The 57,309-nt window shown below is 40.3% G+C and overlaps 3 protein-coding genes across 7 annotated transcripts; all 3 read right to left on the bottom strand.

The window, feature by feature from the left end:
* Positions 1-9,066: 9,066 nt before the first annotated feature.
* Positions 9,067-19,182, bottom strand: sult2st3 (sulfotransferase family 2, cytosolic sulfotransferase 3). Of its 3 annotated transcripts, XM_069693104.1 has the most exons (7): positions 18,971-19,029; positions 16,899-16,987; positions 12,091-12,299; positions 11,865-11,991; positions 11,567-11,661; positions 11,137-11,317; positions 9,067-11,018 (listed from the first exon to the last, which is right to left on the bottom strand). In XM_069693104.1, the coding sequence occupies exons 3-7, from the start codon at positions 12,286-12,288 to the stop codon at positions 10,903-10,905; spliced, it is 717 nt and encodes a 238-aa protein (XP_069549205.1). In that variant the 5' UTR covers positions 12,289-12,299; positions 16,899-16,987; positions 18,971-19,029; the 3' UTR covers positions 9,067-10,902. The 3 variants fall into 3 exon arrangements, with proteins under 3 accessions (XP_069549205.1, XP_069549204.1, XP_069549203.1); XM_069693103.1 differs by lacking the exon at positions 16,899-16,987 and having other exon boundaries at positions 18,971-19,182; XM_069693102.1 differs by lacking the exon at positions 18,971-19,029 and having other exon boundaries at positions 16,899-17,192.
* A 2,754-nt stretch (positions 19,183-21,936) lies between these two features.
* On the bottom strand, positions 21,937-27,318 carry tmem147 (transmembrane protein 147). Of its 3 annotated transcripts, none has more exons than XM_069693100.1 (8): positions 27,235-27,318; positions 26,740-26,837; positions 26,352-26,421; positions 25,314-25,379; positions 24,687-24,823; positions 24,488-24,572; positions 24,083-24,204; positions 21,937-23,011 (listed from the first exon to the last, which is right to left on the bottom strand). In XM_069693100.1, exons 2-8 carry the CDS (start codon positions 26,814-26,816, stop codon positions 22,891-22,893), a joined length of 678 nt encoding a protein of 225 aa, XP_069549201.1. In that variant the 5' UTR covers positions 26,817-26,837; positions 27,235-27,318; the 3' UTR covers positions 21,937-22,890. The 3 variants fall into 3 exon arrangements, with proteins under 3 accessions (XP_069549201.1, XP_069549200.1, XP_069549202.1); XM_069693099.1 differs by lacking the exon at positions 27,235-27,318 and adding an exon at positions 27,154-27,214 and having other exon boundaries at positions 26,740-26,833; XM_069693101.1 differs by lacking the exon at positions 27,235-27,318 and having other exon boundaries at positions 26,352-26,416; positions 26,740-26,806.
* An 8,292-nt stretch (positions 27,319-35,610) lies between these two features.
* Positions 35,611-49,806, bottom strand: gapdhs (glyceraldehyde-3-phosphate dehydrogenase, spermatogenic). The gene is made up of 11 exons (XM_069693098.1): positions 49,740-49,806; positions 39,508-39,567; positions 39,209-39,305; positions 37,996-38,102; positions 37,458-37,548; positions 37,247-37,365; positions 37,030-37,111; positions 36,767-36,918; positions 36,502-36,664; positions 36,242-36,339; positions 35,611-36,129 (listed from the first exon to the last, which is right to left on the bottom strand). Exons 2-11 carry the CDS (start codon positions 39,534-39,536, stop codon positions 36,060-36,062), a joined length of 1,008 nt encoding a protein of 335 aa, XP_069549199.1. The 5' UTR covers positions 39,537-39,567; positions 49,740-49,806; the 3' UTR covers positions 35,611-36,059.
* Positions 49,807-57,309: the final 7,503 nt, after the last annotated feature.

Below are 57,309 nucleotides of genomic sequence, written 5' to 3'. Positions count from 1 at the left end.
AGTGAAAGTGAAACCTTGTTGGCATGATCCTTCGTCACGTGACGTGTAAGTTTCATGCTTACAAAACGTGTAACCTTCATGTCTAGACAGCCCTAAGCGTGGCCATCTCACGTTTTGCTGTAGTGGATGGGCGTGTCTATTTTACGCTTTGCAATGATACCGGGTTACATATTGAGACAATGTCCCACATTTTGATTGGCTCTAGTTTTCAAAGTCCACACTGCAGTACAGACGCTTTTCTAAAATCTAGAAATACAGCTACAAGATAAGGAAACAGTGGTTAAAATAACTTGTGTTTATCAAACTGTGCAGCACTTCTAATCATACAGGTCAGCAGAGTGTGGTATTAAGGCAGCACCACGAGATCAAAATCAAATCAAATAAATTTGTTAAGTCCATCACATGGTTAAGGTTAAAAACATTTAACCGGCGTATGTATAATTTGTGTTTTTATTCTAAATTGGATAGACAAATCTAAATTTCAGACTACCTCTCAAGCATTGGTAATGTGGCTCAACACAAACATACTCTTTGCCCGACATTTGTTTTTCTAGTATCTGGTCAGCCTTGGTCAGGGGCCACAAGATCACAGAACGATGAGTGGGAGAATTAGAAAGAGATTACTTTTCAGCCAAAGCCACATTCCTCATCAAACAGCAGCATAGTCTAAACAATCCTGAATGTCGCCATTAAGTCTCTCATCTTTCATCTGGACATGGAGAACATCCGAACCCACTGATGCAGATCCAACTGCAGATGAGCTGTTGATGTGGTATGGCTGTGATTCAAATACAGCTCGCAGTATCAGAGTGAGAACAGAGCACTGCAAAACACTTTTTAAATGACATCACTCCACATCAAGTCAAATAAATGGTGGTCATCTGCTGCTGATGAATGTAAGTCATTTGACAAAATGGGAAAAACTTAAAAATGGAGCTGTTTTCTGCTAAAATGTCATTGTCAGATCTTTATCCCAGGATTTACGGATGTCAGTATTTCAGGCCTGCTTTCTTATAGAAATGGGCTAATTTTAGTGAAGAAAGTAATCTCCTTCACTCATTCAGTCCCACATAAATCTATCATCTGAAGCCGCTCTGTGTGATTCAGTTAGACTGTAGCTGGCAGAGTTCAGTGTTATGTCACTAAAATTCTAAACACAATCAGCAACAACAATAGAAGGAAAACAGATGGTCGGCTGCTGTTCAATCGGCTCATCTAGAACTAACTATCTTTAACCCTCGTGTTGTCCTCGGGTCAAAATCACCCGGAGCTGTGTTCAACCAAGTTCTATTTTATTTCTATATTTTTTATATTTTTTGGGATCATTGGTCATCATTCTTTAAAGAAACCCTCACAGCCTCCTTGTTACCAATGATCCCAAAAAATATGAAAATAAAATAGACCCAAAGACAACAGGAGGGTTAAATATGTACCTCGACTAATCATCTACTTTTTGTAGACAAACAAAGCTACAACCTGCTTCTTTGCATGTGGCTGAGATTAATTTAGACCTACGGTATACTTCTGCTCTGACATGATTTAACTTAAACTTGTCTTCTATTTCGAGTCAGTTTATTTACTTTTAAATGACATAAAAACACACTTCTGTTACAATGGGGCACTTCAGTTATTGTTTTCACTGACATGCTGAACTGAAGGGGAAGTTGTTGATCGCAGCCCGGCTGAGCAACACAAATACAATAGTTCACCAGAATGGAGCTCTGTTTATTTGACTTATAGTTTATTTTGCATGCCATCACGAGTGAATGAATTCAAGTCCAAACACTGCGACAGGCTGCAAGCGTTTTGCCAGCAGCTGATATTTTACTAGAATTTCCGTTAAGGATGTTTTCTTCCAAACACATCCAACCTCTCATTTAGCATCAGTAAAAAAAGACTGAGGAGAAGCAAAGTTTTTAAGAATAACCAAACATGTGAGTTCAGGGTTTACGGACAGTTTCACAAGAAGAGGAACCAAATGCTCGACACAGGAGTCAGGCTGTAGACGAGAAAGAAGCAACTTTACCAAGGAAAATCAAAAGAAAATTAAACCCAGGCAGGAGAAGACAACACAGAAGGGTTTGGGAAAGGCAGAGTCCTAAATCTATTTATTGGCAAAACAACAAAATACAACACAAAGGGCAGCAAAGTCATGGTAACAGGCAAACAACAACACAACACGAGAACTGAACTGTGACTGACTGTGGAGCTTTTGGTTTGAAAGCTACCCTTATTTAAATTACTGTAGTAAAAAGAAATCAAAACAGATACTGTACATTGTTATGTTTCATATACTGTTGTTATACATGGATTATTGTAAGAAGTCAATCATAGTGAAGACAGCAACATTGTTGGGAACTGGTACGTCAGCTCTCCATGCAGAATTACTAGAAGTTGTTTGTTTGGGTATTTTCAGCGTCTTATCTCGGCCTCTGGTGTTGACTGCAGCCTTTTCTTTTGTTGAACTACTGCTTTGGGGAGATAATGAAGGGAAAAGACAAGATTCGCTCATAAACACGTACGGTAAACCCATTTTCTTCATCCCCCTTTCACACACTGAACATCCTATCAGATTAAGACAGATGCATAATGGAATCCACTTCACTCAACCAATTTGTGCTATCTCTAGCCTATATATATATATATATATATATATATATATATATATATATATATATATATATATATATATATATATATATATATATAAAACATACATTGCCAGATAAGTATTAAAGGATGAGTTTAATAAAATAAAAAAATCAAATCCTGAAAATCTTTAAACAATATTCATGTCCATATGTAATATTAAAAGAGTGTTTGGTCATTGTAACTACTCTTTCTCTCTGTATTGGCTATACAAGTGACTATAAGGCTATGAATACAGGACATTTTTTCCAATGTTCAAGCACATATCCATAAATAATATAATATTAAAAAAAAACAAATATTTAAGTGTTTTTAAAGTATTAACTGTTATAAAAATAAAATAATTTGTGATTTAAACATGAAATGGGATGGTAACCAGCTTAATTTACTATGCAATATGAAGTTATTTATACCCTCAGAGCTTCAGTACAATCCCATACCATCACTATATTATACTATACTATATTATATTTCACCAGCTGTATGACAACAACCCTTTTGGATGTTGATATGAATAATGCATAAGAAAAATCACAGTGAACCCTGAAATTTGCCGTCCATGTGCACCTGCCAGTCTGACGATGTGACCTGGAGCTGCTAAAAACCTACGTGACTGTTGTTGTGTCTGAACATCATTCAGGGATTTCTGCTGTTTATTTTCTTTAGTCTTTTTTGGGCCTGCCTTACATCCTTTTATGCTTTTTTTAGTGCTACGCCTACCGTCACCCCTGTTGCCCCCCTCCCCCCACCCCTCCCTGCAACAAAAAAAAAAGACACCCACCCTCTGCTAGACATGTGCAGCTATCGTATCATGCGTACAGGAAGAGAGACATGCTGCTGAAACAATAGAGAGGCATCTTAACTGCAGCCAGGAGTTGAGCTGTAGACGAAGCAGTGGCACAACATTTTTGTTATCTAAAATACCTAAAACAAAATTCTGAGGAATCATTTGTCCTGGTTTAATTGGTGATTAATATCTTATTAAATGTGTAAATCTCTAAAATGTAGTTAATTATTCTCAACAGACTCTATGGGGTAGTATCTGGTTTCCTTAAGCCACATTTCTAATTTAAGATGGAGCACAACAAGTGAATTATACCAATGTCCTCGAAGGCCATTTGCCTGAGGGCTTTCAGAGGGGTCCTCCTCCTCCTCGTCCTCGTCCTGCTTTCCAGGCTCCCTGTCTGACTGTCTGCATCTCTACGTGACCGTCCAGGGTCTGTCAGGGCCAGTCGAGGCCGCCGTGGCAGCAGATAACACTAACTAGCTTCCTGCCATTACTGCTAATTGCCCCACGGCCCGGAACTGTGCAGACACCCTGGGTGGGGCGTGACTGAAGGGTATGTGTGTCTGTGTGTGCGTTAGAAAAAAGTTATTCACCATATCTGCAAGTGCTACCTATCTGTTTATGTGTCAGTATTTCACGGTCCTGAGGATGATGTTCTGTTTCAGTATTGTTGGTGCTTTGGTAGAAAACACGAGAGAGGATGAGGAGGATGAGGTCAACAGAAGGGTATACAGTAGAGAAGGTTTGTAGCCAGACAGGATGCATATGTTGGCTGTGCTTGCAGACGTAACTTAGACTACAGAAAAGCAGTTCTATTCAGCGAAAGATGAGAGTGTGTACAGTCTAAAAAAAAAAAAACATCACAGGGAAACTCAAAAGCATCATCAATTAAGTGATAAAAAAAAAAAAATCATGAAAAGTAAACTAATCCCATCCCTGGAGCATCGCACGATAAGTGCTGCAACTGTGTGCGTCACTTTGCTCCTTCAAAAGATGGAGAAAATACAGACTCACGATACCGCCACACTGTTGGCTATACGTATACCAAGAGGGAGGCATACAGCTTTGATGGTCTATCGCTTTCCTGTGTCATACAGAAAGGGAGGCGAGGATGTTTAGATGTTGCACTGTATGTTATCGCTGATGTCCACAGTAGGTTATATGACCCTGGGGAGGGCCGGCAGCAGGCTCTAAGTATCTCACAGGGACACCAGGGAAAGATTACCCATGAAAATCATACGAAAGCATAACAGATAAAATAGTCTGCTTCAGGGAATGTAGGTTCAATGAAGGTAATTCAAAGTCGTTTCTATTCACAAGTTTTAGGGTTCGATTTTCAGGCCTTCACGGTGGTGTGTAGTCTGTAGCTACTGAATGGAAAACCAGATTCATTTGCTTCTAAAATTAAACAAAATGGAGTGGTCTATATTTTGGGAAATAGCTATTTATTTATTTATTCCATGTCTTGTTAAGAGTTAGGTTAGAAAAAATATCTCTCGAGATAGTGTAGAAAGTAAACAAACTGTTGCCAGAGATGGTTAGTTTAGCCTAGACAAAGGACTGGAAAGAGGAGGAAGCAGCTCGCATATTACCTTTAGCAGAATCCTTTCACCACTACATTTAGAATGAGGAAACCCTGATAAACTATATTTCTTATATCTCTTTTGCTTAATCTATACAAAAACCGCAGTATTAATGCAACAATGTGGCATTTTACAAGGTGTTGTGTGTCAAACAGTTCACAAACTGTTTGTAAGATTGTTGCAATAAGGTGTCATGTAACTGTTCACTAAACAGCAAACCTTTCCCCCTCATGTTTGATGTTTGGCACAGATTAAACAAGATATAATGAAGTAATTGGTGACTTTTAGAGGTGCTGGTATTTTATAACTTTTGTTTCCTGTCTTTGCGCTTGATGTACAGACATGGGGGCAGTATCCATCTTCTTATTTTACTCGCCACCAGAAAGTGAACAAGTGCATTCGCAAAATGTCGAACTATTCTTTTAAACCAAGAGGAGGATACAGAAATATTAGTAGGCTATTGTATGTTACATACACAAAACCTTGAGCCAGAAAAAAACCCTTAGCTTGTAGCATTCACACCTATCCAAGCTGTGTGGTTACTGGAAATGGAAACCGTCTGCATCCATGTCAAAGCCACTTCCTCCAAACCATTTATGCAGGTCAATGAAGAGGCTCAGTCAGAAAAAGTTTCAGGGACACCTGTGGCAGATATCCATCGAGTAAATTTCATAACCTTTTGTCTGACAAGACATTGCAGTTGATCAAAAACACTTTGTTGGTCTTGACTGAAGCTTCATCGGATAAACGTGAGCGTTGCTCTGGGCGGTGGAAGTCAGCAGACTTAAGAAGATTTGACTGACTGTTTGTTACAAACTTTAACAAGATTACAGGGCCTTCTGAGAACTTATTGGCTATCTCGTACGTGTGTGTGTGCGTGTGTGTCTATGATGTTGATGAGACGACGGCATCAAAGCAGGCTGGCATCCTGTGGGCAGCCCAGGGCAGGACCAGTGGGCACAAGGCGGCAGCGAGGTGGGTGTCCTGCAGCACATCGTCTGACCTCAGGGACACACTCACGCACTCACACTCTGTCACACACACACACACACACACACACACACACACACACACACACACACACACACACACACACACACACACACACACACACACACACACACACACACACACACACACACACAAACCCTCCCCCGGGCTCAAAGGGCCACCGTGTAATTGAAGTAGTGTCAGAACTCAGGGGAAAAGGGGACACACACACACACACACACACACACACACACACACACACACACACACACACACACACACACACACACACACACACACACACACACACACACACACACACACACACACACACACAAAGTGTATTCTATGTATGTATAATGTTATGAAAAAAATAAAACTAATAAAGACAAAAACAATGAACAGAGAGAAACAAGCTCAACAAGTGGCCTTACAGATTTGGTCCAAATTATGATTGTTAAAATAGATCGTGACGGGATTCAAAACTTCCTGTGATGCTTTTTTATTTGCATACAGTGCCACAGGAGGAACAGCTTGTCTCACATGAATAAGATACGACATGTTTGTCACTACAGATTCAGAATTTCTTTGTTTTTCAGTTAACTCTGTCCTCATTGATCTAAAACTCTGTGACTCATTTAAAGGTTTTATGTCAACAGAAAAACAAAGTGAACCTGAAACTGTAAAGATGTAATTATACACTATGTGTTGTAAATATGGATGAACAAATCACAATGTTTTGTCAACATTATTTAGGTTTACTCAGTCAGGGTAAAGCAGACTGTTGTGATGGATTTTCTGTGTGCGCATGTAGAGATGACAGTGAAGAGCTTGCAGCCGGGATAGGACAGTTGTTAAAGAAGCTGTTGTACCGAATATAGGGATCAGAATCCGATCGATATTTTGCACATATAGGAAAAAGAAATACATTTCTAATAAAACACATATGTTTGAGTTAGACTTAAATTTAAATTAGAGCTTTGTGAATAATCAGTCTTGTTTGAATCTTTTCTGTAACACAAGTACTTGTACATACATGGTATCATTACAGTAACATGTGGGATATGGTATTATCTATAAACATACCTATACTTTATTAAAAAAAAAAATAATAATCTGTGGGTATTTTATTAAACATGCATTTTGTTATGCCATCAAACTTTTAAAAATAATTACAACAAATAAAGCTGAAGAATTAACTAAATGGAAACAAGAATGGCTTTTGAAACCTGTTTCTTATTATTCTGAGGGCTTTTCAAATTTGTCATGCGTCAAGACCAAAATAATAGAGGCATTGTTGAGCTGTTATAGTTATAATCCCACTGCAGTAGTGGGATTATTCATTTATATAAATGCCATACTATTAATTTGCAGATTTTTTTTTAAGACTCTAAGGCCTCTTTTGTAAAATATTCAGTTCAACACGTAGGTAGACTTTCAGCAATAAATCAAGTGAATTTTTTTTTTTTACTACTTTTGGCTCATCAACAGGTTTGACATCTCTTACATTACCTTTCAGGCTAAAAGAAAAAAAGTATCATGACTGCATAATGTGATAACTGACAAAATGTCCTGTGCCTTAAAGTACAGTTTTTGAATATGCCAATAAAACAGAACAACAGACAGTTTCTGTCAACGTGCTGAGATCACTGTAAATAAAGTTGGATTATAATGATTTTTGTGTGCGTTTCTATGAATCTGGACATTTGGAGCTGCCACAGTGTCTTTGGCATCTCCAGTTTATGAGTGGCTGTGTTTGTATTTTGTTTGAACTGGTTACTAAGAATGAACTGTGTCTGCAGACACAGTGAAGATGGTTGGCTGCCATCTACTGGTTTGATTAAAAACATTTTAAGACAGATCCTACCAACTTGTGTGTGTGTGTGTGTGTGTGTGTGTGTGTGTGTGTGTGTGTGTGTGTGTGTGTGTGTGTGTGTGTGTGTGTGTGTGTGTGTGTGTGTGTGTGTGTGTGTGTGTGTGTGTGTGTGTGTGTGTGTGTGTGTGTGTGTGATGCAACAGAGGAGTAAAAAGTCTCTCCTCTGGGCTCAGTTGTTGGCTGCAGCACAGTGGAAGGAGAAACCTGTTTGGACATGTTTGTCTCCATGGTTTGATTTTTTTTTTTTTTTTGGCAAGCACACTAAAACATGTAGGCGACTGCTTTATGTCTCTGTGGCCACTGAGAAGAGGAGGCTAAAGACTAGGGCTAACAGTTGCTTTGAATTGTTACTGTTTTTAAAAGCACTTTTTATAGTGTCTGTATAGTGTCGAAAAACCTGCTAAATACCAACATCTGCCTCTTTACACACAAAGCAGACAAAGAAGAACATGACACTGAGTTGTGTTTATTATGTTTTTAGCTCTGATTTCCTCCATCAACTAGGTAAAACATTTTTGTCTCTAGCTTGCCTGACCTTTTCTTTGATCTGCTCTTTGTGACTTCATGCCTAGTTGGTAGTGCACATGCACAAAGACTTGTCTGAGCTTGTCTGCTGTGAACAGTCATCCATGATCAGTATGGGAGCGGTGACGAAAGCACTCAGACTCGACCAGACAGTATTTGCATGTCGGAAAATGTTGCTTAAGATGCTGAAAGCTGAGAGTCGAGTAAGAACATTAGCTTAGATCATTGGGTAACAAAAACAATTTGACTTGTCTTATTGGCAGATAGTTTGGGCCTTTTTTTTTGTTGCCCAGTTTTAAGATACATTTCGTTCAGGTTTTTGCTGCAACCCAAATAAAGGAGGTAAACAGAATGTAATTTATGGGTCTTATTTAAAAAAAAATTCCAACAGCAATTTCTCTTTTTAAAAACAATATCCCAGTTACCTTGAACAATACAAAGATTTCATCACTCTGTCAGCAGCTGTCGACATACCCTCAACATACCTTCCTTCCTCACATATCCTGTACAATGTTGGCTGATTTTCAAAGGTATCCTCTTTATCTCCACAACATTTTTGTAAATCAGCTTCTGTTGCGGCTGCAAGTTTGTGCTTCTTGCTGAATGTTACTTCCTGAATCGGCAGAGCAACAACAACAAATAAAAACCTGTTACTTTTACTTTGGTACATATTTTAATTGAGACCAAAGCAGGCATGCAATAAGTAGTAAAAATGTAGATAAATCCAGTAATAATTAAAAGTTGAAACACCATAATAATAATCCAGTAAAATACCCTCAATGCAATCCAAATGATAGGACGGCTGCTGTTGTGACATTACATCAGGGTTCTTATGTTGAGCATTATTTCTCTTGATTTGTGAGGTAGTAATTGACCCCACTCATGCACAAACAAGTATTAACCTGTATTTTATGATTTAAAAAAAAAACAAAAAAAACGAAGAAAAAAAAAACAACCACTAATTAGCATATGTCATAATTAAGCAGTTACTAGTTTTATGCAAAAATTCCAGGCACTAGTGGTTGAATTGCATATTTTGTTGATTTTTGAAGTGACAGGAAGTAACCGAAGCTGCAGCAAACATACTGTAGACTTGTTGCAAAAAGTTTCTTCTGTGTTACTTATTGCAAGAATTTAAGAAACAGAACAAAAACAGTTACTGTACCATTTGCACACGTTTGGGCTCTACTCGTTAAGTCTAAAAACTTCATTAACATGTTAGGCCTTAACTGTGTCTTTAGGACAGGTTACAATTCCAGAGCTGACAGATTTTTTTTTGACTCTTTAAACGTTGTGGTAACACTTGACAACCAAAGCTTCCTCTAAGCATCTGACTTACGATCTGAAAATGAGGGTAACTGATGCCTATGAAGCCGGGTATGGCTATAAAAAGATTAAATCTGGCTAGAGTTGTCTACTGTCGCTACAACCAATGGCAGAGAAAACACTGCACAGATAACCGTCAGAATTCAACTAAATGTCAACAAATTCTGGATATAAATGTCTTCCAGTCAGTCAAGAAAGAGGCTGCTTCTACAAGAGAAGAATGAGCCAACGCATACCTCAAAAAGCAACATAGTCTAGCCCAAGAAATGCACGCTGGAAGACAAGGCAAGACAACCTCAAATAACTCAAAACTTGAAGTGATCAGGAAGGAAGGGTTGGTAGAAATTCCTAAAGTGTAGAAAGGCTTAGCAAGATACTAAAAGGAAGCTGTGATATATGCTTCACAATTATTGTTTCGTTTTTCAGTATTTTGTAACCGAGCATTAACATTTAAAGAAAGACTCATTTTCTGTTTACTGTAGTAGATGAATTCACTTCTTTTCACTGCAAAAATCAACAATTTTTTTAATTTGTAATGTTGTATATAACTGTAATCATGCAATGACTTAGTTTGTCCCTTTAAATAGGAAGTCATATTTGTTGTCCACAGTAATTAATGGTCAGTAGAATTACACTTATTATTAGAGACAAAAATTAAAAAGTACTTACAAGGCAATTACTTAGAAATTTGCACAAAATCATGTTTTAATTATGTTAAGTGACAGAAACAAAAATGCTCCTGCAGCATGAAGGTGCATTAAACTCACTGATAGTTGAGGGATCCAAACTACACAAATTGTACAAATGTGTTTTATGTCCAGACTGAGCTTTTGTAGCATTTACATCATGGACAGACAAAATGTTTCATCGAATTAGTATTTTTAAGGATGTTCTTTGTTTGAATTTAGACATTACATATTCCCATGCCGAAACTATTGTGTGTGCATGTCAGTCCTGAGAACTTGAACAGGTTCTGCTGAATCCTGGTGTAGATGAATGATTGATCAAAAAAATGATTGGTCTATTAATGCCTAACATTAAAACCAAAAGTACAGATCATTTTCTTCCTTGTAGCACTAATTTCCTAATCTGAAGTAACAGATATGTACCGGTCTTGATTTTATTCTCAAAGCTTTCTTTATCTGTGTCTTTGCTCCAGCTGTTGGTCAGTCCAGACTCCACGGCAGAGGGAAGCTCTCCCCCTCCAGCTCTTTGCGAATGACCGATGTGAATCGGGCCAATTGCTCTGTGCTGAAGTGGTTTTTCCAGTCCCCGGTAATACCTGACACAAAAACAGACACCAAGATTGAAACATGTCAACCAAATGAATTAAAATCTACCTTGTGTTGAAGTATCGTCTTCACTCAGGCATGTGTCATGATGGACACACGGACCCTCACCTTTCCTGAAGAAATGAGACTTGTCGTTGTCCATGTACACCTTTGGGACCAGGCTGAAGTTAGACATGTTGTTGGCCTTCATGGTCTTAAAAGAGCAATGCTCCGCTATCTTCTGAATGACCTCTTCACTCAGATTACGACCAAGGAAATCTGAAATATGCCTGAGCGCTGCAGGCAGGTCCTGGGAGACACAATTCTTTTTCATTTATTTGAATCTGTGGGTATTTGCTTTCATTTAGAAATTCTCAGATTGATATTTCAATGTCATTTCTATAATCCATGCTCACAGTGACACCATTTTATAGCCTGGGGGGTTTAATATCAATTTCTGACTGGTCAAAAAGACATTTAATGTTTTGAACAGCAACTCTGACCTTCAGGTGAAAACAATGAAATACGATGTACACAAAAACTCTGGGAAGTGTTTTACCTGAACCATTTCCTCATATGTGATGTATGTTATTCTGTCTCCCAGCTCTGAGTGTTTCCAACTCTTCACATGGTCTGTCCATTTTCCAAACAGCACTGCAGACAACACAGATATTGGACCATCTTATGTATGCAATCAACCTCTGCTCTGCTCTCTCTCACATGACATCGTCCAAAATCTCTTCACATGGTAATAAACTAAACTTCTGCATTTTACTTTTCTTTATGCCCGGTACTTGGGAAAATGTACAGGCTGCACTTCTCAGAGTAAAGTCTTTATATGTGGTGTGACCTCTGACCTTTGCCCTCCAGAAATTTGTCCATGAACTCATCAAAAGTTCCTGGATCCTCAAGGAAGGAGGCCATCTGGTGGAAGTAGTATGAAGACACCATGAGGTCCTTTGGGTTCCTCATGACATAGATCACCTACAGCAAGTGACAAAAGGCAAAAACATGTTGGGTGCTTGGATTAAACATTGGATGAGATAGACATGTAGGTATCACTCAGAGTCTTCACCCATTTACCTTGGCTTTGGAGGTGCAGAAAGAAGGGGGCATGAGGTTGAAGGGAAAATGTGTGACCAGCGCCCGTGGAGACACCAATTTATCCACTACCTCCATCAGTCTCTTCTCCTCCAGCCAAGGCACCCGGTCCCAGTTAGGAATGGTGTGGACTGGGGTCAGATCACCCCCATTCAGCACCAGTGGGAGGATCTCCTGCATCCAGATTGTACCTGCAGAAACAAAGAGTGAAGCAAACAATTCCACAGGGCTGCAGGAAAGTGCTCACGTCTGCTGGAAGGAAAAGACACCAAGAGAGTGATGTAGCTACATGATATGGTGCGAAGCATAGACCAAGACAGAATAGAGATAACTGATTATGACATATTCACAGTTCCTGGTTGCAGTGTCAGCATGGATACACGGACAACCATCGCTTTCCAATAACTGTTGCATTTTAGCAATATTCATTGTTAAGGAGTAGTTATTGAATACTGTTGAATCAAGAACTTCATAGCAGGGCAGCCTGGTATCACGCCAACTTGTGTAATACGCCCGTCAGTCCACTTGAGGACACCATGTCACAATTTGCCTCGCCTATATGTGAAAATGGCATCCACGTACAACCAGGGCCGAAAAAGGTCATGTGACAGAAGTCGTTTGATGAAGAATAAAAGTGATAAAGTCAGAGAGAGGATGGATAGGTTGGGGGGGAAGTTAGATGGATTAAATCCAGGACTTTCACCCAAGTCTCTGAGAAAGTGACGTAGAATTATTTAAAAAAAAAATTGTTTCCCATGTCTGAGCAAGTAGATTTGTCCTAAACCTACACTAACATATTTTTTATTGGCTAAACCTAGAGCACCTGGCTTTAAATACAAGACAAAGTGTGACACTGTCCGCTTTGGTGTGATACTGCATTGAGCAGAAGCACATCTCACCATTTGAAAAATTTCTAACTGGAAAATACAGTCAGCAATTGATTTAAGAAGTCATTTCTTGATCATTGGAAAACTTTATTTATTTATTTATTTTATCTCAAATGAAAAACTTCCATGAAACCACACACACACATCCAAAAAGTGTCTCCCTAAGAGCCATAAATTCAAGTCTGATGCCCTCACGACCATCTAGAAGCATCAGTAAAAAGCCTTGCTACAAAAAATTTGTAACAGCAGGGTGGATTTGTTCTTGAACACTAAGGCTATATAGTTCTCAACCCAGGGTCCCATGATCCTGAGTAGAAATCAGGAGGTATGTAAATTCCATTTTGAGTAGACATCCCACTCACCAGCCTCATACAATGTACCCCGGTGTTGTGTTAATGAAGTTATGTCCCTTGAAAACAGCTCTCAGTGTTCAGCTTGTTCAGTTTTTGTGCTTTCTGTCTCTGAGCTGATTGAAGTACATTGAAGTCCCTGCTCTGTGCAAACATACAAGATAAACCAAAGGTGAAAGTAAGTAGAACTACATGTAACTATTGATAATTATTTATTTTAAAAAAAAATAACCTTGACGAATCTGGAATTAGTATCATAGTTGGTCGCCGATGACTCTCACAAACAAATAAGACCTGCAGTGTTTTGTGGTAATTTATTCAGCAGCAAAGTGACTGCTTACTGTTCACATCATGAAAGTACGGGACGTCTCAAAACTACAACCATCACGACCATGCCAAAGCATTCTGCTGCAAATAGCCTGAATAACATTCAACCTGTGGTGTTTACCCCCATTATCACAAATTGCCTGAAGAAACTGGTAATAACCCAGCTGAAGGCTTTCACCCACACTGGACACCGTCTCCTCCACCTCACATTCGGCCCTTTTACACCTGCACAAGAACAACACCTATGTCTGGATGCTGTTTGTGGATCTCACAGCTGCATTCAACACAGTCATCCCATCCTACCTGGGCTTCAGCACTTCTTTTTGCAACTGGATTCTGGACTTTCTTGACTTACAGACTTCAGTCTGTTGGGTTAGACCAAGCGGCAAACAACAGTGACTTCACCCACTGGTTTGTGAACGGCCGTTATAAAGCCTTGAGTTTTGATTTTGGCCAGCGCGATCTCGCTAGTTCTGAGTGGTTTGGAGCCAGAAGTGACCATATTTGGACGAGCTGGGGGGGAGGGAGAGGGGGGTCTGACTCGATCTGATTGGAAGCCCGAGGTCACTAAACCCCGCCCACCGATAGCAGAAACCTCACTGCACCACAGCCCTGTCAATCAAATAGGCCAAAGCATGACTTTTTAAAGCTTAATTTCTAATTAATGTTGGGGTTATTCTCAGATGGAGCGCCAGAAAACTAATGAGATGGAGGGACTATAGCTAACAAAACCTAAATAACTCATGGTGAAATTTTATTGACTTCGAATTTTATGAGAAAAGTTGAAAGGGAGTCTATGGAGCAGGAGGCTTTTTGGAGCCAACCCTAAGCGGCACTTGATGCTATTGCAGTTAAAGGCACTTCCGCATTGGCCTCATTTTCCAGACCCGGACGCTACGTCCACTTTTATATACAGTCAATGGGTTAGACAGCAACACCTCCACCTTTTCACTAAGCACTGGGGTCCTATAAGACTTTGTCCTGAGGCCTCTTCTCTACTCACCTACAACATCATCCCTGTGCATAGACTGAACATCAGTGGTGCCCTGATCAATGAGAACAGTGAGAGGTCCAACAGCCTGCTTTATGGGCAGATATCAGTTTGGCCCTGGTCCAAGACCAAGGAGCTCATCATGGACACCAGGCGAGGAAGAGGCCTGGCGGTGAGAACTACCCAAGATACCCAGCTCCAATACATCCTGGACATGGACAGTAAGTGCTGTCTAGAAAGGCGCGTAATATCCTTTCGGACTTCTCATTCACCTTGCCCCCCCTCTGGAAAGAGGTACAAGAGCCTCCCGACTCGAACCCGAAGGCTCAAGAACAGCTTCTGTCACACATCTGTTTGTCTGATAGACTGAAGAATGATACATACACACACCTCAGACACTGTAACTGTTTACCATGTACTTCCTCCATCATAACCACTGTGCAAAATCTGTAAATATATACTGTATTTAAAAGGTAATAGGTAACACAAACACAGTAAGTCATCCTGAAAATAAACAGGTACATCAAACCTGTCTGGATCAAAGCTCCACTTAAACCCTGTTCCTGTGTCTCCAGAAGCTACAGTTTAAACTGCATCTGCGGTTTACTCTAAACCCACTTTAACTGAGGTTTAACTTTGTGAAGTTTATTATGAAGAATGACATATTTAGATCATTTTATTCATTTCTAAAATTTTGAATGTATGTTCATGTATGTTGTTTTTAAAGGCAACACACTTTTAATGAGACCCAGGATTAACTACAGTGATTACATCACAAATATTCCCTCAGATCAGGCTCTTCAAGACACCAACTTTACCTCTTCTACAACTCTTGTTTTTTAGGGTTTTCATATTACATTTTTTAGATGCTGAAACCATCGATATGAAGACCAAGTTTAAAGGTTTACTTAGAACCACGCAATGTGCGAGGGTCAGTTTTGAATGGAAAACTCCTCGATATGCAGGTGTATAGTTTCTGCAGTATATTTATAGTAAAAGGGGTAAAAGAAGATTAGAGCACCCAACACCCAACTAATTCAACAGGGAGGACCCTTCTGAGAAGATTTAAATAGACTCTCGTTACACCATAGGCCTTTGCAGAAGATGTTTTGACATGCCAGACTGGAAAAAGCACTCACGGGTTTGAATTATAAAATAAATGATGGCTGAAATTCTATTTATCTGTCACAGAGTCACAGCCTGTCTTCACTGTCTGTATGAGCACAAAATGAACATCATTTTTCCAGGGAATGGGGAATGATGGCAGAAGCTGAGCATGACCTCATGTTGGACAGGGGAAGGAGATGCTTACGAGTAACTTCAACTTGATGACTTCTGGTGGTTGAATTTTTCCCCTCGCTCCAGTGATATATAAGTGTACTGCATAGACAGATGCAGCAAAGTACATTGTGACTGGCTTACTCAATGTGCCTACTGTTGACAAGGCCACGGGCCCAAGGATCCAAGTGGACCAACGGTTCAGTTCTCCACTTCACCTCAGTCCAACTTAAATGAGTTCAGGAAGGTTGCGGCGTTATAAGAACATGTTCATATATGTTTCCTTTGGATGGGAGAGTTTTAACCAGCATTTGTGGACACAGTGAAGAACTGTGTTAAAAAAACAATGGTTTTCAGAAATGTCTCTGAGCCCATGCACTGATTTCCATTACAGATTTGTGTCTGTTCTGCCTGAGGTCTTGAAGATCACAGCCATCCAATATTGATTCTCTGCCTCCATTGCGTTTAGAGATTTCTCCAGATTCTCTGAATAGTTTTTTAAGTATTGTAGATGATGAAATCCCCAAATACTTAGCAATTTTACATTAAAGAACATTCTTCTTAAATTGTTGTACTAATTTCCCATGCAGTATGTCAGTGATGAACTTCTCCCCATCTTCACTGCTGAGACACTCTTTATACCCAATAATGTTACTGATCTGTTACCAGGTAATCTAATTAGTTGAGATGTTCGACCAGGTGGTTTTTCAGCATTACACAACTTTTCCAGTCTTTTATTGCCTCTGTCCCAAATTTTTTAAACGTGTTACTCAAAATTAGCATATATTTTTCATAAAACAATAAGGTGATAAGTTCCCTTTACCGTTCCTGTGAGCTCTGCTCAAGTGTTTCCCTGTAGGTGGTGCTCGGCCCCATAGACCCCACAGTTAACTGTAAACCACAAAGTACAAGTCATAAATCATCACTTTTCTCTGTAAAGCTTTCAGACTCACTGACCTGACTTTGGGTACGTAACAGCCACCACGTCATCGTCCTTAAACTTGAATTCATGCGCAAACTTCAAACTCTCTGAGGAGTGAGTCTCTCTGGGAAACAGGAGTCCGTGATGCAGAAAATACATATCAGAAGACATTATGGTGCGGGTATAAAAATAAAAGCACCGCTAAAACACAGGAGGAAGCTCACAACTGTTGCATTCAATCAGGAAGAATCGTCACCAAAACAATAAGCGCACGTAAAGCGTCACACTGACGTTTTATCCGTGTTTCTCTGATGTTTTAAAGGCCATCTCCTTGCGCCCTCTCTCTTTGTTGTTAATAAAGGTAAACTCCCGCGATCACATGGCCCCGAGACATAACTTGAAACGTCCCACAGGTTTTGTCTGGCAACACAAGGGGCGTGCGCGCAGTGGCTCTCTGCGCAGGCTGGCCGGTGTTCAATTTAAAACACCCAAACACATCAGCAAATCTAAGTAGAGTTGGACTGAACAGTTTCCATTGTCTTTTGTAAAATCTGTTGGCAGCAACAACAATACGCATTAACTTACAAAAATCCATAAGTAGGTCCACTTATTAATTGTAGAATGCGTTGTTTTAGTAGCGCTGCACCACTGATGTGTGTTAAACTGTTAAACAGCAGTGTTTCTATCATAAACAGTTGTTTATATTGTGTCATAACATAAATACAAATTTAAAAAAATTGTGGTTATTAATTAACCTACATGTTGACAAGTATATATACTTTCATTAAAGACTAAAAATACTGGATCTTTGTGAGTCCCAGTCTTGACTTTCCCGAATCACCTCACACATGAATTTGATTATTACAACATTATAACATCGGAGCAAAACCCACTGACTGTACAACAGCCATTTTTACACAAAAATAACTTTTCAATTAGGCTACTTCCTGGTCAGTGCTGAGAACCTGTAACTTGTGCCAAGTCCATTAAACCATCACTTGACACCAACAGAGGGGATCCATGACCTCCATTTCCTTTTACATTAAGGACACATATAGTTTCTGTTTTTTAGTTTGTTTCCAATGAGCAATACACAATAAGTAAACCCAAAGACTATCCCATTTAATAATAATAATAATAATAATAATAATTAGCCGAGTGGTTGGAGATTTTTGGCTGCCTGTGCTGACTGTCTAACCCGTTTCCACTCAGGAAGGCATTGTTAACTCATGAGCAGACTGTAGAGATGCACAACTGACATGTAAATACAGTGGTAGAAACAACAACAACAAAAGACAAGTGGAAGCACTTTGCCTGCAAAAGTAAAGATGTAAATATGTTGATACGCATCCATAAACACAAGTCACACAAAGCAAAAGACCAGCATGGAACACTGCCAACATACACCAGGCAAAAACAGAAAATATTTCACACTGGAAACAAGCAATTAATAAAACAAAATGCTTAATATAATTGTCAAAAGGTCCTGGTTGGGTGGAAGGAGTGAGAAACCAGGGATGATGGAGGATTTACTTTTTGTTTGACCACTTATCAATTTGACATTTGAGATCATGTTCATCATCCCTATCCATCTTGTATCATTTTATGTCTCTGCCCCCATTTAAACATGATAAATGACCAATAAAGAATTAATTACATGAAAAAGCAAAGCAGCCAAAGAAACAACAGCAACTGGAGACAACTGGAAGCAATTCGCTTTCAAAAGTAAAGGTGTAAAATCTATCGATACCAATCTATAAACATAAGCCACACAAAATAAAAGCATCACAGTATCAAAACGTGCAGGTGTACAACACACACACATCACTCCTCTTCCCTCAGCAGCAATGATGCTGATCTAACATTTTTTGTTTCTGCATGTTTTTGGTGCTCTAAAACATCTGGTTTATTGTCCAAACATCTGGTGCTCCAGAGCAGGCTTCAAAATGACATCCTTGTAAATGAACTTCCATACAATAAACTATACTTCCTGTAGCCTGTGTATTAAAAAGCTGAAAATGATGAACAAAAGTTAAACTTGGACACACCAGAGTGGAACAGCTGAAGAGAGACGGCAGATATGAGAAGAAATAAAGAAAGTTGGTACCTGACTTGGGGTAAGTCACCGCAAACACATCAGTGTCTTCCACGGAGAAGTTTTGGGCATACTCCAAGCTCTCCGTGCTGTGGGCCGTATGGGGCAGGAGGAGGCCGTGGTAGTGAATGTATTCGTGGGAGGACATCAGGACTGTTTTCTCGGTGAACTGGTAGCCTGTTGGTGTGGTAGCCGACACGTTGCTCCTACCTCTCTGTGTTGGAGGTAGCCTTTCTCCTGTTACATACAGTCCTCCTTTTCCTCCCCAAGCTCCTCTTTATTTGCCACTGCCTGGCAAGGCTGGACCACTTTTTTCTTCCTAGTATAAATATTTTTCTGAATGGCAGCTCTGTACTGCAAATCATCAGGTGTTTTCTAATTCAGGGGTTGAACCCAAGACCTGGTGACCAGGTTTGGAGGGTCAGTTTGCACAAATGCACATGTGCCACACAAGCCTATGTTTAAGTGATATCTTTGGGTCCTATTTAGCAAAACTCAGACATAAATAGTGTAAGGCTGCAGACAGAGGCTATATGTGAATTAACTGGATAACGCTTAACATCAAGACAGATGTTACCAGCACTAAAAGGGTGCTTTTTGAACACAAAAAAAATGCGGTTTTTGTAGGTGAATTTGTTCCTGGACTATGATGATGGTTCTAAGTAGGAACTAGTCCACTATTTTACATTCAATTATGACACTGTTAACAGTGAAATATCCTGCATGGAGCAGAGTTGGTACAACCCAGATCTCAAGAGTCACACTCCAATTTTCACTGGAATCCACAATGTCAAACTAATGTCACTGTCACACGATAGCATGCATGCCGTTTCTCAGCAAACACATACAAGCAACAGTGTATAAACAAAGTGTGTGTGTGTGTGTGTGTGTGTGTGTGTGTGTGTGTGTGTGTGTGTGTGTGTGTGTGTGTGTGTGTGTGTGTGTGTGTGTGTGTGTGTGTGTGTGTGTGTGTGTGTGTGTGTGTGTTAGGTAACAGTAAAGTCCATTGTGTCGTTCCAATAATGAGAGCTTTGTTGGAGTCCAGAGGCCCCAGCTGAGAGGGTGAAAGAGGCAGAAAAAAATGCATGCAGGGTGAGTTAAAGTTGCAGAAAAGGGGGTGACGGGGAGAAACATAAGGGGTAACTACAGGGAAAGTGTGCTGTTTGAAGGGAAGGGGAATAAATCAGCTGAGGAGAAACCCGGGACAAACAAATCTGATATTTCAATTGCCTGATCCATTTCTTTTGGTACTTTCTCGTTTTCTCTGGCATAAAGATCCTACGTTATAACATTAAATCTTATCTCTCTCTGTCTGGTTCCTTGGTGGCCTTCTCATTTCCATAGGATATTTTTACTAGCACAATGCCAACAATGACTAAAGAGCTAGCAGTTCTTTAGTAAATAAAACTGCTGAGATGGTGCATTGTCTTTCTGAAAGTGTTCCTCTGTTTGGAGCAAAACTTGTTGCATATTAAATTGCATATTTGGGATATGTTTATATCATAAATTGTGAGAAGTTGAGTTTCCTGAAATAGAGGAGCAGATGGTGAACAAAGATTTGAACAGCTTTCCATTCTGACAAAGTCTTTGAAGGGTTTGGAAAACAGTCTAGAAAAGGTACTTGCTTAATTTACACTGCAATATGAAATGTGTTGAGACGGTTAAAGAATAATAAAGAGTATGAAGAGAAAAATGTTAACTTTCTAATGTACATTAATAGACTTACTTACACTGACATAAAATATTCTGATGCTCTGGATCTTGTCAGCTATTATTTCAATGAATCGAGCCACATCATTATTTAAATTGATATCTTTGGGGAGTTTTCAGTGTTTTAAATTTTTTTTTTTAAATGCTTAAATTCATCTTTGTAACATTTACAAAGTTTGTGCATTTTAAAACATTGTGAGTTTAATGTGACTAAAATTAGGGTGTGGCAGAACAAATGTGTCCTCTGCAAACATTGTAGGACAGATTAGACTGGAGACACTTTAGTAAGCGAGTTATATGAATGAGGAATGAATGAGAGCAGGCTGAGAACGGAGCCGTAGGGCCCATCACACTCTGACGGCTCTATTAGTGACAACCTAACATCATAAACAGTTCCGTTACAAACATCTGTTTTAACCACATAACTATTTCTATAGTTTACCTCCTGCGAAAGGACGTCATGATTCACTGTATCGAAGGCTTTTCATAGAAATTTGGTTCAAATAATTGATTCTTTATAAGTGCTGTTGCTACTTGATCTGTCAGGTGATCTAAATCTGTGCAGGTAGAGTGGAATATAAATTAATAAAATCATTTTTATTTTACACTATTTTCTAGTATTTTTGGAGAAACATGGTAAAAATTGTATAATTTTAGCGTTGTGGAAATAAACAACTGTAGCTTCCTCTCGTTCTCATCTTCACCACTAATACACGAAACTACTTCTCTCACATTTGATTTTGTGTTGTATTTTATCCTTCAGCTCCTGTCTTTGTTCCTCGTCTCACACTTTGCACTGACCGATCACTTTTGTTTTACACTAAACCTAATTTTCTCACGTCTCTTTGTCGGTCTTTTCTTAAGGCTCGCCTTCACTTGCTTTCAATGCCTTCTTCCCCGGAGACCCAGCTATTCAGGTATGTTCAGGTTGTTCTTTGTCTGCCTCAGTCGCTCTGCTCAGGAATCCTGTGCGTCTCTGTCAAGTGTAACAGTAGGAGTGTGGGAAAAGAGTGGGAGGTTTTGTTATTCATCCTTAAATGGTACAACTCATGGAGCTACATTTTTGTGGATGTAATAGTCAAACTAATTGCACGACTAAAAACAGCAAGTTTTCCTCATCTTGACAGTTCCGACATTGTTTTGTTATGGCCAGCAAATAATTCACTGAAGGAAAACAGACCTAAACATGAGGAAATCTTGAGTGATCATCAATACACAAAAATGAACTGAAAAGACATCCAAAACCAGAAAAAAACTATCAACTGAAGTATTTTCTCTCGTGTTTTATTGGTCTATTCAGGAGCCAATATAATCAACTAGTTAACTGACACAACGCCTGAAATGTGAATTCTCTGAATAAGTGATTATAAAGAGAATTATTCCCCAAGAGCATCGATCTCAGACAATCTGTGACTAAGCTTGTAAAAACAACATAAATTCTTAAATACAGCTCATCACTCACAACAAAATGTTCGCACTTTATGGTCTGACTGATCAAGACAGCGAGATAAAACAATCCAAAGACATTTATTGATGTCAAAATAAATGATGCTTAAAAGTCAACACAATGCAGTCATAATTGCAGAGTGTGGACCTCAGCTCATTCACACAACAATTCAGATTTTACAGTTCAACTTTCAATTTATTTTTCAAAATTAGAAGAAAAAAAAAAGTGACACAATTATGTTTTAACTTCTTGTAATTAACTTGTATATAAATAAAATGATAAAGTTGTGGCCACACAATAAACTATCAAGATAATGTCACTGTTATTCATTCATTATAAAACTGTACTACTTAATCTAAGCCTTTGTGCTGCCTCACTGGAGAACACATGGAAAAGAAGTAAGTCTCAATTCATTTTGTGGTCCATCTGATACAAAATTCACATCTTCATGAAACAAACACAGCTTCGGTATAAGCCAATCAAATCGCAGAATCCTCCTGATGTCACCACTCATCCTGCAGCTTCAGCCTATGGAGAGACAGCTTTGCCCTGAGCGCAGGCTTTCTATTACACTGATCAAAACAAACTGGAAGAACAGGTGAGTGTACCAGTCAGACCAGTCCACCGGCCAAATATCAACAATGGTTTCCTCCCTGTTGTATGGTGATACTAAGACTGATGTGGTCTCAGGAGTCAGCTTCTGATTTACAACAACCCCGGCCCAATCTGGACCCAAAAGACTGTCAGAGGCTTATCCCAGGGCGCTGAGGTTTACTTAGTTACTGTGAACCAGGGTGACGAAGAGGAAGAGTGAGCAGAGAGAGATGGCACCAGTGAGCACAGCTTTCACCAGCAACAGTGTCCAACTGCCCAACAGGAAGACGTGGACGAACAACCTGAGGACACGACAGAGACGAACACAAGGTTACAATCTTAAAGAGCAAAACAAAACGACGCATTAGGAGCAAAAAAAAAACCAAAAAACATCCTCCAGATCAAGAGATTTCATTTAAAATGTGACCTGTGGTGAACTCACCAATACAAATTAATTCTTTAACCAAATGGAAATTCAGTTAATTGAACTTTTGGTCTTGCCTCTTATTTTTCATGCAAAAACAACACGTTTTTGATTTTATTGTGAAAAAGCATTTAAATCAAACAAAATAAGTGTAGAAGGTTATGAAGAGCTTTCTAAAGGGCTTCTGGAGATGTCAAGTTATTTACATGCTGTGCACTTTCAATAAACATATTTATTTTATTCTACCAGTTACATTATATCAGCATTGCACTCTTATGCATCATATATTTATTCACACATTTCTTAATTCTTGTTTTGAAATTTGTATTACTGTTTACTTGTGCCTTTATTATTCTGTTTGCATCATGATGAAGTTATTCTTTCAAATGTTTTTCTTATTTACCATTTTAAGTATTTTACCATGAATATGTTTATTATTATAGCACTGTCAATGCTTTCAAGCTAAATTCCCTGGAAATTAAACGTAAGTATTATCAATGCTCATGTTGCAGTGCCATCCTGTGGTTGCCAAAATACAGTACAGCCACCACCCAGACTAAACAGAATTTTTGGCAATATGCATAATAATTGGTAAAAATTCAGATGAGCAGAGTCTCATCAAATCCTTCCCCTCTTGCATGTCCATTAAGTGCAGAGCTGAGGCCAGGATGTGATCATAAAGACTGGAAACTCAGGAAACAGCAGACCTGGCTCTGATTTTACGCCACAGTTGAGTTGAATAAGTCAAATGTTACAGATTTATCTGTAATTTTCCTGATGTTAATCTTGCTATAACCAAAAAGCAGGTTACATACTCCATGTTTCCTTCTCAACAATAAAAGCAATAACATTTTCCTGCATCTACAAAGCTACTTTTATTTTGTCTTTGCTTTGTGCTGGAGTGTTCATGTATTTTTATGAGTATGGGTAAAATATGTGTGAGACTTACTCCATTAAGAAGGACTTGTAGACACAGAGAGCGAGCAGCACAGTAACGGGCAGCCTGAAGGTCTTGGGAAGGTCGTATCGTGTAAACATCCACACCACTGCAGCCATGGCAATGTAATGGATCTATACACACAGAAATAACTACTAGCTTTAATTTATAGAATTCATATAAACAGGTGCCATCACATAAATATTCACATTACAGACAACAGCAACAGTCGACTGAGAGAAGCAGATGGACAAAACATTTTAACATTCATGTTTATCTGAGGATGCACGCAAGAGCAAATGATCTTACCGAGATCTTTTCTGTAGACCGGTGACATAAGACGGAGACAGACAGAGTGGTGCAGGACAGAAGATCCAGGTAATAAAAGTGGAGGGCAGAAGTGGAAAAGCTACTCACCAAACTAATGTTAGAGTCAAAGCTCATCTGGATGTATTTCCAGTCAAACTCAATCCCTCTGGCTCCAACCCACAGAGGAAGACACCTGAAGAGCCACAATAGGTACAAGCGGAAAAATGCGATGTTTAAATATGGAAAATACTTTGACAAAATAAAGTTTTGTTCATGTTTCCTCTGAAGGAAAAGTGCTACTGCGAACCTCGACATCACGAGTTCTGCTGTTGCCCAGCCCATCGCTGCCACCATGATCTTGTACTCTCCTTTTCCAGCATTACGAGACATCACGAGGTGGAGACCCAGCAGGTCTGCCAGGTCCACTGTGGCCTTCATAAATTCCTGCAAACAAAACACATTGCTGAGCTGCAACCATTAGTCGAGTAATCAAGTAGTTGATGGACTGAAAATTCGTCACCAACTATTTTGATAGACGATTCATTGTTTTGGGTCATTTTCTTATGAGGAAATTCTAAAATTCTCTGATCCCAGCTTCTTAATTGTGAATATTTTCTGGTTCATTAAGTCCTTTGTGATAATTTTTTTTCATCTTTTGGTTAATCAGGACAAAATTAAACAATTCAGGCTGCAGCTCCAGGAAACACCAGTCGCTCTTTTTCATGTTCTGACACTTTAATGACCAAACAGCTAAACGATTTTTTTTTTTTTTTTTTGAGAAAACAACTTACCGATTAATCTATTATGATAATAATAATCATTAGTCGCAGGGCTAACTACCATAATGATTTACACATGACAAAAAACAAAAAATATATATATATATATATTTTTTTCTCTAATATTGTTACTGTGATGGCGTTTGAACACTTACTCCTACAAAGTCATAAACTCCTGCTCCGCCTTCCCATGTGGGAAAAAAGGTAGCAAGGAACAACATCTGAAACACAAAAAGAAAAGCAAATCCCCATTTCATTTCAATTCTTTTTAAGTGTCAAATCAACATGTAACATTGTCCCAAAACACTTTACAGGGTTTTCCCTATCATTGTAACATTGGGTTTTATCAGAACACTTAAGCCACTATAGCTTCAGAAGATTTGTTTTACCAGCGTTTGGTGATTACTATTTTTCTGGCAAATATTGCATTTTTAAATAAACATTGTCACGATAATAGTCCCAAATTATGTACAAAATTTACAGTTGAAATAACTGCCCACCACACAACTGCCTCACAGACATAAAAACAACACACACAGTAAGGAAACAAAACAACCAAAACTCGACAAACAAAAAAAAACATTAGTGGTAAAAAAGCAACAACACAGGCCCACAGCAGCACGACCAGAGGGATTTACCCAACAGGAACGTTTTAAGCCTAATCTTAAAAGCAGAGAGGATGTCCACCCCTTCAACAGGAGAGGAGCCGGAAAGCTGAAGGCTGGAAACTGTAGGAACCAGAAGGAAGCCTGCACCCAGAGCACCACGCTCTATCGGGCTCATCGGGTACCATGAGCTCTTTAAGATAAGATGGAGCTTGGTCATTAAGGGCTTTGTAAATTAGGAGAAGGTTTTTAAATTATTTTCTAGATTTTACAAAGGAGCCAGTGAAGAGAAGCCGACATGCAAAAGCCCATCGGTGCTCTCATTTTAAATCAACTGGAGGCTTTTCAGAGAATGAATTGTGATATCCCGATAAGAAGGAAGTAACTAAGAAAGCCTGGAAGTGACAAATGCATGGACAGGTTTTCAGTATAATGCCGAGATACTTCGACAATGTCGCACAGTTGAAAGAAGGCAGTTTACACGTGCTCGGACATTTGCAATTTTTCTGTGGCGAGTTACACTTATTTCATATCCAGGCACCTCCAACACAAAGACAGATGATCTGACCAGCAGAAAAACGTCCTCACCTTACAGAGTTGAACAAACAGGTACGTAGCTCCAGCCTGGACGCATCTCCAGAAGGCATTGTACTCTGAACTTAACATTGAACACACAAACACAGAGTTAAACAGTAGACCTGTGAAACATGTCAGATTAACACGAGAAGGGAGCTTTAAGACGAGAGTTCAACAGGACACTAAACCGATCTAAGAGGATGACGTGGACCCTCTCCAAAACCTCCTGAGACTGAGAAGATGATCAACCTTCTCTGAACACGTGTCGTCTGATGACACCGCACCATGAGGTCAAGTATTTCATGTCCTGTCGTTTCCTCGTGTGTGGACTGGTGGACATCGTCAGAGTATTTACAGCCCAGCATCATTTACCAGTTCACAGATTCAAAGAGACACTTACAGGCCACTGCACTTGTATGTTATAAAGTAGGGAAAATACGCCAGAGCAAAGCAGTTCCCAAAGTGAAAAAGTGTCATGATGTCGCCAAGTCCAGCTTCCTGGAGGGAAAGAGAGAGAAATGAAAAGTTAAGGATCTCAAAGCAGGAAAAAAAAAACAACAACAACTAAAAATGGAAGTAAATCAGTTCATATGTTGTGCAATTATCAGGTTAAAAATAGTGATAAATGCAGGTAGATCTCAAGTTAGTCTTTCAATTTACAACTCATTCATTTATAATTATATTTCCAATGATGTAAAACACAGACAAGCAACATTACAGCGTCATTTACAGGAAACAACAAGTCTCATCAAGTAAAAGGTTTAACTTCGAGCTCACGAGTCTCGAGGAGAGTTTCTCCCTCCGGAGGACAAACACAGGTCATTTAACCATCGAGGGAACAGATACGACATCCAGTAGCACCTGGAAAACAAAGAGTTTCCGTGTCACAACTTACAATGTTTGAGGAGCTGAGGGAAAAGGCCGATCGCGCAGCTAGCCCGCAAGTTGAATGACAGACGGAAGTAGCTTTAGCTCCACCTCGAAATGCGTCCGACAAGCCCTCGTGTAGGAACCTTTGTTCTGCGAGATGCTCCGTCTTGAGCTTTTAAAGTGCATTACCGCCACCTACTTGGCTGGAGTGTGGACCAGAGTTCTTCATTTCCCTAAAATGGAAAAATGACATTTCGTTCATGAACCCAGTATTTTTTTTTTTAAACCTCAAATAAGGCTTTATATTTTCTATCCTCAATGCTAAATATATATATATATTTTTTTTAGATTTAACCTACTTAGTTCCTTCGTTATTCCGCTATATTACCTGCCTGCTCCAACTAAAAGAAGAAAAAAAGAAGCTCATTCTTATTACCAGAGAAATTTAATGTCAAAAATCAACTTTTCTATATATTTTGCTGTCATAAATCTGACAGCCATAAAGACACAACATTGTGTGACTGTACGCCGTCTGAATGATAACAGAAAAAAGAATATTCAAAAGTATACAGTGCATTTGGAAAGTATTCACAGCGCTTCACTTTTTCCACATTTTGTTATGTTACAGAAATTATTCCAAAATGTATTAAATTAATTTTTTTCCTCAAAATTCTACACACAATACCCCATAATGATTACGTGAAAAAATATTTGCAAATCATTTAAAAATAAAAAACAAAAAAATCACATGTATTCACATCCTTTGCCATTACACTCAAAATTGAGCTCAGGTGCATCCTGTTTGGAGGATCATGTCTGGAGGAAACCAGGCACCGCTCATCACCTGGCTAATACCATCTCTACGGTGAAGCATGGTGGTGGCAGCATCATGCTGTGGGGATGTTTTTCAGTAGCAGTAACTGGGAGACTAGTCAGAATGGAGGGAAAGATGAATGCAGCAATGTACAGAGACATCCTTGATGAAAACCTGCTCCAGAGCACTCTGGACCTCAGACTGGGGCGAAGGTTCATCTTCCAACAGGACAACGACCCGAAGCACACAGCCAAGATAACAAAGGAGTGGCTTCAGGACAACTCTGTGAATGTCCTTGAGTGTCCCAGGCAGAGCCCAGACTTGAACCCCATTGAACATCTCTGGAGAGATCTGAAAATGGCTGTGCACCGACGCTCCCCATCCAACCTGATGGAGCTTGAGAGGTCCTGCAAAGAAGAATGGGAGAAACTGCCCAAGAATAGGTGCTAAGCTTATAGCATTGTACTCAAAAAGACTTGAGGCTGTAATTGCTGCCAAAGGTGCTTCAACAAACTATTGAATAAATATGCATGTTATATTTTCGTTCTTTATTTTTAATAGATTTGCAAAAGTTTTAAACAAACTATTTTCACTTTATCATTATGAGGTATTGTGTGTAGAATTTTGAGGAAAAAAATGAATTTAATCCATTTTGGAATAATATAACAAAATGTGGAAAAAGTGAAGCGCTGTGAATACTTTCTGGATGAACTGTAGGCTATATAGGACTTACAGTAGCTGATTGGCATCCAATGCAAAGCAAGAACAGATTTCATGTTAAGGATGAGAATTTAAATGAAAAGCAGCGTACGTTTTTATGATGAATACATGATGCTTCTTGTTGATTTAAACTTCTACAGCACAGACTACACAAGTATGAAAAGCTGTGAAACATCACAAAGAACAAAATGAAAAAATGTTTTATGCAAAACATTTTTTCAAAGATTAAAGAGAATCAGATGTCCACAGCCTGGAATTTAACTCATGTTCATATTTGATTGCCTTTTAGTAGTGAACTAGAAAGAAGAGTCAACCAACTCAGTCCATTCAAAACCTACAATTAGCTTTAAAAAGGAGCATGCCACCCATCAGTGTCTCTGTATCATACGTGAAACATTTAAATGAACATCTATAATCTGATTAATTTGCATTCAAATGAGATGAGAAACAACATAAAAACCTCATCAGTCGTGGCTCTGTAGATTCGATCTCTGACATAATTAGTGGCACAGGATGCATCGCGTACACGCTGCTAAATAAATGCGGTCACATGCCCCACCGGAAAGTGGTCTGACCAGATCAGATCTCGATGCATCCTGGGTGCATGCACACCTCTAGTTAGCTGTCCGCTTGTGATGCGATCACGCCGGGACGTAACAGATAACATGTTGATGCCAAGTGTGGACAGGCTCTTAGATAGGTGTCATCTGTCTGTCAAGATATCTTGTCCATATATGTTTCTCTCATATTTTCTATCTTCCTATATCTGATTGTATATTTTATCACTTTTCCCACCTTGACTGAAACCTGTGTTTTTACTCATTAATACCAGAATTCATGATATCTATTCAATAGAAAGTGATCAGAAACCCTGGAGTAGTGATAAGAAATAAACACCTTGAATAATAATGGTGACTTAGCCTTAATTTGTTGAAATTTTATGGAAGTACACGGTGAGCCTAAAAACAAATGTTGGGAAAAACAGGAGATTTAAAAAAGAAAAGGAAAAACAATCCTCAAAAACCAAAGTGGACCTCATTGCAGTCGTGCGTGGTGCAGAGAAGCACTCGGTGTGTCTGCAATTGAAAGCGTAATTCAAATTTTCAGCATTCAAAACTGTCTTCGCTGTCTTCGTGCTTGAGTGGGGAAATCAAGCTGCACAGGTAAATGACTGAATTTGAATCTTCTTTGAATACTGATAACCTCATTCTTCTGCTAACCTTTACTTTTCTCTACATGAAGTTACCTGATGACATCTGATGATTCACTCTACAGGTTTCAGTCAAGTTGGGAAAAGTGATCAAATATACAATCAGATGTCGGGACATTTAAAATATGAGAGAAACAGATAAATATTTTCTATGTCCCTCAATCAGTCCCTGCTGCAGCTGAGCCAAACCATGCCCCACTACCACAGTTCCTATATCTGGTTACCTTCTGGTTAAGAAGGCCGGCTCCATCACTGGCTGCAAACTGGACAGCCTGGAAAAGGTGGTGGAGAGGAGGACGCTGAGGAAACTATTATCCATGTTGGATAATCCTGACCGCCCTCTCCACCACCTGCTGCAGGGACAGAGGAACACGTTCTCCAATAGACTCCTCCAGCTCCGCTGTCACAGATACAGGAGATCATTCCTGCCGACCGCAATAAGACTGTACAATAACTTACCTCTGGCTAAATCCATCACACAACAATAACACCGTTGTCTGTGTTTCTTGTTTGTTTAAATATAAATATAAATATATATATATTGTACTGTACTGTATATACTGTATATACTGTGCATTTTTATATTTCACATTTTTTTACTGTTATTTTATTGCTTTCCTGTATCTATAAATGCTGCTGTAGTGAAAAAATGTCCCCTTGGAGATTAATAAAGTAACTACCTACCTACCTACCTATCTGATTGTATATTTGATCACTTTTCCCAACTTGACTGAAACCTGTAGAGTGAATCATCAGATGTCATCAGGTAACTTCATGTAGAGAAAAGTAAAGGTTAGCAGAAGAATGAGGTTATCAGTATTCAAAGAAGACTCAAATTCAGTCATTTACCTGTGCAGCTTGATTTCCCCACTTAAGCACGAAGACAGCGAAGGCAGTTTTGAATGCTGAAAATTTGAATTAAGCTTTCAATTGCAGACACATGCATGACTGCAATGAGGTCCACTTTGGTTTTTGAGGATTGTTTTTCCTTTTCTTTTTTAAATCTCCTGTTTTTCCCAACATTTGTTTTTAGGCTCATCGTGTACTTCCATAAAATTTCAACAAATTAAGGCTAAGTCACCATTATTATTCAAGGTGTTTATTTCTTATCACTACTCCAGGGTTTCTGATCACTTTCTATTGAATAGATATTATGAATTCTGGTATTAATGAGTAAAAACACAGGTTTCAGTCAAGGTGGGAAAAGTGATAAAAATATACAATCAGATATAGGAAGATAGAAAATATGAGAGAAACATATATGGACAAGATATCTCGACAGACAGATGACACCTATCTAAGAGCTTCTTCAGTTCTCCCTGACTGTTGAGGAGTCCAGACTTTTAACCTTTTGTGTGATCATTAACACCTTGTGAGTTGTTGACCCACCCGGCCATCAAGTGAGTCATGAGGGTCACATGAGTCAAATTAGTTGAGCACTTCATAATATTTAGTGGTCTTGTATATGTCTGATATACATAAACAAAGACTTCACATAGGCCTGATGTGTGACAGTAGATTTGCAGTTTACAAAAAAAGCCTCTTAAAGCAAAAAGATGAGTGACTATAATTGTAGAAGTAAATCAAGAAATGTTGGCAGCTCCATCTCTGCTGTACCAGCAGGTGTGGAGAGATGCTATTGGTCACCGGCATCTGGTGAGGTGTGTCTAGGTGGCACTGACCTGGTAGGTAGTTGCTGTGAAAGCAGACTGCTTACTTCTCACCAGCCACTGACCACAACATGAACTGACCTGACTAACAGGAGCTCTACAAACTGACACGTTTGACTTGAAGTGAAGACAGAACCAGACATGGGGAAAAAGAGGAGCACCGAGCTCACATTGACCCTCCTGCTCATCGCTGCTCAATGTTTGGAAGCAAATCTAAAACATAAAGTAATCTACGTTAATATGAACATGACCTTTAAAGATGCAAGATGGTTCTGCCGGACAAACCACATCGACTTGATTACTTTGGACGTGATGAAAAAAGGGAAGCTGTTCGACGTGTTGGCGGAAAAAATGGTTGTTTTGCCTGTCTGGTTTGGTCTACACAGAGACTATGAGGAGCCTTCAGCCTGGAAGTGGATAAATCTAAAGTGAGAATCCTTTTTGAATCTATCTTTATGCAGATGTGAGTATCTTTAAATATAAATGAAAATAAATGAAGTTGCTAATCTTGATTTCATTACTGTGTTTGTTTCAGAACTGGTGAAGGGGTCTCAGGATATAATCTCACACAAAACCCCGACTGGGCTTCTGAAATTGAGCCTCGGCAAATGCCACCAGATTTCCCAATTTCTGAAGACTGTGGCAGTTTTAAGGTTTCAATTGAGAAGTGGGCCAGCAAGGCATGCTCTGAAGAGCAGCCATTTGTCTGCCTTGATGACAACCTGGTGGTGGTGAAAGAGAACAAGACGTGGGAGGACGCCCTGACACACTGCAGGAACATGACAGCACCGTGTAATCGTCTCTTGGAGCCCTGCACCTTCGACCTCCTGTCCGTGGCATACCCGTCTGACTACAACTATGTCAGAGATCGAATCTACAGAGCCACGACTGATGAGGTTTTTATGTTGTTTCTCATCTCATTTGAATGCAAATGAATCAGATCATAGATGTTCTTTTAAATGTTTCATGTATGATACAGAGACACTGATGGGTGGCATGCTCCTTTTTAAAGCTAATTGTAGGTTTTGAATGGACTGAGTTGGTTGACTCTTCTTTCTAGTTCACTACTAAAAGGCAATCAAATATGAACACGAGTTAAATTCCAGGCTGTGGACATCTTGTTGGATGTGTTTGAAATGGATATTATAGAAATGGATACATTTATTGTTATAAAGTCCAGCTCTCTCAGCTTTATTAAACTGCAGCCCACCCAGTAAAACAAACCTAAGGTTTACGGAAGCATCGTCAGCGACATGAAACACTTCCACAGCAGGAATTGATGCTCAAAACTTGCCTTGTGTTTCTCAGGTTTGGATTGGCCTTCGCTTCCTGGGAGGTGCGTGGTGGTGGTTAAATGGAGAGGAGCTGGACCACAACGCGATGCTGCCAGGCTGTCCGTCCCAGTGGAAACACTGTGGGGCCATGTCCAAAAATGGTAGCAATTGGCTCATCCAGGACTGCTCAGAGAGAAGAAACTTCATCTGCTATATAAAAAAAAAAGTAGAGAAAAAGCATAAAACAAAATGGTGAGCAATGGGCCCATTTCCAGAGCCAGGTTAATGTTTGTTCTGTCAATGTGGTTAACAGGCTAAAATCTCTACTACACAGCAGATCTCTGTGCTCATTTTCTAGATTGATAAGGTTTTGTTGTAGTTTATGCAATAATTTATTAAAAAAAAAAAAAAAAAAAAAGTTTTTTTTTTTTACCTCTTCTTGGCTGACATTAGTAAAGAGCGAGAAATAATACGACCACACTGAAGGAGTTAGGACGTCATCTGATTCTCTTAAATTTTTGAAAAAAAAATGTTTTGTGACGTTTCACAGCTTTTCACACTTGTGTAATCTGTGCTGTAGAAGTTTAAATCAACAAGAAGCATCATGTATTCATCATCAAAATTTACCCTGCTTTTCATTTAAACTCTCATCCTTAACATGATATCTGTTCTTGCTCTGCATTGGATGCCAATCAGCTACTGTAAGTCCTATATAGCCAAAACTTTTGAACATTGTTTTTTCTGTTATCAGTCAGACGGCGTACAGTCACACTGTGTTGTGTTTTTATGGCTGTCAGATTGATGACAGCAAAATATATAGAAAAGTATATTTTTTAGATTAAATTTCTCTGGTAATAAGAATGCACATTTCTTTCTGCAGAAACAAGCAAACAAACCATTTATGTCATTTAGATATTTAAATAACACTCAAACTACAATCAACAGAAATGCAACAGGCTAGAGGAACATTTCCATGTCTATTATTTCAGTGGTTTTAAGTGTTTTAATATGAATATATTACTTTGACAAGTTTTTGTGTTTTGACAGGTAATAGCTAGTTTTCATTTATGTTCCTGGGATTATATGGTTTAAAAACCCAACAGGTTGGGTGACAATTTTTGAGCTAATCTGTCACAATGAACTCTCCATCACCCTTTTTTTAAAAAGACCCTGGAGACTTTGTTTGTCCACGTCTTTGCTCTTTTTCTTTCTGCTGATGTCTTTATTCTGTCTGTAGACTGTTGTGATTTTTAATTTCTAATGTAAGCATAGAGGACAGACCATAACACCCTGAAATCATCTGCATTACTGACCTGCCATATAAAAACAGGACCAATGGAAGCTGGAAGTTCTCATTTTTAGAAATGACCTCGTGCCTTAAGGGGTGGAACTGGAGTTAAGATTTCAAATAAAAAAGTAATAATGTAATAAATAATAACTAATAATGCTAATATAATTGTGGAACTGTTTTGACCTCTCAAAGCAGTTTCTAATAAAGACCATGGTCCCATAGATCTGTGTTGTGTGATATTTTAATGGTAGTTTTAGTCTCAGAACAGTTAATGGTGACCAAGTTACTTAAACAGCAGGTGGCGCTGCAGTAAAATATCTTTCAGTAAGGTGAGTACAACAAAAAACTGTGTTTAAAATCTGTGAATGATGGAATGAAGGAATGAATGTATCAATAAAGGATTCAAATTAAGAGATGTTATAATTTGATTGATTAAATATGCATTTAAGTGATTTAAGGGACACACTGAAAAACTAAAAGTATAGAAATTCTTCTCTTTAAAATAGAGAATGATAACAGAACTTTAAAAATTAAACCTTGAAAAAGTGTGTGTCATTCCAGCACCATCCCACTGTTACTCTAACATAGTCAACACTGTCATCTGTAAAATCAGGGATGTACTTCAGGCCGACGAGGTTGGATGGTCGATGCAGGATACTGAATTCGGTTCAACGGTAGGTGGCACTGCAGCGAAATCTTCAACAAGACACTCAAAGCTTTGCATGTCATTTCCTTTAAGATGATGTAAGCTTGCCAGGGCAAGTAAAAGCAGAGGTGAAACATTCTTTCTAGGAGTTTAAACCTTTCTGCAGTACCACAAAACAGACAGCAGGGGGCTCCAAAGACTCGCTGCGCCGACACCATCCTTCTCCAGCAGAAGATGAAATGTAGAGAGGAAGGGAGGCAGCAGAGGAACCTTGTCACACTGGGTCATTTTCAAGAAGTATACAGAAGAGGTGACTGATGGGGAAAGAAAGTTAATAAATTTGTGACTCTGCCAAAAGGCCTCTTTTTCCTACTTAAATTGTATATTTACGCAGCATCCTGTCTTCTCCCTGCGACGTTTGCTCTTTTATCTAAAAATACTGAGTCATTTTCCCCAGTTCTTTACAGTTTTTGTTTAATCTATGCTGACAGTACGTGGACAGTAAAAAGAGATGGAGAAGATTTCCACTGTATGGTAATTAGCAACTAAAATAATGTCATTTATACAAAAAATTGGGACCTTGAATAGTTTGTAGGAGCTGTAAAAGATAATTCAGTCATATTATTTGTTTTTTAATCTGTACTTGGTTGTATTATGGGTGGATATTAGTTACAGTGTATGACGATGCAAAAAAAGTATGACAATAAAATATGCACTAGTGGTGCACTGTCCTGTCTTTTAATTAATTAAAAAAAAACGAAACAGAACCGGCCTGCTTGAGGTTTTTCAAATTTTATTTCTTCGTCTCATGATTCTTAAGCCGAGTTACAGTAGCTCTGCCTCTCAGCTTCCTTCTTCCACTGGTGATTAAGCCTTTAAAACACACCGACAGGGAGATGGATACAGTAGTTACCATGGTACTGAGCCATAACGACACATCTAAAGTGGCAGTGGGAGGTGGAGAGGGGGCACATGGACACAAATACACCAACCGGTCAACCTCATCATGAAAGGAACAAAAAAGAAAAAAGAAACAGATCAACTCAGAACACTCAAACACACTGATGCACTGATGCTGCTGCCTACGTATACTGTAGTAGAGCTAAGGGCCATGATGCTAGGACTTCGCTATGGGTGGGGCTTGTGTGTAAAATAGAAGGATGCCGGGGTCAAGGATGAGTTGGGGGTGGTCCCTTTCCTGACTTCCTTTCTAGACAGGAAGTGTCTACTCCTTGGAGTGCATGTACAAGAGCAGGTCAGCGACACGGTTGCTGTAGCCATACTCGTTGTCATACCTGGGTGGAGAGACAGGGGAGAAACGAGAAAGGGAAATGAATTGGTTAGTTTTCTGATCTCCCTATTTTATACATGTATATGTGGGGCTGGACAAAGCCTTTGAAAACTCACCAGGAAATGAGCTTGACAAAGTTGTCGTTGAGGGAGATGCCAGCGCCAGCATCAAAGATGGAGGAGTGGGTGTCACCGATGAAGTCAGAGGACACCACCTGCAAATCACCAAAAAAGCACCACGAGTCAGATATTGTGAAGCCGGACACAGCTGAGGCAAAACATTACTGACTGCAAAACACAAATCCGAGTCAGTCACAGAAGTCACAATTCATTGAGAACAAGAATAAATCGTAGTTGCTCTACGGTGTGTGAGGTACCTGGTCCTCGGTGTAACCCAGCACTCCCTTCATGGGCCCCTGTGCGGCCTTCTTGACAGCTTCCTTAATCTCTGCGTAAGATGCAGACTTGGAAAGACGACACGTCAGGTCCACCACAGACACGTCAGCCACCGGCACCCTGAACGCCATGCCTGTCAGCTTACTGGAGAGACGGGGAGAGAGGACAAAATAGAGCTTCTTATGCATTTCCTCGACACAGATAGAAAAAGCGCCTCCAAAAAAGGCTGTCAGAAAATGGTTTTACCCGTTGAGTTCGGGGATGACTTTGCCCACTGCCTTGGCTGCACCGGTGGAGGCTGGGATGATGTTCTGGGCAGCAGTGCGGCCGTCGCGCCAGGCCTTTGCGCTGGGACCGTCCACTGTCTTCTGGGTGGCTGTGTACGCGTGGACTGTTGTCTACGGAGAGGAGGTTCAAAAATACAGGACTGAAAAAGTTCTGCTCACACCAACAGTGTAGAAAAATCTCAGTATCACATTTGAATAGCAGACAGATTGCCTGTGACTAACCATGAGAGCCTCCTCGATGCCAAAGTTATCATGGATGACTTTGGCCAGGGGGGCCAGGCAGTTGGTGGTACAGGAGGCATTACTACAGAACACAAAGGGAGGACTAGATTCAGTTCTTTTAAAATACAGGCACATGTAATATTTAGGTTTTTGGTGAGGTTGTGGAGCTAAATTTAGGAACATGTTTGCAGAATACAAGAGTGAATTTGTCCTGTACCTGACGATGGTCATGGAGGAGGGGTCGTATTTGTCCTCGTTAACTCCCATGACAAACATTGGCGCATCGGGTGAGGGGGCGGACACAACCACACGCTGAGCACCGCCCTGGATGTGAGACTGTGATGGCAAAAGGGCGAGAGGTTAGAAACTTGACTATCAGACAGTCCGTGTGTAGTTGTTTGTGCGCGTGTTTGTGCGCGAGTACGTACAGAGGCCTTGTCCACACTGAGGAAGACTCCGGTGGACTCGACAACGTATTTGGCTCCGGCGTTGCCCCAGGGGATCTCGGATGGCTTCATACTGGAGTCAAAGAAGGAACAGAGTCAGTCGAAGAAGAATGAACCGACATTTTTGGGGAAAATACTTTCAGAGTAGAAACAAAGCAGAAGAGATGGTGAGACTGCTCAGCGAGGTGTTGCCGAATCGGAATGTCTCTTCTATAACCATCCTCTTTATTGGTCTTGATTTTTGCAGAGCTCAGACAGCATTATTCAATGGACTAAAATAACAGCTGGTACAAAGGGTGGAGGGGGTGGTTGTATGAGTGAAGCCCTCGGCAGCAGAAGGCCTCATTCCAGAGCCAGGAATTCACTCCAGATAACAAAGACCAGCAGGTCAAACTCGCATAAAAATCTCAGTCTTACAGTGAAATATAAATAAAAGTCTGTCATTATTCAAAATAAACAGCGCTCTTGCAGTGAAAGCTGTCGTGGTGTGGGGCTTGAATTCCTCAGGAACGCCACTTACCACTGGAAGACAGAGATGGCGTTGCCGTCGACGACGAGCTTGCCATCCTCGTGGGAGACCTCACCGTGGTAACGGCCGTGGGTGGAGTCATACTTGAACATGTAGACCTGGGAGGAGGTGGGGAGGAAAATGATGGGGTTATTATGGCATTTGAAGATGTATGTTTTGTGTTGTTTAAACATTGCATTCCATCCATGACAAATATAAAACTGATCAATATGTTTATTTGTTATACTAATAAATACTTCACAAAGTATCGTCCACAAAAGCCTCAACTGTCAGCTGTGCATAATTTAAGTAACCTGGAGTCTTGGTAGATTTTAGGCTCAAATCTGACAAATTGTTTACAACTAAATGACAAAAAAGGTACTGAGACAGCCAAATGTACTAAGTATTAGAGTATAAAAGTATAAATATAGTTAAATATAGAGTCGAAGGGTCAGTTTTAGTCATTTTCACCTTCTTTTAGCAAAAGATACTGGGAGACTGACTCCTGAATTTGCAACCAACTGTGACGTCACCCTGTGGTTTGTGACCAGCGCTTCTGAATCTTTTGAGTTTGGATTTTGGCCGTCGTGTTCTTGTTATATTTTACCAAGAAGGGACCTTATTCGGACAAGCTGGGGACCAGCGGATGGTGGATCTGACTCGATCTGACTGGGAACCCGATGACACTGCGTATCACCCACCTATAGTTGAGACCTGAATGCACTACGGGCCTGTCAATCAAACAGACACGCCCACAAATATACTGCTTTTCAAGGCCTAATATCTAATTAATGATGGAATTATTTTATGATGGACCTCCAGATAACTAGTAAGAAGGAGTGACTTTAGCCAACAACACCAAATTGTGGAAACGTGGAAAAAATGTATTGACTATACAAAAGTCAATACATTTTTTGTATTTGGTGTTGTTGGCTAAAATGTATTGACTTTTGTATAGTCAATACATTTGTATAGTCAATACGTTTGTATAGTCAATACGTTTGTATAGTCAATACTTTTGTATAGTCAATACGTTTGTATAGTCAATAAAAAAAAACATTTTTCCACGTTTCCACAATTTGGTGTTGTTGGCTAAAGTCACTCCTTCTTACTAAATAGACTTTTATATACAGTCTATTATTTGCACCCAAATGAGTAATGACAGGGATCTACATACATTTAAACATTTGATGTGAATAGTTTATCAAATAGCAAGTTTTCTCACCATGTACTGCAAGTCAATGAAGGGGTCATTGACGGCCACAACTTTGATGCCTTTGTCGAGGCAAGCCCTCAGGACCAGGCGGCCGATGCGGCCGAAGCTGCAAAGAGAGAGAGATACTAATAATAGCTGCTTTGGGAAAATGGTGGGAAACTTCCTGAGGATGTCAAACCACTCTTAGGACCTCACATGAATCTTCTAACAGCCTCAAACTGACACTTGAATGGTGGTTTGCTTACCATAGAGAACACCTGCTTATGAACCCTCATGATCAATTACACTTTTCCTTGCTTCGAACTCACCCATTGATTCCAACACAGAGGTCTGACATGGTTGCTGCTGCTTTGGGGGTGTGGAGTTACCTGAGGAAAAAAACAAATAGTCACATTAGAAAGACAACTCTGACTGATGGATGGAAATCTTAAGAAAACAATGGCTGTTCAGTCGTAATTGGGAATCTTCTCGAGCCGCAACAGACTCAAGACAGACGGCCCAAAAAACCTCTTTCACATTGACAAAAACACAAAGTATATGTGACCGGTTGGAGTGATGCAAACTGTTTCCTTGACGACAGGATGTAGTGTTGATCAGATTAGGTAAAGCGTTAACCGCTGAGACTTTCATTCTAAATAAATATTTGTTAAGTAGCTTCCTAACACTAGATTGGGTAACACATCGATCACTTACATGTACATTGGCAGTACGAACTGAACGACATTCTCGGGTAAAATCAGTTAGTTGGGAAATTGTAGTCCAAAAACGCAGCTTACTGCTTAGTGCCACAGGAGTTGCTCAACAGAACGAGATCCTTGGTGATTGTAACTTGTTTTGTGCACTACAAGAAAAGGAGGTTAAAGCAAGCGGCAGCCAACAGTGACGTCACCCATTGGTTTGCGATCGGCCGTTATGAAGCCGTGAGTTCGGATATTGGCTGCCGGCATCTTGGTGATTCAGAGCAGTTTGCAGCCAGAAGTGACCATATTTGAACGAGCTGGAGAGGAGCGAGCGGTAGATCTGACTCCATTTGATTGGGAACCCGGAGAAACTACACCTCGCCCACCGATAGTTGTAACGTGACAGCACCACAGACCTGTCAATCAAAAAGACACGCAACCCAAACATATCGCGTCATCCCGTCATTAATTAGAAAATAAGCCTTAAAAAGGGCTTATTTTCTAATTAATGACGGGATTATTTTCAGATGGACCGCTAGAAAACTAATAAGAAGGAGTGACTTTAGCTAACAAAACGGAAATGACTTTTGGAAAAATGTTCTGGCTTTGTATTTCATGAGAGAAGTTGATCGGGACTCTGTGGAGCCTGAGGTGTTTTGGAGCTGACCTCTAGTGGCACTCTGTGGTACTGCAGCTTAAGACACTTTCGCATTTCGTATGTTTTTAAGACCTGGAAGCTACGTTTTACTATTATATACAATCAATGGGCTAAATTCAGATAAAAATATTGATAGGTTAATACACGCAAGGTAATATTCATGAAACCACAAGAGATGCTGAGGTAAAGAGGTGAAAAATCTAAACTAAAATATGTACAATCAACATTTATGCGCAAACTTACAATATCATTTACAATAGAAGGATATTAAAAACGGACAATTATCTATTGGCTCTATTATGTATTGTAAAGAAATCCGAGTAGAAGTTGACATAATTACTAGGTATGCAATTTCAGTCTCTAGGACTGTTGTTGGAAATATCCAATCTGCCACGTCTCGCCTGAAGCTTGTGTGCTTCAGGCTCCACAAACCACTAAAAATCTGTGAGCATCTCTGTGTTAAACTTATTCATCATAATTTTCACGTGTCATTATGAGGGCTGCCATTATGTATCATGTTTTAAAAACTGTGCTCATTATTTAATCATGTACGGATCATGAAACTGTCGCCATCTGTCCTCTCTTACTCCAGCAGAAGAGTTGCAGGGTAAAGTAAAGTAACATGTTAACGAGCTGCCTTCTTGTAGCATTTGAAAATGTTCTGCGGTACAAGTTCAAACAGCGGACATTTTTTCCAGCTTTAAGGTCCATATAACACGGAGAAAGGCTGGCAGCAGGAGCCTCACAGTACAGGGGAAGCCAGTGTTGTATGATGTTGTGTGAAAGTGTGTGATCATGTTTATCGTCAGTGGGGAAACAAATCCAGGCATGTCCTGCTGCAGGAGTCAGGAGGAGGTGCTCCGTCATGCTGTGTTTATAAAACAATGTGATAAGAAGGGAGGGAGAACATGGGAGGGAGCAGAGACTTGTACCAACTGAGTGGAGAGGAAGGCTGGCCTTGACCCAACTATGTGACCTTCTTTGCTTTCTTCTTTCCTCTCCTTCTCACACTGAACACTCTGCTGCTGCTTTCTCCTCCTCCCGTTTCTACTGCCTCCAACTCCTCACCTCCAGCTCTTCCTCTCCTCTGCTGTCCTTTGTGTCAGAAGGGTTGACCATATCTAGCTTCATGAATCTACACTACAATAAGTCATGTGACATGGTGTTACACGATAAATACAAAAGAAGCTGAGGCAAACGATCCGCTGCAGGCTGTTCAAGTGTTTCTGGGTGGCGCATTAACCAGGTGTGTGTGAGAGAGACACGGCAGGTAGTGCAAGTAAGGGCTACGCAGATTGTCCTTGACTGATTGGACTGTAATCTCCTAATCTGCTGTGTGTGTGTGTGTGTGTGTGTGTGTGTGTGTGTGTGTGTGTGTGCGCGCGCGCAACTGAAAGTGTACGTGTGTCTCAGTGGGAATCATGTAGGCCAAGCTGTCAATCTGGTGAAGTGCATTGTGGGAGCCCTTTAAATAGACTACCGGGGCAACCAGATTAGGATAAATCATCTCTCTTTCTGACACACACTGTCAGACGTGAGCGGAGGTAACTGAGACCTCAGAACATTTGAACCTGGACTGATCCACTGCTGTTATGTGCTCAGTGTGCTGCTGCTCTGCCTGGCGGGAAGTGAAACGCTGTTTGTCGTTTATCTATTACAGCCTTGATAGTTTCAACTGTCACAGGGGCATTTTATATGTTTCCATGATTTATTGTTCTTGTCTTGCAGAACCTTCCTTTTAAGGTAGAGCAGCCATTTTGTTTTCTGCTGTGAGCATCTATAATACAAGGTCACCAAAGGGGGGAGGGGGGAAGGAGAGAGAGAGAGAGAAAGGGTCCATGCAGTGTGACCAGGCTCTTCTCACATTTCTCTAGCACTTATTGTTCATTCACAATATTCTGCACTGACCTCTTTTCTTTCCTCCTTTTTGAACTCTCCTTCCTTTTCTTGATTTCTCTCTCTCTCCACAAAGCAGTTGCCCTGGGTTTCCAAAACAAAATGGCTGCTGAATGATGAAGCATTTTTAACACACAGTGGGCTTTTTCTGCTTTACTAAAGCTGTTGGAAAATTGGACTGGACAGCAGTGGAGGCCTATATAAGACAGATCTAGTAGGACTGAATGTTAAAGATGTGGAAAATTTCTCCAAATAATTCCCTTTTTTTCTGCCATTTCTGGGATCAACGGGAACTTTTCCATGAAACATTGATTGTGGAGGCATTACCGCCACCTTCTGACGGTACTAATGCATTAAAATCAGGTTCCAAACAGGGGAAATAAGGAAGAACGAAAGTCGCACATACTAATCGATTCTTTATATATTTTTTTAATGACTATTCAAATATCATGTCCCATCCTTATTTTCCATCAGGCAAAAGCTGTGGATAGTACCTGCGATTTGGTACTATTTCTGGTATCACTTCTGGTGACTGTCCAAGTGAGCTCAGCTGATACTAAAAAGTGATGTAAAAACACAGCAGATCACTGATTGGTCAGAGAGTCGTCAGAATCTGCATCGCTGCGTGGATAACACCGGTCGTCCTGCACAAACCCTACATTGTTAACTAACCAAGCTACTGTAGCGGCCGCAATATCATTAATTCCCTGGTTATCTTTGTTAATGGCAAAACCTCGGCATGGTCAGCTGACAAGGTGCAGCCGTTCTGAAGCAGCGTCTTCTGAGACTCAATTTGTCTCCTTAATGTGACAAACAGCCTCATACCAAGCTTGAAGAGGATGTCGCAGCAGTTTCATACGGTGTCGCTACAGTAACGACGAGGCATTGAGGGCGTAGTGTCTACTGTGGAAAATAAAATTCTGAAAAGTAGCTGGTAGTCGAGTCGATTTCGACAGTCCCTCCACAAAGTCACAAAATCTACTAATTGACACAATATTTTTACGAGCTAGCAATTTTGCAAGATTCTTGCAATTTGTCCACAATAACTCCTCAATAGAAGCTCTGCTGAAGGCCTCAGGGCACAAAGGAAGCTTTTCAAAATAAAACTTGTTCATCAACAATTGGTTGACTGATCAAACTGTTAAAACCAGTGAAGGGATTTATAGGAAATGTGGTCTCGTCCTGAGAATGAGGCTGCCAATCGTCCCACTTCCCTGCGGCAGTCATAGCTTCATACACAAGTTTTATACGCAGACTTTGCAGAGGAGCATTTGAGCACGAGGCGATGGAGGACGAGGGAGCGGACCCTGAATTGTAGTTTCATTCATGTGTCTGTAAGAGAAGGTCCTTTGTTTTTGTGCGTACAGAATATGTCGAATTAATATTATTTAAATAGCATTTAAAGCCCTTATTTTTACAGACGTAGCTGAAGATACGACACTTTTACTACTAAGTTCCGAGAATAAAAAGAAGATGTGAAGTTAAAACAATTCCATCTATTTCTGTTACTATCACAGAGAGTGGTTACGTATGACTGTCGTCATTAGGCAGCGATTTAAAAAAAGAAATTCACAATTTATTTTCCTTGACTTGCAATTCCACCAATTTTACCACAAATGCATGTGAGTTTTTGAGAAAAGCCGCTGCATCCGCTAAATCATCATCAACCTTTATGATCGCAACGATCATAAAGAATCGAAGCAAAATCAGAGACTGCTTAATGTTTGGATAACGGCATGAGGCAAACCCTGGAAACAGGCCCATGTAAAGTATGTATGTTCCAGTCTGCCTATGTACTTGTTAAAAACCTCTCTTCCACGTCTGTTACTGTTGCCTAGCAGCTGTGTGGAGGATCGGCCAATCAAAGGCAGGATAAAAAAAAAAAGGGTGGATGGAAGTTTCCCCCACTGGTCTGGAGGAAAATTCATTTCTCACCTCTGAGTCACTGTGAACAAAACTGGGGGGGAAAAAAGAAAAGAAAAAAACAAAAAACAGGTCTGAGACGGCGTAGATAACCTATTTCAGTTAATGAGGGCTGTGGTGCAAAACAACCAATAACTCTCATAGGCTGATGCCCACATCCTGTTAATGGTGAGTGAATCTAGAAGTATAGAAATGACACAAACACAAAAAATGACTGAAACATCCATAAACCTACTTTTTGGTTACAAATCTTCCAGCACTATCAGTTTTTCATCAACAGTAAACTGGACTATAATCCTATTTTGAAAGAGGAAAAAATAACTCTCTACCACACACAGTCCTGCCTCTTTCGACTGTAGACCAATCAGCGCCGGTCTGGTATTGAACACACACTCTCTGACAGCCCTCACACAGAGGCCTCATTGTGCAGAGCTGAGCAGAGAGGTTAGGTGTTGTGAACTGCAACTCGCAATCTGCTGACACTCATTTAAATGTTAAAAGAAGAGGCACTCAGACCTTTTAAACATTTTTCTGACCATCCACCAACTTTTCCAGATTTACTACACTGTGTTTTCGGTAATTTTGCGAGGAAAGATGACGTGAGGGGTCAAAGTTGTGGTGAAAGTAGGTACCATCATAGACAGAAATAGATCCTGCTAAAGCCTACAACAGACTGAACCTTTGGGTTTGCGATGCGTCCGTCTCCTCTAAGACAAGAGAGGAAACAGCCAATCAGTGTCTCTTTATCATCCATTTCACTCACACTTTAGTGACTCCATCAGTCCCACTCATCCCCACCACCCAAACTAATCATTAAAATTCAGCCCCCTCTGTCTGTCTCTCTATTTATCGCCACTCTTTGTCTGTCTGGTTCTCTAGTCATATTAAATTAGAACAACCTCCCCTCCCTCTGAGCCATGACCCATTTTCATCACACAAACAGAGTGCAGGGGTGCAGACAAGAGTCGCCACGCCTGCAGACCTGCATGTGAAAAGGACAGAGGACAATCGGCTACATCAGGTGGTTTAACTGTGGGAGGGGAGGGGAGGGGAGGGGTAAGGAGAGGAGAGGAGAGGAGAGGAGAGGAGAGGAGAGGAGAGGAGAGGAGAGGAGAGGAGAGGAGAGGAGAGGAGAGGAGAGGAGAGGAGAGGAGAAAGAGGAGCATGTAGAAGCATTTCACTCCTGCCAACACCTCTACTGATGTCAAGCACCGACATGTTGCAAAACAAACACCGCTTCTTCTTTCTTCTGTAACATGCCAATAGCTTTGCTAGTCGCTGCAAACCCTTATATGGACCTCGGTTTAGAGGAGCACAGAGGAGCTCCTACATAACAGGGAGCTCCTACATAACAGCGTTAAGAATTTACGTATGGACTGAACACACAGACTAAACCACATAATTCACTATCCTCATGCCAGGAGACAATAGAATAAAGCTGGTGCTCATTCTTTGGTTTGCCTCAGTTTTTGTATTCATGGTAAACTTGACAGCGAGTGAATGAACTCACAAACCTCCAGGCCAATAAGCCCTTCCCCCCCAGCCCTCCCTTCCTTCAGCGTCTCTCTCCTATTCAGACCTTCCTTCTGCTTTCTGTTCCTCCATCACACCCTCTTTCTCCCCAGTGTTTTTCCACTGCAGTTGGCTGATTGGCCGGAGGCCAGGCCCCCTATCCAATATGGTGATGTCTTCTCTTCTTGCTGCCTCAATACAAACTGGTGGAGGAACACACTCTGTGTGCAACTTAAGGAACTTAAATTCTGCTCTTTTCTTTCATACCTGCTTCCTCTTTCAATAGTCTAATCACTGAGACAATGTCACTTTGTTGCTGTAAACTAGTCAGTTAACTGTCCAACTCCATCACATCACCGGTCAGACACATGCACACACACAAGCGCCTCAGGCTGTGTGTCCTACTCAGCAGGTCTGGCCTCCTGCTGACCAGGACAGACTAGTAGACATCTTATATAAAAAGAGTGACGAGCAGCCAATTGTTTATTCCCAAATACACAAAATAGACTGGCTTGGATTGATAGATTTGCAAAGGTAAGACTTAATATTGTGGTTTAACAAGGACGTGTTCATCTACACAAACCTGTACACACACACACACACACACACACACACACACACACACACCATCATGCATTAGCAAAGAGGTGCATTGTATCAAACTGCAGGGGATTCAAAAGGAGGGAAACATGTGACCCCTGAGCAGAGGTAATGCTGCACCACGCGCGCGCGCACACACACACACACACACACACACACACACACACACACACACACACACACACACACACACACACACACACACACACACACCTTCTCTTGTCTCCTGAGCTGCAGTAAAGAGGTACAACATGTGCATCTGTAAATAATAACTGTAAGAAATATATAAATTTAAAAAAGCACAACTGCTTTGTTGTAAGGGGCCGTTCACATCCAAGTTATGGCCCTCCTTCCCTGAAATTGGGTGTATTTCCTTAAATTGTTGACAGAGTGCTGAGTCACTTCTCTCTCACACATCCTGAACAAGATGGCTGGTTGATAGGACAGCTGCAGAGCACTATCAAGCAGGACAGTCATACTAACCTCTGCCTAAAAACCACCACGCTACCTTTGTGTGGAAAACTTGAGTTAATCTCAAGACAACTACTCATAACCACTTCAAGAATGAATCAGGTATGTGTGTAAATTAGTCTTAAGACTAGTTACTTCTAGCAGCAGTAACTACAGGATGCATTGCACTAATCATTTGATCACAAGATTAAACAGGAAGAGAGGGAATATTCTCCAGCATCACCAAGGAAGCCACCAAGACATTAGACAAGAAAAAATGAGTCTGTACACTTCCTACAGCTAACATGGGAAAATCCTACCCACATCTACAACCAAATATCATCACAGGTAGCCTGTGTGGGTTGCTTATATCTGCCTAACAACAAGGCTGTAGTCCTTGGGATGCTGCAATGACATGTCCTGGGTGCTGCCGTGTGGCTTTACCTAATCTCATTGGTTTACTTCTTGCTCAGCAAAGGGGCAGCATGTTGGCAACACATTCAGGGACATTTACATTTCAGACCGTGATCTACAGCATGTGCAGGAGTGTTTGGAGTTAATGTACCAGTTTTAACATAACTAATATGGCACTGACAAAACACTATATATTATTCAACCAAGCGAGAACCAACAGTGACATCACCCATTGCTTTAAGAACTGCTCATTTGAAGACTCCATTTTGTATTTTGGTCTTCGCCATCTTGCTGTTTTGGAGCCAGAGGTGAACATATTTGAACGAGCTGGGGACGAAGGAGCGGTGAATCAGACTCCATCTGATTGGGAACCAGAGGATACTATGACACGCCCACTTATATAATACAATATATTATACCGCACCAGAGGCCTCTCAATCAAACACGCCCCCCAAAAATGACGCTTTTTGAGAGCTAATATCTGATTAATGACAAGGATTAGTTTCAGAGGGACAATCGTGGAAAATATTTATTGACTTTGTATTTCATGAAAGAAGTTAAATGGGAGTCAGAGGCTTTTGGGAGCCAACCCTAGTGGCCCTGGATGGTATTGCACGTTCCGCATTGATGTCATTTATTTTTAGGCAGTCTGTTTATTCAACTGAAAATTGTGAGGGTACCTTGAAATTCAATTACATATTAACGTAAAGGAAGGTTATAATCATTAATATTGTAAATGAAATATGCATAAAACAATATGCTAATTTTCCACCACTATGATCATACGGCCTTAAAACCTAATAAAAGTACGACATCAGTGAGCAGCCGTGGTCGGCTGCAGGGCGACGCTCTAATGCTGCTATCTGTGACCTTCAGTCATGCAGCGTCTGAGCTGAGATGTGTGGCCGTCCATCCCACTCACTGCGTTGTGAAAACGTGACCGCAGGTGGATGAGGAGTTTGGGTTCGTACAGCGGCATCATTACAGCCGCTCTGGGCCTGCTATGACCTTCACCGTACCGTAGTGGTGACCTTCAACAGCCAGGCAGGGCTGCATCTGCATGTACCACACCTGCATGATGTCAAGGTAACGTCAATCAAACACCGAAGGCCTCAGATGGTGATGCAATACTACAGACTGTGATATTACTCCTTATTTTAAAAAAAAAAAAAAAAAAATCTGAATGATAAGAGGTTTTGATCAACATTCCCATTCAGAGTGATGCACAATGATTAAAAAACAAGCAGATTGACTGTTGGCTTCATCAATTCACTCGCTGAGCACAGTTGACTTATTGTTCAGAGGTTTGGCGGCTCGATAAATTGGATATCAGGTGAAACTGTGCAGGTGATGTTGCTTTCAAAAGAAACGCCGTTTGAAAACCGCATCAACAGGTCGGTCGAGACTGAAGTCAAACTGCGACAGAATCCTGCGACACGACAACCGTCTGTCTGTCCGCCCTTCACCGGGACACCTTCAGACAGCCTCTCCACCTCCGGACACCACGTGTTCCTCCGTTTCCCTCCTCTCGTCTCATCCCCGTGGCCTCCGTGCTGTTCATGTGTGAGCGGCGTCACGTCGCCGGACTTCATGATGAGGGCCGCGGGAGGCACGTAGCTTCGCCTCTGTTCACACACACACACTCTCATCCGGCCTCATTACAGCAGCTTTACCAAACTACTGCTTTTACTCTTCTCATCACAGTTTGTATATATATATATATATATATATATTAGTGCTGGGTTACATAACATGGAGCTTAATCCACTTCCGCAGATGCAGCAATGTCACGCTACCCGACCAGCAGGAGACAGTTGCGCTTCACGTGAATGAATTAGACATTATGAACGGCCCATATGACGTTTCTTTAAAAAAAAAAGAAAAAAAAGATGCACCGTTTCTTGTGGTTTTAGCTCTCTGGGGTGTTCGTAATATGTTGGCTTTATTTAAATGATGCAACGACACGAGTCGGACGGAAAGCATTACACCACGTCCGCCTGCACCGTGAAAAACGTGCATCCCGACTGTATGGTCTGTTTTAAATCTCCAGGGATGACCTCTAAAGCTTTGTCTCCCTCGTCCCGCCGGATGTCTTGTGTCGTATGGAGACAGTTAAAATGTATCCGATTGAAACAGTCGTGTATTCAGGACACCGAGCAGACAGGTTACATAGTGGCCACACGGCACTCCGATAAAACCAGGGTTAGGAAAACGATGGACGGATTTCACGTAAACTCAAATATTATCAATAACATCTGCACCAAACCACGCAGATGGACGAAAGGCGAAAGCTTGTGGATGTTAGCTTTAGTAAATATACACGAATATGGAACAGAATTTATTATTATTATTTTTTTGTAACCTGGACGTTACACAGGCCTACACACTGAAAGGTGGAGCTGCTTACCTCACGGCTGATGCTTCTTGAGTCGGTGTGCTCAGCTCACAGTGCCGCCTGCCGCTTTTATAGCAGACACGTGCCCCGGGGAGCCTGGTCGCCCTAGCGACGTGACGTCATGTCATCCTTCCCCGTCAGGATCCATTCGGAACGAGGGGTTTGTCACGGTCTAGTGTGTGTGTGTGTGTGTGTGTGTGTGTGTGTGTGTGTGTGTGTGTGTGTGTGTGTGTGTGTGTGTGTGTGTGTGTGTGTGTGTGTGTGTGTGTGTGGAGATGACCAACCACTGGAGACACGTAGATATGAGCAATAGAAACCTACAGTGTTATCTGAATGCAGTCTAATGAACACAGTGTGCATGTGATCGGTGGGCCGGTCACTCTGCATGTGGCAGCATCTGCAGCGTTGGACTGCAAGGTTTATTATTTTATTTTTTTTTATAACCCAGCCACCACTGTGCATTGATCTGTAAAGGACCTCCTATGGATGCAGAGTGTGAGAGAGGACCATATGGATGGATGCAGCACTGTTATGTAAGAAGTCATGAAACTAACATGTCACATTTCTATGGAGACCGGCTGTTCTGCTGCTAAACTGGCTTGATGAATTACATGGTTATACGTAGCCTTCATCAATATTAAATTAAGTAGATGGCAATACATTTTGATTTGGGCTATACTGACTTGTATTATTCTATTATTATATCTATATTGTTGTACCTCTGGCCTCTTCTTTTTCTCCTCTCATTTAACAACACGTGTCAGACAGGGAACAGGCCTACGTGATGCAGGATGCGTGCAGTGGTGTAACATGGGAAATCCCTGCAGTGCAGAGCAAGTACTGTCGTTGACTAACATGATTTGCCAACACTGCACATCCCCTTTCGCATTTCGCCCTCTCTGATTGGCGTTTTATTTCCGTATTGTAGTAACAGGGAGATGGTCCTTCTCTAGGTTATTTAAAAAAGAGCACTTAGATAGTTTACTGTAAAACCATTGTATCTTCGTGTCCATGTTCAAGTATGCCAAAACTTCGTGTTCTTTTCTTTTACTTGTTCTGTTCATGATGTTTTTCACAGAATCACATCAAATCAAAAAGTTTGCTGTCATTTTGAGCGGGCTGGTCTTTATTTTTTTTTTTTAATGGTAAATATATTTATCTTGTATCGCACCACCCCGAGGCCAACTGAGGACCAAAGTTAAATGATGGCGCCATCTCCTGGACAAACTACAATCCTGCACACTAACCCCAGTGTACAATTGAGTTAGATGTTATATCAAGGTACATAATAGGCTAGCTGATTTTTTTTTTTTTTTTTTTTTTTTAAGGGAAGCTATTTTAGAGGAAGTCCCATGGGCCTTGTCCTAACAACCTTTTGACATTATTACATCGACTCTTTCCTCGACTGAACATGAGCTCAATGCATCAGAGGAGGACTATTTTCTTTTGGTTTTCTGGAGGACTTGTGATCATTTTAAGTGGATTTTGAACTTGGTATTTTTGGTCTGAATTAAAATGTTGTCTCATTGTCATGAAGAAGCCTTTCTGTCATACTAAACAGCTCTGCACAAGGTGACGGAAGTGAAAGGTACAATCAGTTTGTCCATTGACTTTATCCGTTTACATTTACACATTTTATTGATAAAGTGGGTCAGTCAGAGTCAGGGTCTTTGATTAAAGTGTATCAGCTTCACAGTAAATCAAAATCCAACAGGCAACAATTTGTATTGTAATATTCCCGCTGGACAGGCTGCAGCTGGAACACCAGGGGGCGAACTTTCCTTTACAGTTGTACAAGGGAGTACCAGTTGAGGGTCAGTGTACACATTCAGCTAAATATGAAACACATATGTTAATGAATGTCTATGAAAAATGGAAGTGCATTTTACAATAAATAAAGCATAAAAGTATCCAGGCATGAAGAAAAAGTTCAGAAACTGTCATAGAAAACTGTCATACAATGCATCAACGGTCAATGCAATAACAAGTTTTTTTCTTTTAATTTCTAGAAACAAAAATGTTGAGATTACAGATGGACACTGTACTTTCATAACTTTACATGATTACAGTTTTAATTAAAACTTCAGTGGATGATCCTTAAAGCTCTGCGTGTGACTTGTCATGTACGACCTGTGCAGCAGCAACCTTAGTTCTCAAATGCTCCTCTCATTTCACATGATCTTTATTATTTAGTGAAAACGGACTTCTCCCTATGAAGGCAAACTCTAATACACTGCAGCGTAATCGGGAACTACTAAGTAAGAAAGGACAAAAACAATCGCAGTCAGTAAACCTAAAACATATGGATTTGGTTGCATAGTGCAACCACAAATTTTAACAAACAATTTACCAGACATTGCGTACATGCATTAAGCCTCTGTGCTGTCTGTAGTACACAGATTATGGTGCAGTGCGGCCTTGTTTTCTGTCGTAAAGTCATCTTTTTTTGGGATAGTTTTCATCATTTCCTCCCTCTGTACACCATAGATTATATTTTATAAAGGGAAGGCACCTGTGTAGCCGGACAAAGTATTTATTGATATTTAAACTTCCTTATATAAACTGTCAGCTGAAATGAGCCACTAGCCAAATGACAAATCATTCATATACACCTTCTACCACTACTGAACAGGAAATTTAGGTCTGAGCAGAGGTGTGTGCATGTGCGGATGTGAACATATGAGACTTTAGGCTTTCCTTCATACACAACTCTGCAAAAACAAACCATTTGTCATGCTGTAATTTTACAATAATTTCCACATGTTGCTGTTGTTATGTCAAGGCTATAATAGCCAGAGCATTATGGCAAATTTTCACGTTTACATTACTGCACATATGATTGGATCTCATAGTTTTTCTTCACATTCTCAACCCACTGGAAGTGATTTAAGACAAGTCTAATGCTGGGAGCTCGAACAGTTCAACACACTGAGCCCATGGTGCCATTAAAACAACCTCCTGACCCCCTCAGGCGGAGAGCTGGCCTTCTCTGATAATATTTTCATAAGTTGTGAATTATAAGTGTTTAAAAGGGCACTAATCGCAGAGTTACACTCATGCCAAGAGCTGCTTAGCATCAGTAAACCACAGAGTCTGGATGGAGGGCCTGCAGAGCCAGATTTTAGCCAAAGTTAAAACATTCATTAAAACAATTATTTTTTATTGCATATCTGCTTGTGAAGTAAGTGTAGAGGGGAAAATAAAAGAAACGATGGGAAGGACTGGGGATGAAATACAGCAAAGCCATCTTTAGTCAGATTTAAACCCTCAACACCACTTATACAGTACATAGCGTGCACTCGAGGCTACAGCATTTCCAGAATTTTCCAAACTATCTGGCAGAGCTCAATAATGGTGGAAGGCAAGCGTGGCTAAAACTGAGAGAGACAGCTTGAAGGTAGAGGGGTTGCTGGCTTGAATCCTTGCACTGGCTGAGTGAATCCTCTGGGGAAAGTGAATGATTCAAAGAGCTAAAATCATGATTAGCTTGAAATCTGCGTTTCCCTGCAGGGTAGCTCCCAGAGACGCAGACTGAAGGGAAGCAGGTGAAAGTTTGACCGCAGGCTGAATTATGAAGCAGATTTCGTGTTGGCTCCGATAAGGAATTTATGGAGACACATTATTTTACAGAAACCCCATGTTCAAATTAAGCCCGACAACCTGAACCTTACAAAAGTTACAAAAACTTTCAATATAAGAGTTTTAATGTTTTGAAACGGTTGAAATTATTTCAAGTAAAATTACTATTTCGGATTATTTTCTGTTATAATAGTTTTTCTAATGAACCTTACTTGCAACATAGGCCTCGATCTAATTGGCCAAAAATTTTGCTCAACATGCATGAAACTGAATTGTGGAGTGCATTAATAAAATCCTCTCGTCTTCTCTGCTGAATTCTACCTCCCGTGCTACCTTGCTTGGGCTTAGTGTGTTACCTTTTAGGTTCTTTTATTGTATTTGTTAAGAATCTTTGAGTATCTGGGAAAGTGCTCAAAATAAGAAAACTAAAAAAAAAAAAACATAATGTCAAATACAGAAATTATTTCTCCATCATTATGATAATATAATGAGCTGAGGGACTGATCGATCAATCTGTACATCCACCTACTTTACATCCCCTCTTATCTTTCTGCTTTATGCATCTTTTCCACTTCCTCTCCCGCCTCTTCTGTTCTGCCCTGTTTTATTTGGCCTGGCATTGAGGGACTGGAAGTGTCACCTCATCACAGCAGAGATTTGTTTCCCTTGGAGGCTGCAGTAGGATGTCTGTTAATCTGATCTGAAATCCTCAACCTGGATTTGGCAGCTTCTTACAAACACTGCTGGCTCTGAAACAAACCTATGAGGTCGCTCTTACAGCGTTGGCTATCAGAGAGATAGACTGTCTGTAATATCTCTACAATCAGCCTCAGGGTGTGTGGGACTGTGCCAGCTCCAACATTTCCTTATTTTGGCTGGGTTTTACTGAGAGAGCAAACAAAGTGTTGTGAAATAAAGTTGTTCTCAAATTCAGCTACCACAGCGATGCATTTCACACTGATGAAAAAAATAATTGGATGGGCTATCTTTCAGTTAGATACAGCAATAGGCCAAGAATGAAGCAGGAGCACATGCATAGGAATTCAAATGATCTGCTCCTGGTAGTAAACAGATAGAAACAGGTGTTTTAAATGTCAACTGTCTCCTGTCCAAACCACAATATGATTGTTTGAGCCAAAAATTCTACTGTTCACCCAAAATTATTACCAAATAATTCTGCTAAAAGAATAAAGCTAGTTTTACGACCGACATTTCATTTTTTTGTTGAATCTTTTATACCAGGACTTTGTACCAAGAGGTGAGTGAGATGGACATGACTTGAACTTGACTGACATTAGCTGAAATTAAAGGGGAACCCATCATATAAACTAAAGTTTATTTATCGGTCTTGGGGAGTAATTATGTGAACAAAATTATATAAAGCATTTTGTGTATCCAGAAGGAGATGCAGGAAATCTGATAAATGTCCTCAGGTGACGTCATTTGAGTCCGCACCGGTCAGGCTGAATACCTCTGCAGATTGCTCCTCACCCCTTTTTTGAGGCTCAATATCTAATTAATGATGGGATTAGTTTTAGATGGAATGAATAAGAAGGAGGAACTATAGCAAATGAGACAATCATGACCTGTGGAAAAAAAAAAAAAAAGTTATTCACTTTGTATTTCATGAGAGAAGTTGAATGAGAGTCTATAGAGCCAGAGCCTATTTGGAGCCGACCCCTGGCGGACTTGGTGGTATTGCACTTTAAGGCACTTCCAATTCTTCTTCTACAGACCGCTGTTATAGTCAATGCTTCCAACCCATAGACCATAGGTCATTTGTTCCTACCCTCAAATATGACCCAGGAGTGTTTCCTAAATTAGCGCCCCTGTTAGGTTGAGGCACAAAAACAGTCAGCATTAGGAACAGATAATGAATTGGCTTGAGATGATGACTTAAACTGTATTAAAGCTACTACTTCCTCAAAGTTATGCAACCTTTGTTGTCATGACAACAGTAATTGCAATTTTAGAAAATGTCTCTCGACTCCTGGTTGGAAATGAGAAATGGTCTCGCACCCAGATCCATTGTTGTTCTGACTGATGGGGTTGTTTTTGGGAGGAAGGCAGTCTCTACGTTACATTAGCCCCCACTAGCATAACGCGCACAAATCTCTATTGGAACACTCTGCGGTCGTGCTGCATTGTGGGTAATGTATGTGCCCGGTAAGAAGAATAAAAAGCACATAATAAAAAAGACAATATCTCTTAGTTCTGCTGCATTGATTTCGATCCTTTGTTAAAAATGTTGTGGGTCTGACAGTGGTGTAGGAGTGAAATACTAAATCTGTTGAGGACCCTTAAACCGAACTGGGGTAAATTCAAAATGATTAAAAGATGGCACAGTGTGATCGCATCAAGATGTTTGATACCAGCAGTTCAAAATCTCTGCCGTTCTTGCATCCTTTTCTTTTCTCTCCATCTCTGTCTCTTTTTTATGTTGCTTTTCCTCCATCGCCTTCAGCTTTCTCTGTTTCCTCCCGTCTCCTGTTCATCCACAATGATGCATCTCATTTGCAACTCCTCGGTAATCTTTCTTTTTCTTTCTGCTCTTTGATATTTAGACCATTTTAAGTCAGGCTCGGTCGGAAGTAATTTTCTTCCCTGTAGATGACAAGGTTTGGCAGAGGCAGAATAGATGGCCAGTTTGTGCATAGGTGGTGTGTATATCACAACATGTAACTCGTTTTCCATCTGGGAAGACGCGCATACACAACCTTTATGTTCTGTGTTACTTTGTGAGTGTGTACGTCCTACCACTTGCTGCGGTTTAAATTCAGCTCAAGAGCAAAAGTTCAGTCATATAGTGGTTTGGATGAATGTCAGGGTTAAGGTTTAAAGAACGACGCGAGGGATCGTCCTCACAAATGTGTGCCTTAAAGAGCAATGTGATGCGCTTGTGTGTAAAACGTGGTGTGGCGAGGGTAAGACGACATTCTTGAGATACAACGTCTCTTCTCTTTCGCTCACCTTCTGTCAAAAACATCAGGTGGGTCTCCGGAGAGATGAGCAAAAGTTCATGGAGGAACAGAGAATGAGGTAGAGAGAGTGAGTCCGAGGAAAAAAACAAGAAGCAGGAAGATGAGAGAACTCTTACCAGAGTATATACTGACTGTATTTCCACGTAACAGACTATTTTAGAATAAAAGTAACCCGAATTTTACAAGAAATCAGCTCAGCAGGAAGGATTTTGTCATGGTGGTCCTGCCCAAAACTAGCACATTACCAACAAAACATTAACAGACAAAAGCTAATTCTTTAATAACTGCTTTTCAATAGCTGTAAAAACTATCTTAGTCACACTTGACTGAATATTAAAACACAGAACTGGAACAAGCTAAATGAACTGATGGGGTTTTAACCCTGTGGAGTTTTTCCCCCCAATGATTACTGCCTCAGATCTCTTACAAGTGTGTTAAAACAAACAAACAAACAAGTAATTAATATGATTTTTTTCACCTGAGCTAGGATCATTCGATTATGTATGCTGCACAAATGTCACATGGAATTATATAGATATGGTATAAATTATAAAATTGGACTGGAGTTTTTATACTTTTACAGACAAAGGACTTCACAAAGAAAGATAGAAAAGACCCCAAATAGTAACTCTGAACAAGAACTTAATCTAAATTGATAAAGTATTTATGTCTATATTTTCTTTTCATTTATTAGTGTTTAATAATTAGCCTCTTTTTTTCTAGACTTAAGCAAAATACAGATGTTCCTAACATAAAAAGTAACGGTGACTGCAATGATTATAAAGTTACAGATTGGGGGTTTCAGGTCATTAAAAAAGTTATTTGTCAGGTTCAGTATGTCACGTGTCTTGCTTTTCATAATTAATTACTCACCTATAATACTTGTTTTTTCTATGATCCTAAAATAGTAAAGACTTTCCCAATTGAAAAGCAACTCTCACTGCAGGATTGGAATCATAGTCGAATGTATTCTTGTATTTTCCCCATAAAACAAACCACTACAGCAAGTTTTAAAGATGCAT

Source organism: Brachyistius frenatus, unplaced genomic scaffold, assembly GCF_029030835.1.
Source record: "Brachyistius frenatus isolate BFR_SWC_R1_liver_20210118 unplaced genomic scaffold, ASM2903083v1 Contig_14, whole genome shotgun sequence".
Lineage (NCBI taxonomy): Eukaryota > Metazoa > Chordata > Actinopteri > Embiotocidae > Brachyistius > Brachyistius frenatus.
Note: the sequence above shows the minus strand (reverse complement) of the source record. Positions and strands in the feature narration are given on the sequence as shown.

Bases quoted from the DNA above. Each gene is read 5' to 3' on its own strand.
- sult2st3 (XM_069693103.1), bottom strand. From the start codon at position 19,106: ATGTCCTCCCACGAATACATTCACTACCACGGCCTCCTCCTGCCCCAT. The intron at 11,662-11,864 runs GTCAGAGGTCAC...TGTTGTCTGCAG, and splicing joins CAAATTTCTGGAGGGCAAAG to TGCTGTTTGGAAAATGGACA. The intron at 11,019-11,136 runs GTGAGGGTCCGT...TTTTTGTGTCAG, and splicing joins GTCTCATTTCTTCAGGAAAG to GTATTACCGGGGACTGGAAA.
- tmem147 (XM_069693099.1), bottom strand. From the start codon at position 27,190: ATGTCGTATCTGTTCCCTCGATGGTTAAATGACCTGT. The intron at 24,573-24,686 runs GTTCGCAGTAGC...GTGGCTCTTCAG, and splicing joins GCAGAACTCGTGATGTCGAG to GTGTCTTCCTCTGTGGGTTG. The intron at 24,205-24,487 runs GTGAGTAGCTTT...CTGTGTGTATAG, and splicing joins TTGACTCTAACATTAGTTTG to ATCCATTACATTGCCATGGC.
- gapdhs (XM_069693098.1), bottom strand. From the start codon at position 39,536: ATGTCAGACCTCTGTGTTGGAATCAATGG. The intron at 38,103-39,208 runs GTGAGAAAACTT...ACCTCCTCCCAG, and splicing joins TCATTGACTTGCAGTACATG to GTCTACATGTTCAAGTATGA. The intron at 36,665-36,766 runs GTAAAACCATTT...CCGTCTCTCCAG, and splicing joins GTCATCCCCGAACTCAACGG to TAAGCTGACAGGCATGGCGT.